The 72,089-nt window shown below is 37.1% G+C and overlaps 2 protein-coding genes across 2 annotated transcripts; both read left to right on the plus strand.

Annotated features, from left to right (window-relative positions):
• Positions 1-13,833: 13,833 nt before the first annotated feature.
• On the plus strand, positions 13,834-53,089 carry LOC134662520 (uncharacterized). Its single transcript, XM_063518778.1, has 7 exons — positions 13,834-13,954; positions 34,535-34,740; positions 35,493-35,646; positions 38,449-38,566; positions 47,983-48,149; positions 52,460-52,519; positions 52,954-53,089. The coding sequence occupies exons 1-7, from the start codon at positions 13,918-13,920 to the stop codon at positions 53,028-53,030; spliced, it is 819 nt and encodes a 272-aa protein (XP_063374848.1). The 5' UTR covers positions 13,834-13,917; the 3' UTR covers positions 53,031-53,089.
• On the plus strand, positions 39,751-44,463 carry LOC134662604 (uncharacterized). Its single transcript, XM_063518877.1, has 3 exons — positions 39,751-43,134; positions 43,495-43,654; positions 44,318-44,463. The coding sequence occupies exons 1-3, from the start codon at positions 39,751-39,753 to the stop codon at positions 44,461-44,463; spliced, it is 3,690 nt and encodes a 1,229-aa protein (XP_063374947.1).
• Positions 53,090-72,089: the final 19,000 nt, after the last annotated feature.

The raw sequence follows: 72,089 nt of genomic DNA on the forward strand, positions 1-72,089 counted from the left end.
ACACAGAATTTATTCGATCTACTTATATAAAATGTACAGTAATGTACACGTTTAGATACCTCTAAATGTTTTTAGTACTTAAAACTAATAGATCTATACAAATATAATGCTAGCCTCTATAGAGCCTAGCATTATATTTGTATAGATCTATTAGTAAGTACCTATGTACTTACATATAAATCTTATCATATTTATTTATTTAAATAAGGGGTAGGTAGTCTTTGTACATTTAAACGAGCAAATCTTGTATATATGTATATTTATTTTTAAATATATTTTTTGGGGCGAAAAATTGATCTATTGGTCTTATCTTTGGAAAAAATGGATCTACTTATTGGTAAAATTGGTCTTATCTCTGGAAAAACGCGCATTTTTGAGTTCTTATACGTTTTCCGAGCAAAGCTCGGTCTCACAGATATTATAACGTGTCTAAGCCTGTAAGAGGGCGAAGCTAATATATGTGTTAATACAATAGTTAATACTTATAAAATTAAATCATGAATTAAAATTACAAATACGTAAGAAAAGTCGCACGATTATTTCCGCACAAACGCCATCAGATCTGATGGAGCAGCAAAGTATATTATAAGTATAATAAAATATCTGAACATAGTAGTTTAAGGTCTTGATAATAAAAGTTTTATTCAGATATTTGTGAACAAATTGACTGCTCTGATATATCTGACGGCGACTGTACATTATCTGGGGGCACGGTAGTGCCCCCGCCAAGACGAGCAAAGCGAAGCGCAAGGGCACTACCTACCGTTTTTTTGAACCCTCTTAACTTGGGTTTGGATTATACCAGATAAACAAAACTCTCGGGATATGATTTCAATAGTGGACTTATTAAGCATAAAAAATTTCAATTGCATAGCTCTTATACTTTGGATTTTATCAATGTCTAAAAAACCCCGATTTCGTCACTGACTCATTCACTCACTGTTGATCATCAAAACCTCTAGGGTATTTCCTGAAGTCCTAGGAAGCTGAAATTTGGTATGTGAGATAGTATTAGTCCACAAACAACAAAACAATTCAAAAACTTGAAATTATTAGCCCCTAAGAGGGTGAAAAGGGGGGTGGAATTTTGTATGGGAAATCGATAACCGCGGAACCGATTTCGTTGAAATTTGGTATGTAGATAGTTATTGTTATGGGGAAGGATATAAAATAGTTTCAGCCCCAAAATCACCACGTAAGGGTGAAAAGGGGTGGAAAAAGGCGTTAGGGAAAAAATGGGGTTGAAGTTTGTATGGGGAATCAGTAAAAAGCAGATTGTATATAAAAGATGCCCTCCAAGTACGTATTTCAGGATTTTTAATAGTAAATCACCCGCAACCCTTTAAATCAGAAGATTGTCATAAGCAACTTACAAAAAGATGTGAAATCCCACCAAAAACATTTTCATGTAAAATGTTGCCAAGACGAAACCATAAGGCTCGCACTGACAAAAAGTTATCAGATATCTTGTAGAGCCAAGCTTCTAACTCTACAGGCCCTACCTTCACAGACTCTACACCTTAGTCAAAATATGTGGCTTGGCCGTTTCATTATTACAAGAACTATTTTATAATAAAAAATAATGAATAGTGAATACATATTTCACCTTACGCCCATGTGACGAAGCGGTCAAGCCACATATTTTGACTAAGGTGTAGAGTCTGTGAAGGTAGGGCCTGTAGAGTTAGAAGCTTGGCTCTACAAGATATCTGATAACTTTTTGTCAGTGCGAGCCTTATGGTTTCGTCTCGGCAACATTTTACATGAAAATGTTTTTGGTGGGATCTACTTTTCACTATCGTACCTACTTAAAATTTCGTTCATCAAGTTTAGTAGCCACTCCACTCGGCCTTTTATGCTAATGCCGGCCTTTACTTCACTAGGTTCTATTTGGGTACCTACAAATGGTTTTTAAATTAGGTACCACCATCTGAAAATTTGAAATGTTGCTAATAGTGAAGGTAACCCGAACTCAGTCTGTGTGAGGTCTAAAACCTATTCCGTTTAAAATATGAGGAACCTGGCCGCGTTGCCAACGTGCCAATCGCTTACGCTCCGTAGCGATCGAAACGCAACTGTCACTGTCGCACTAATATGGAAGTAAGTAATAGAGAGACACAAAGCGATTCGATGGCGAAGCGATAGCGATTGCCACCTTGCCTAGGCGGCCTGAAGCCTATAAAGAGCGGCCAGGCCAATTAATTATCTATGATTGAGAGATTTAACAGTTACATGCCACTCTTTCCCTAAATAAACCTTATCAACGTCGGCGACTGCCTTCCTTAAATTATCCTCGACTAGAGGACCGGCCACTGCCTAATGACTGACCGAGAAGCATTAGCAATTCCGACAACGTGGGCTGCAAATAGACCAGTTTGGTAGCTACTCCAACTAACAGAGACATCGATGCTGGCTAAAATTCACCTAGACCCTCATCTAGGGCTTTTACTTTAGTATTATCAGATGAAGTAATTAAGAAAAATGTAAGAATATAATTATTTTCCATCTGTAAACACTAATGAATCTTAAAAAATGTTTATTATTACCTTTTTTTTTTTTTAATCGACTACCTCGTTAACTGGACTATAAGTACGTCTACGACAAATCTTCGATGCAGTTTGCGGTTCCGAAGTTCCGAACTGTAAATGTAAGCAAGTCAACAGAGCGCGACGGAATATTAAGCAGGCTATGTTATGAGACCTTTTGAATTATTAGTTACTTAGCTATTGAAAATTGAATCTATATGAGACACGTGAAAAGCATTTGGAATCACAGCTAGACAATTTCAAAAGTCGACTTTGCTAAAAAGATTACTAAGACCGGCGGATTATACTATAAAGGGGGGAGCAGTTCTGTATACAGAATTAGTGAATCTGTAAGGACACATCTCGATGTCCCAGAGTGCTATAAGACCTTACAAAAAGAAATTAGAATTCACCAAAAACATTTCATGTAAAACTGACGGCCATGACTCACTAACTTTAACCTGTAAAAGAGTTATCAGATCTGCAAAAGCCAGCCCTAGTAGCACGGTCGCATTTTTATCATTTGTCACCATGCCTGTCACGTTCTAACAAGTATGTAAGTGCAAAAGTGACGGGCATAGTGATAGTCGATAAAAATGGAACCATGCTGAGACCGCAGGTCTCTAAAAAAGTCCTGACTTTACTAACCACTTTGGTTTAAAAACAATGACTTGCTCGTTTCATAAATAGGTATATTGCATGAAAACATTGAAGTCCTATTATGTAATCTTAATTTCCTATCATAAGTAGGTAAGTCCATCGGGTAGTCTGCATATATATAGAAAGCTGCGGCTTGCGGTTTTCACGTGTGCTGCGCCTGCGCTCGTTTTGCGAGCAATGTAAAGGCGTTGAGTTATTGGAACACTTTTCAATTGTGAAAATGAGGCCTTTAAAACGAAAGGCGTTTATTGGTTCTTAGGTTTGAGTATGTCACAGTCATTTTTCTCAGTAACTATAAGACATATTTATAGGTATGTATTTATATATACTTATCAATAAAATTTCAACTTATGTTTTGCGTTTTTATTTAGTTAACTGTTATTGTATGGAAACCAAACATTTATTTATTTATTTATTTTAAACTTTATTGCACATAAAAAAAGATTGCAACAGGCGAACTTGATGCCGCTATAGGCATTCTCTACCAGTTAACCATGGGGCCAAACAGAAAAGCGTCAAGGTGGGTGCTGTGAGAAATAAACCGAAAAAAACCGGCCAAGTGCGAGAAAGAAACTGCAGGTTAACTGCTGGTCAGTTTGGACCACAGACCAACCACGTTTCATCTTTAAAAATAATATTTCCTAAAATAAGTAAGTTACTTTAGTAAGTATAAAATTTCAAGTATCATTTACAAAGGTTGCTAGTCCAGCACTAGCCAACAGAACTGAAGTGTAGTCAATAACATGCACCGAGCGACGTTCATGAAATCGATAGACAAACAAAATTACCCACCAAGGAAAAACTGCTAACTGAAAAATTTAAAAAGCAAACTTGCTTCGGCACCGATAGGGCCCGCATTCGATGCATCGAGTTGGCGAATGTCGTCAATCGAACATTCACCTATCGATTGTTTCTGCTCGCCCTACTGATGCTTTTATTAAAAAGCGGCCAAGTGCGAGTCGGACTCGCCCATGAAGGGTTCCGTATTTAGGGGATTTATGACGTATTAAAAAAAACTACTTACTAGATCTCGTTCAAACCAATTTTCGATGAAAGTTTGCATGATAATGTACATCATATATTTTTTTTAGTTTTATCATTCTCTTATTTTAGAAGTTACAGGGGGGGGGGGGACACATTTTACCACTTTGAAAGTGTCACTCGCGCAAACTATTCAGTTTAGAAAAAAATGATATTAGAAACCTCAATATCATTTTTAAAGACCTATCCATAGATACCCTACACGTATGGGTTTGATGAAAAAAAATTTTTTGAGTTTCAGTTCTAAGTATGGGGAACCCCCAAAATTTATTGTTCTTTTTTTCTATTTTTGTGTGAAAATCTTAATGCGGTTCACAGAATACATCTACTTACCAAGTTTCAACAGTATAGTTCTTATAGTTTCGGAGAAAAGTGGCTGTGACATACGGACGGACGGACGGACGGACGGACGGACGGACGGACGGACGGACGGACGGACGGACGGACGGACAGACAGACAGACAGACAGACAAGACAGACAGACAGACAGATTTATTGAGAGTATTGGTTGACATGCAATGGTATTGAATATAATATAATATTATGTTAATGTTATTACGTTATTATGGGATATGTATAATTGTGAATAATATAATAATAATATATATATATATATGCCCGCAGGGCAGCTTGTGGCGAGCTGTTGGGGAGTAACGACCCCACGGACCCGAGTGCTCCAGAGAGTCGGTCAGGGTCCGTCTCCGGCGTGTCTTCGTCGGTCGGAGTGGACCCCAAGGGGACCCGCAGGACTCTCGGCTCTGGCTTGCCTTCATTGGCCGTCCAGAGAGGAGTCGTTAGAGCCACTGGGTAGAAAGCGGTGTACACCTCTCGACACCCCTGAGCCGCTCACACCGATGTTGCCCCTGGTCATCTTTACGACGACAGTTTCAGGGGCCCATCTAGTCAGCGGCGAGTCACCACCTGCCTCGATAACGTGTGTTAGCATTACACTGATTTAAACTTTCACGATTTTTACACATTATTAAATTATACAACGGGACTTAATCGCGTATCTAAGTTTTAAGATTTACCTCCGACGTTTCGAGGACGGCGTTGTCCCCGTGGTCTCGGAGAAGACTGGCTTAAGTTGACATCAGCATCGTCTAACCGTGCGAGTTTTTCGAACTACCCGCACTTGTTGTGTTGTTTGTTGTGTTGTGTGTTAGCATTGTTATGGCAGGTGTCCGGTTCTTTACAATAGCCCAGTATCATTGTTCATCCAAACTTCAATCCATAGACCGATATACTGTTTACTTTTTCTACAATAGTCCCAATGCCTGCTGCGACCGGTTCATGAGTGTCTATTGTTGCACCTGTGAACGGGTTCCAGCAGGCGTTCTACATGACATCAAAGCTCTCCAAGGGGCCTCTACGTGTTGAATCTATATCCCCACGCAAGCCTATCAAAAGACCGGGATTTATAGCCCCGTGATCCTAAAAAAGGAGATACAAATATATATATTGTAATTGTTATTGTAATTATTTATAATGTTAATGCCAATAGGCGGCGAATTAGGCCAAATTTTTTATTTATAGTTTAGTCTTAGTTTTTAATTTAGGTGGGCGTTTTGTTTTGTTGTCCCCTACACTTTTTTTTCAAATTTGGGATTTTATTATGTTATTTCTACTCAGAATCACGAGCTCTTTCTATCCTACTAGGAGAAAAAAAAGTTATATTCCGATGTATGTACTTCTTTTGTTTTTTTTTATTTATTTGATATTTAGATTTTATTTTAGTCACATTCTAGACTAGTATTTTTTAGTACAATTTTTTTTTCATGTTTGACGATCCTTTTGTGCAATTCTTAATTTTGTGTTAAATTTGATTTGTATAATAATCCAATATTATTATGGAATAATAACATCAATAAATTGCTCTGATAATTAGCTTAAGATAATATATATGTTACGATTCATAAGTGCTTGTTGGTAGGCCTACATGAATGAAGTATATTTTGAACTTTGAACTTTGAACTATAAGCAGAGTCATAATAAACGGATTCCACACATGCGACTTCAAATAAAACATCATCTCGACTGATATTAGAACAGAGGTCAAATCAACATAACTTTCTTTGTTTTTCAGAGTGTTTCTGAATTTGAACGTAATTATAAAATCGATATTGATTATAATAGGTGTAATAATTATGCAATAGATAACATTTCATTTTCAAAATTCAAACGTGTTACAATTATAAGGTGTTATACCATATTAAGGTGTTATTTTAAAGTAAAAGACCATATTAGCTAAGTATTGAGTCCCTACGTAAGCTAAGATCAGGCTGCAGTCGAAAATTTATTAAAGCTAAAGTTATCTTGATAATTTTCCCTTCGTCTCCATCTCCATGATCTGTTTAGTAGTTTATTGTCTGGTCAGCTTCCTGTTAGCTAGCTATAGTTCAAGTTTTTCTTTAGTATTGTGACATCCATTTTACACACCTTCCTATTTAGTATAAAATTAAATAGGTAAGTATCTGGGAGATCGAGCAAAGCTCGGAAAACATAAAAATTCGAAAATGCGCGTTTTCCTAGAGATAAGACCAAGCTAAAACTAACGTAGATAAATTAGAATTGTTACAAATCCGTTTTCTAAAACTACTAGTTAATACAAAGATAAAACACAGTTGCAAAACTGACTACAGACAATTATTTAAATTATGTAAAATTTTACCAGTGGGATTAAAACTTAAATATATGTTAGCTATAAACAGTCATGGCAGCCAAGAACACAGGGATCGAGTCAAACATAGTCATACCACCAGAGCGTTAACGGCGGGCAAATATGAAGTACCTAGGGTATATAATTATTATGGCGATAGGACACTTAAGAAACGGTTACCCTATTTACTGAATACTTTGCCCGCGGACATAGTAAACGAGCCCAAAAAAAGTAGATTAAAAAAGAGTCTTAAAATACTTAAAATGTATCTCTTGAATACACTATAGGGGAACGTGTTGCCCTATAGAGTATTCATGACATTACCTAGTATTAGAACTCCCAATGTAAGCCGATTACTTATAACATAAATTTATTTAAGTATAGAATAGTGCGACTCCACAGTCAAACAAATGTAGTTTGATAATTAAAATAAACTTTATTGTGACATAAAAATACAAACAATGTAGTTTTGTGGAGCTTTGTCCTTAACAAAAAAGGTGTAACTTTTGTGTAATAAATAACTAAAATAAAATATAAATAAATAAATATAGGTAGAAAGAATTGCTCGTTTAAAGTTATAAGATAAGATAAGATAAGTGGGTTAGAACAAAATTTAATTATGTGATAATATATCTGTCTTGCTATGGAGCGATGTCAGAATGACACAAATCTGAAATAGACACAGAGATATCTAAAGGCAGCAAACATCCTTGCTGTGCAAACATCCTTGTAGCGGTAAAACCCTAAACCGTTTAACCGGGTTTGTTCCGCTTTCTTTAATCTGCACACGGCCGTTGCACCGAGATGTTTGTGCACTTGCGGACAGTTTAACTAACTACAGTTGGAAGTTTTGTTGAACGTTTTATAAACACACTGTGTTTATTCTTCTTGTTTTTGGTTGTAGCGAGTTTAAAGTTTATGGGAAGTGCTTTAAATTACTTTGTAACTTACCAAATTTTGTCAAGTAAATAGTCTTACATACATATTTACATAACTCATGTTAAAACGTTAGGTACCTACCTCATAGTAAGATATAGGCAACTGATGATGATGGTGTTATGTTACACTGCTACATCAATAAGTATCTTAAAATATGTTAAATATTATATTTTAAAAGCTAGGAATGTATCTTTGTTTTGTCAAATAAACATGCATTTCTGGCTCTTGAGTCTGTCTATCGACAGACGTAGATATGCAATAATTAATTCTGAAAATGTTCGGCTTTGTACCGGAAAATAAATATTCGGATATTCGAGACTGATAATGTTTGACTTATATTGCCTATAATCGGCCTCAATATTTCTGGTGTATTCTTAAGTTTCGAAAAAATAAAAGACATGAAAACTTTGTTTTACCGTCGCGTTAACGATTAATAAAGCCATAATAATGCATATGACATAAAATTTATGTATTTGTACATTTTTAAATACCTCGAAGTGTACCCCAACCAACATAGATGCTACAAAGAGCAGTGGTTGATGTCAAGTAGCGTGACTTCGACTGTTCCGCCCTGATTCGCCACTTTTGTTGTTCTTGCTACATATGCTACATGTAAGTACGTATTTTCAAACAGAAACAAGAAATCGTTCTAGATTATATATCAAACGTCAGTAATAAAGGTAACATTCTAATTGCGACAGCATTTCAGTGGACTGTGCTGCAATCAATTTCCTCGATAATTGACATTTTCTCCAGCAATGCATTTTCGGCAGCAATCTTGCACTGCAATGTTATAACATGGATTTTTAGTTTAACTTAAACTCTGGTTAAAGTTTTGTCTTTGTAGCAATGCTCCTGCGATCTAAAATATTTTAAAGAAATAGAAGTCTTAAATAATTTAAATAAAATTTAATTAGCCTCCGCCGGGATTTCGTTCACGTAATGTTGAAAGAACTACTATCACATCCTTAGAAATTGAATTCCAACAATATGTGTTTATATAAAAAATACCTACCTTTTAATAAATATAATAACATTCAAGAGGCCTATTTAGATAGTAATTTCTTGTTTCTTATAACGGATATTTGACAGCTGAGAGAACATACGATCTATTATAGGCCTCCGGCTCTACAGTACTTTGAAGAATAAATATAATTATGTTTAAAATTTCAAGAATATCTTAGTAACGAAACTGTTTAAATTATCTACCTAAATATAAATATGACTCATCAATACAAAATATATAAATACCTTTTAAATATTATACTATCTAATTAGCAATACATTTACCTTTTATTTTCGTGTCCTATACCACTACCACCAGTTTGGCTCTGACATAAACATCATCGAGATCATTTACTTTCTGTGCATCTCGCTCGTACTCGCATCGCTCGTGCAAGCGATATGTATATAAAGTAAATTACGTTCTCGATAGCGTTTATGTCAGTTTTGACACTGTCATTGACTCATGGTACAGGCTCTGACTACCTACTCTTTACTCTGCTGTCCACTTACTTAACCCCAGGCTATCCCCGGCTTGCCGTTCTCGAGAACGTTCTCTGTTACAAAACGGAAAACGGCGCAACTACTTATACTCCCGCACTGCCTCGTTGCGAAAAGTTCAAATTGCCCAACCAAAATCAAGGAGATGTCAGTGTTATAGCCCGACTCAACGCTGTAGCAGTAACGCTATAACAGCGACATTGCTGCAGTTGCCATCCGAAATATCCGAATGTAACCTTTAATTTTGAAAACTGTGGAATAACATTTCTTGTGTTTAAACAAAAGCCCTTTCTATGAACTTTCTATTCTTAACCTATAACAATATACTTGCTTTTGTTGTCATGCGTTTCATTATTTAAAGTTATGGCAATAAAGGGCGCCTGTTACGATTTCTCACATATCATTATAAGTTTATCGGTCGATTGTGCCCCTAAAAAGCACAAAAGCTAAAGAGCCGTGTACACTATCGGAATGCGTTTAATACGTGGTGTTCCGGCGGCGGACGTCCGGTTTCCGGGTGTCGCGGGACACCCCTACGCACTGGTCTGGAACGTGACGGTAGAGTTTTTGAATGGCCAGTGTTCACGAGGATTTATTCAAGACTATCGATATTCAAACAAATATCGAACACAATAAAGAATTGTTTTTTTTTATTACACTACCACTATTATTGCTAACGGCCAATACAGACGGACTGCAACCCGACTGCAATTTGTGTGGGAACTGCACTGGCATTAAGGTATTAGTATGCCGATGGCAAAAATACGCATTATAGGTTATTAATTTTGTGATAGAAAATAAATTAAACGTTTAGCTAAGGAAGATGACAGTAAAGTTTTCATTAGGTACATTTTTTTTACCTTTATAAGTGTTTGGTTCCCGGAATCTCGGAGCTTTTGTACAAATTATTATTTGATAAAGCCGATAATAACAATGGACCATCCAGTAAGTACCTGGACTTGACTCGCAAGATAACCGCCATGAGGAATGTTGATTAGACGATTGTTGTCCCGATATTCTTTACAGCGAACAAAAGGCGAAGAGTCTCGCTCGACCAACACAGAGAGATTTTCGCTAGGTGGCTCGATCAAGGGTCAGATGACATGGCGTGGATAGTCCGGCGGCGTGCGGCCCTAACCACCTTGCCCCGCCTTGGTTTTTTATAATAACGTTTATAAGTCTTTTTTATTATTTTTTTATGTGCCCGTTTGTGTTTTATTTCACATGTAGTTATGTTGTAAAAATAACCTTACATAGAAGAAAAATAAATAGAGGAAATAACAGCTTTTTATAGGTTTTACTATTTGTTAGTTGCGATAGTGTAAGGCCTGAGTGGACGCTCGAGTTGGGCGTGCAGCGGGGCGGGGCGTGCGGCGTGTATGTTAAACAAATGCAAGCGTATAGGAGCGGCCTTAGTGCACGCTGCTCAAATCACTTGTGAGCCTGACGCCACGCTGCACGCCCCGCCGAACGCTCCACTTCGAGCGTTCACTAAGTGTAAGGCCTGAGTGGACGCTCGGAGCGGAGCGTTCGGCGGGGCGTGCAGCGTGGCGTCGGGCTCACAAGTAATTTGAGCAGCGTGCACTAAGGCCGCTCCTATACGTTTGCATTTGTTTGACATGCACACCGCACGCCCCGCCCCGCTGCACGCCCAACATGAGCGTCCACTCAGGCCTTACACTTAGGCCTTACACATAGGCATTCGTTTTTTTGCCTGTGGTATTTATTCATTTTTAAAACTCGCTAGCAAATACTTCCACTATCTGGAACACTAATATTGTCTACTATGAATCTTAGTAGCACAAAGTGGATATATTATCTACCCGTATGTTGTTTATTTAATAAAGGAATCAGTGCCGGACGCCGCAGCCATAAATATTAATTAAATGGAGAGCTACAGCGGTATTCGGAAAACAAAATCCGTTCTAGAGAAGAGAACGATACGATATGTACTAGATAATTTCGATTTCAACTAGATATCTTTCGCAGGTCAATTCGGGCGACCAGTGTCACATTTACATTAAATTATCGTTTTAAGATCGTTTCGAAATCGTTTTGAGATGTAAAAATACGTAACGAGACGTTTTAGACATTATGAAAATCGTTCAAGAGTATCTGCAGAATCGCGGAAATGTCAAATTTGACAGGCTAGATCTTAAAAATATCGTTGTCGTATCTTGGTGATGTCTAATAGATATCTAGTTCAAAATCCGAATCGGGCCCCTGTTCTTGCTCGCACGCGCCTATTCACTCTAGAGTTCCACATAAAGGCGCATGTCACAGGCAGCGTTTTTACATTCTTTAAGCAATATGACCATCGATTAATACAGAAATGTATCAATTTATAAAGCTATATTTTATACATGTGCTTTGATAATCAATAAAACGCTAAAAAAATAAAAATAAATAAGTTTAAGGCATATAGGGATTAGATTTTATTTTAAATAATATTGTTTGTTCAGTAGGGCTAAGATGGCCGGCTCTTTATCATTTGTCACCATGGCTGTCACGTTCTAACAAATATGTAAGTGCGAAAGTGTCGTATAGCATGACAAGTGATAAAAATGCGGCCATGATACGCTGCCTGGTCTGTTTTTTTTTTAAATTAAACCAAATTTTTAATCTCAGTGTGAAAATAAAAATACCTAATAGAAAGCAAAATACTCTATATCGCCGTTTTGCTCCCCCGGTAAGGCGGGTTATCTTTATGTATAAACAAGATGAGGACTCTTGACTTTATTCACAATGTGCATAAGTTAAGGTTGTCACATGCGCATTCTGATAATTTAAGTCACGTGTGGCACTGTACGTGTTGATAAATAAGTGAAATATATGTAGGTAAGGAAATAATTGAGAACCTTCTCTTTTTTTGAAGTCGGTTAAAAGGGGCATATTATTAATACTTCTAAAGCTTTGCTGTATATAACGTGTTGTACTACTTTATTAATGTCCTTAGTCTAATGTACAACATATTTAGTCATTTACAAGAAAAGAATCGTAGTGTATCGCAATCTCAAGATAACAGTAAAACAACATATATAAATTACTTTTTATCCCTTTGTTTGTGTATCCATACGGCTTCCCCCGTCCCCACAACTCACAGTATATGCAAATTTGCGATGCGGCTCGCATACGGTATCGCGAATTATCCAGATACCTATTCCCGCTGCTTATTCTGCCAAGCTCGCATACTACTAAATACACATTTTCAAAATAAACCTTAGTGTCAATTAAATAAAGTTCATAATTAAATTATATCGAATATTACGATACGAGGAAGGAAAGTGATGAGCTAATTTGACAAAACACCGGATGGCGATACGAATTCCGGTATCGACCGAGTAATAGATATTGTAATACTGCCAGAATTTTGCTTTTAGACTATTGTGGCGTGAATTTCAATTGATTTGATAAAGCTTTTGAGTGATTGAACATTGTTAGCTAACTTACAAGGTATATCTAAAATGTTAACACTGTTAATTGTGTAATGTTTAATATTACCACAAGCTATAACTAATTGATATTAATAAATAAAAAACGTCTGTAATATTTATAAATAAAACAAGCAACAACGGTTGCACCCCGGGAGTGCCGATAGAAGTGAAAACTCACCTCATTATGTTACCGACGCCCGATAACACGATACATACGTTTAGCGGAGGTATTCTATTTATTTATTATATATTATTATCATTCTCAAATAAGATTACACTTTTTCATTGACATGTTTATTTACATACTGCCATGACGTCAAATTATTTGAACATAGGTAAAGAGTCTTGAAAAGGAGCCCGCAACATAAACGTCAAATAACATTGAGTTTTTCTTTATTGATTTAAATGCCATTTAAATTATGAGTATGGCCACCTTACGGAGCTTACGGTCACGTGATCGCCTTACGCCCCTTACGGTCATGATCGCCTTACGCTGCTCGAGTTTATCATTTTTTCCCCACCTCAAAAATTGCCCAGCGCCGTCAAAGAAGTTTTCACTTCAAAAACAGCTATATAACAACGAAAATGTACTTAGAACTGTTCTGAAGATGGTGCCTAAAATTGAGCTGTGTTCTAAGAATAGTAAAACAGTACCTGTACAAACAAGTACCCACAGTCAGCAAAAAATACTTATCTCAACCACCAAAAATCTTTTTATTTTAAGTTACATTATCGTCGGATTACTCAAACTATTGGAATACATTAACCAATAAGTACACTATGCGGCGAGTTGCTTCCGATATGGTTGGCTTGCTACCGGACTCCGGACGCCAGTTGCTTGGCGGTTAGTCCCTGGCCCCGGTTCGACCCCCACACACGTCCAACTAACTTAAAACTTGAATTCAACGTGCATGTAAACGTTCGGAAATTTATAAACGTTCGCGTAACCCGTTTTGGATTATTTGATAATACATTTTCAGTGTTATTTCGAAATTTGAATTTAACGGTCGAGTTCAAAGTTTAATAATAAACAGTTAAGTTAACAATATAATAAAAATTTAAATAAAACTTATTTCTATGTCTTAAGTGTAATTGTCATATAATTATAGTGGACTGTAATAACGTTTGGATCGCAGTTTGGACTTGATTTTCAAGGATGTGGTGGTTGCTGAAGTTAACAGTCGTTATGCAATGTGAGTAAAAATTTCTTGTGCTGATTTAGGGTGTGTTTATTTGACTTTAAGGTCGATTCAGTCTTTATAAATCTCATCTTATTGGTAAATCGATATCTGCGCATATCGCCAGCGCTGATGTTTTGGCGCGAGCGAGACTCGCATCTATCAATAATATGCCTATCAATACCTAATAAAATAAGTTGATGATAATGCCATCATCATCTCCGTTGAATCAATTGTCCTTATCATAATTCATACAAGACAAACAGATAACCAGAACGGAACAAAATCACCAGATTATGTATGCGCATGCGCTTTGGTCTTGATAAAGCTTAATAAAAAATATCAGGTGATTTTCCACTGCTTTCCTAATACGTAGATGTTTATTATAACACCGAATTAATATATGTATGTAGTATTAAAAAATATTTATAAAGAAGATGTATTCATTTACTAGTCTTTCATTGTTTTTTTTAAGGGCTTAGCGAGAAAGCGAGTAACTCAAATATTTTGTTGAAACTATCTTACGTTACGTACCTATTCTGAGAAGAATTATTTCTAAACAAACTTGGATATTTTTGTGTACCACTAGGGAATCCTTGTAAGGACGAAAGGTATAATTAAATGAAACTTGTGTGAACTTACAGTTGTTGGCTACAAATGAAAAGTTATTGGAATAGTTTTATTTCAACGGCTATTCCTATGGGAATACAGCGAATCGTTTACCAACTTAAATTTGCAGTTAAGTTTGGCATGACTGGGTAAAAATCTTACGAAGCTAGTATGTTGGTTTAATCGTCGCGCTATTTTATCACAAGTAAAATATAAATTTGTAGTTTTGTATGTACATAATGAACATTTGTATTACCTATGTGCTCGCAATGAAGTAAAGTTTCTAACTATATATTATAAACCCCAAGGGTGGTAATATAAAACCGTTACCTATAGAAAAGATGAAAGAACATTATGCGAGTTCATTGTGATGTTATCCAAAAAAACTAATTACGGTGTCTATCTTAGGCTAGGTAAAAGTCATTCCACTTACGATTGTCCATTAGTGATGTTTTAATTGACTTAACAAGGTTATAAATAGAGATGCCCCGAATAGTGGTTTTGGCCGAATACCGAATATTCGGCCCCTCTCTCGGCCGAATACCGAATATCCGGCATGACAAGCGAACATTTTGAGTTACAATTATTATGAAAACTGATCGACAACAAAGCTCAACGTTAGATGACGTTAGCTAAGATAATTATATTTTTGTTGAACATACTTAATTAATGAATAGAGTCAAACAAATCAGACTCATGATAAAAATAAAATGTTTTTTAACCAACAAATGCTCAAATAATGGTCTTCGTATTTAACAACTTTCCAAGGACACATTCTAAATAGGTATACCTACATAGTTTTTGGTTATTTTTATTGTGCAATTTTTCTTTTTAAGTAGGTGCAACAGATATTCGGTATTCGGCCGAATAGTAGGCAACATTCGGTCGCTGGCTAATAGGCCGAATACCGAATAGTTGCCGAATATTCGTGGCATCTCTAGTTATAAATACGTATTAACCCGGGGGCATATTATGAAGTACCTATAAAATATCAATCCCAGTGCATATGCTATCGAGCTTTGATAGTATACTATGATATGAGTGATATGTCTTTGAGTCGAGTTGTTCGAGGTTTCTAAATTTCGAATAAGCCTCCCACACATTTTAAAACATGTACCTAATATCATAAACTAAAGTAAAATTTGTAAAAGTGCAAATTGTCAAACCTATTTGTAAAACCATACAAAACCAAGACCTCAAAAAATAAGATTTTGTTCTCAATTCCTTTAAAAAAAATATTGATTGAAAATAATGCAAGTAGGTCCTGTACTTACATACAAAAATCAGCGGGAAATAAAATTCATACAAACATTAGTATCCAGAAATTGTACTAAGTACATAAATGTAATGTACTTATTTATAAAAGTGGCCTAAATAATTTTGCCTAATAAATGTTGAAACCATTTTTAGGGTTCCGTAGCCAAATGGCAAAAAACGGAACCCTTATGGATTCGTCATGTCTGTCTGTCTGTCTGTCCGTCTGTCCGTCTGTCTGTCCGTCCGTATGTCACAGCCACTTTATTCCGAAACTATAAGAACTATACTGTTGAAACTTGGTAGGTAGATGTATTCTGTGAACCGCATTAAGATTTGTATACAAAAATAGAAAAAAAAAACAATAAATTTTTGGGGTTCCCCATACTTAGAACTAAAACTCAAAAACATTTTTTTCAATAAACCCATACGTGTGGGGTATCTATGGATAGGTCTTCAAAAATGATACTGAGGTTTCTAATATCATTTTTTTCTAAACTGAATAGTTTGCGCGAGAGACACTTCCAAAGTGGTAAAATGTGTGTCTTCCCCCCTGTAACTTCTAAAATAAGAGAATGATAAAACTAAAAAAAATATATGATGTACATTACCATGCAAACTTCCACCGAAAATTGGTTTGAACGAGATCTAGTAAGTAGTTTTTTTTAATACGTCATAAATCCCCTAAATACGGAACCCTTCATGGGCGAGTCCGACTCGCACTTGGCCGCTTTTTTTAATCATATCTCATATCAATATCACAATTGAAAACAGGACGATTGTGGCATATTCTAAGTGTTTTGAACTGAATGACGCTTTTTATGCAATAAAGATAGTTCTCAAAGTACTTACAACGTAATGAAATACATACAAAGCGATAGAACTTTTCATTTTAATTCTCAGAGGCCACAAGTTAAATTGGTTCCCGCGGCCTTCCCCATGTTGCGGGACATGCTTTTTGATATAAACTTTATTTTTACGTGTACTCGTGAATCCAGTTGTTAGTTTATTTTTTGAAGTGAAAACTTCTTTAGCGGCGCTGTGCACTTTTTGTGATGGGGAAAAAATGTTAAACTCGCGACAGGTCACGTGACCGTAAGATTCGTAAGACGTAAGACGGACACGTGACCTGATCGAAAAACTGTTACAATGTCATTGAGTTTTCACTTCTGCCGGCACTCCCGGAGTGCAACCCGTTGTTTTTTAAATAAGACTTCGTTGCAGTGTTTTCTGTTTGGGTGGAAAGTCCGATTTTGGGTACCTAACAACATAATTACTTAAAACGCTTGACAAATTAGCTACCTACTATTCCTATTCAGAATAACAGTAAATTTACTTTTGGTTTTGGCTAACTAATTAAGGGTGATTGAGTAGCAAACTAAGAGTCTGTCATTTACTCAATGACCGTCAATGGTAATGATTAAGGTAGGATTCAATTATCTCAATAAATATATTACCTAAGCTATATAAATTATATAAATAGTTGTGTTCAATAAACAAATGTACAGAATTGAAATATACGAAAGATTTGACTTAATCAAATAGGTAATTCACATTTAACACATGCAACAACGATACAACTTTGTAAAACTAAAGGTAAATTTGTCTAAGATGTAAGCAGGTACATGAAACAATTCAAAAGTTGATTTTGAAACCGATTACGTAATCATGTTCTGACTTCATACATATAATTTGTCCTTTTAGAGTAATTATACATTGCACCAGATCTGTACTTTACAATAGAAATTTGATTAGAACAATGGAAAAGATAGAGTAATTACTTCAACGTATAGGTACACGGTTTTTAGTAAGTGATTAGATTGAAAACTAGTGATCAGGTATTACCAAGGTATTTTTTTCTAATTTAATCTTATATCTTATCTATCTTATCTAATATCTAATACCTTTAAACAATTCAGAGCAAGAGCAATTCTTGTTTATTTATTTATTTATATATAGGTATATTTTGGGGATCTTGGAAACGGCTCTAATGATTTCGATGAAATTTGCTATATGGGGGTTATCGGGGGCGAAAAATCGACTAGCTAGGCCTTATCTCTGGGAAATCGCGAATTTTTGAGTTTTTATATGTTTTCCGAGCAAAGCTCGGTCTCCTAGATATTTATATTTAATATAAGTACTTGTAAAAACATGGACTGTAAAAACACCCCACTGTATAAATAAAACACGTCTATATTATGTAGTTGCTGGAAATAAAATAACTTTGTCTTCCATATTCTGAAACAGTTTCAACAACTTTGAATAAAAATGTGAAATATTTTAAAGCACCCAACCCGCTTTTACTCTTCAAAGCTACATTTTAGTACAAGTGTATAACAAAGTATGTACAGTCGACGTCAAATATATGTTTACATGTATCGCCTTATAACAATGGAGTAAGGTGCAAAACTGTAAACATATCTTTGACGTCGACTGTACAAGCTTTTACAATTTTGTTTCAAAGAATGCGAGTTGTATGTTTATTGTTATTTCATCTGTTTAGTTTATAATTAATTATTTGTAATTGTATGGCTTTCCTTTACATGAAACCATGGTGTCCTGGACATTTACGATGCATGAGTGAGGCCAAAGCCAACACGCAGGAGTCCTTTCGGCAATTTCATTTTTGGGATTAGGTATAGTGTATAGTGTATAAATGTAGTAGATATTACTGATAAATTTTCTATGTGCATCTATTAAATGATCAAGTATATTATTATTATCATTTTTTAAATGAGAGGAGCAGCCACGCTACCGAGTCTATTGTTCGCACCAACCAATCTTTTGCAAACCATACCTCTATGTAAATGAGAATACAAACGACAAAACAAAACCATCTAAGCATATAAATCAATAAAGCAACATTAATGCAGCCGAACATTAATACCAATGTCTCCCGCAGAACGCGCCACAAGTCGCGCCAGATGCCTAGATTTGCCGTTGCACGCCAAAACAGTTAATCCACTAGCTCAACAAACGCTCAAACTCTGCACGCTCCGCCGAACGCTCCGCTTCGAGCGTTCACTCAGGCCTTACACTTAAGTGTCAACATGGTACGATAATAAAACATTTTCCCAAATAACTTATCACCACATGCACGTGGTACTCGGCGTTAAGCTCCAATATATCTACTACTATAATTACTAGCAGGCAACAACCGCCGGAATGCATTGGGATTATATCAACCGATTATTTAAGGGTTTTTACTAATATTGAAGATAATCAGTTCTACTGTACATACTACTGGTGTCCGTTTTCAGAGCGCCGAAAAACCCCGAAGATTCATTTACAATTTTAGCTGAAGTACGTCTACTAATTGGTAGGTATTTGAACTATTTGACTAATTGCCTGCCATTTGTTGCCTGCTTTTGCTTTATAAAAGCGTTCTTACGAGTATTGTCTTTTAGAAACACTTTAAGAGCGTTAAAAAAACTCACAAAACGCACTGTTTCGTACGATATGGAGTCAGTTAGCACAGTCGAATGAGCAGTGAACGCATTTTGTGCTTCACTGGCTGACGCTGGAGGGAAACTCGCATGATCTATTGTAAACGGATCTTTGTCTCGCAAATAAATCTGCTCAATATAATTACACCAATAAAATGAATTCTAGAAATATCATGAACTACTTAGCTCAAGTTCTAAGTCGAGTAGGTACAAATATTTGGCCGTTTCTTGAAATAACTGTGATAGTCACGAAGTAAATACATGTTATTTTCAAACATCAAACATCAACATTTATTCAGCAAATACGCCACAAGGTCACTTGTACGCGTCAATAAGCTATCTAACATTTATAAATTAACATTAGCTCTTAAATAATAGATATAGGTAATAATACTATACTAGAGAATCGGTCAGGGTCTCCGTCTCCGGCGTGTCTTCGTCGGTCAAAGTGGACCCCAAGGGGACCCGCAGGACTCTCAGCTCTGGCTTGCCTTCATTGGCCGTCCAGAGAGGAGTCGTTAGAGCTATATGCTCCAGGGGTGGAAGTGAAAGATGCATAAGACGCGAGTTGGCACAATGGCTGTTAACAGCCATTGGGTAGAAAGCGGCGCAAACCTCTGACACCCCTGAGCCGCTCACACCGATGTTGCTCCTGGTCGTCTTCGCGACGGCAGTTTCAGGGGCCCATCTAGTCAGCGACAAGTCACCACCTGCCTTGATAACGTGTGTTAGCATTGTTATGGCAGGTGTCCGGACTACTTTACAATAGCTCATGCAGTATCATGTCCACCCAAACTTCAATCCATAGTCCGGTATACTGTTCTCTTTTTCTACAATAGTCCCAATGCCTGCTGAGACTGGTTCATGGGTGTCTATTGTTGCACCTGTGAACGGGTTCCAGCAGGCGTTCTACATGACATAAAAGCTCTCCAAGGGGCCTCTACGTGTTGGATCTGTGTCCCCACGCAAGCCTATCACTAAAACCGGGATTATAGGCCCGTGATATCCAAGGAGATACAAATACTAATAATACTAATATACTTTTATACTCATAATGTAAAATCCTAACCTAAGACCCAAATGAAATAAAGAAACTAATAATATAAACATATTTACATACATAAATTAATATATTTAGAACAATTCACTGACACTGAAACAAAGATCTCATCGCGTGACGCGGGATCCTTGTGCTGTTTACGCACGAACAAATTTAATATCCCGAATGCATATATGCAACGTTATTTTGATACAACGGTATTTCTTGGATCGACTTAAGGTGACGGTAGAGGTGGGTAAATTTTCAGATTCTGTCAATTTACCCCATTTCACACACAAGCGCACTTCACGCACACTACCTCACTTTACTGGGACAGGTCATTGACCCATCAAGTTTTTTTAAGATTGCGTTTTGAGTTTAGTGTTAACCACTGACCTCTTTTGAGGAACAGAAACTGTAAAAACGTTCCATTGAAAGAAGAAAGAGAAACAATACATTAAATCTTGCTCTCCTTGTCTGTTCATGTCACACGTGACGTATTTAAATTCTAATTTAATTCATTTGATTGTTAACTATTTTCTGCATATTATGGCTTTGTCGAGATACGCGTTTTGTAAAGTTAAACCGAATAAACCCAGATGTCATTAAGTCAGATGTAAAATGTTATTTACTACTCTATACGGTTATTCATAAGCAGAGATGTACAAAATGGTTTTAAAAAAGCATTTAAATACAAAATGCAAAATACTTTTCAGATTTACTATTTCAAATGCAAAATACCAAATAGTTTTGCGTTTTGTATTTCAAATGCTAAATGCAAAATAGGTATTTTCAAAATACTTTTTCAAAATAAAATACCTTTTGAGCAAATCTCAGATATTTTTATTTATTTTAGGTATTTATCATGAGAAATAGAGACCCTGCGCTAAGCGGACCCTGGCGCTAGGCCGGGAAAACGCTAGGTTGAAGAAGAAGATCATGAGAAATAGAGACACAATGCCGAGCCGAACAAAAACGTCTAATATCATGGCATGGCACCTTATGCATGACATTTTGGTCATATTTATCAGTACGCGTATCAATAAATTCTGTTATGGTATTAATAATAGTCCGTCGGTTCCTGTCTCTGCGGCCCTGACCACCGGCAGCTTGGGCCCTGCCCCGTTGCTGGCGGCACCCTAGGTTAGGTTTTTTATAATGTGTTTATAATATTTTTTTATATTATTTTTGTAAGTGTTTTTATATTTTAATTTTATATACATATTGTAAAAAACCAACCTAAGAAGATAAATAAATAAAGGAAATAATACTCACTTAAAATAATGTAAAAAACTAGACTAACGAAAAGAGAGCCATGGCTCCATTTTGTGACTTGTGTGGCCATTTATTTCGGTTGATTGTGCATCTAGTTCTTATTTTATTATTATTACACTTTTCTTTTATTAATAACAACTGGACTGGTATTGTTAAAAAGTGAAAAAAACATCAGTTTTTATTTATTACGCTTTTTAACAATACCAGGGGGCCGATTTTTGAATTTCGAACGCTCGATTTCGTCACTCGAAAATCGGTGGAAAACGGCGAGATGCTGATTTTTGAAATACGAGCGATATAAATTGTGAATTTAGTGGTATTGACCACTAGTTTTTGATTCTATTAGTAGAATTTACATGCCTAGTAGTGGAGATATTACTGAACGAAATACACGAAATCGAGCGGTCGAATTTCAAAAATCGGCCTGCTGGCGCCAGGCGCTAGCAGGCGCCTCTATCGGTCAAATTCGGCAATACAAGCGTCATTCGTTCATTTCATTTTGTTTGACTGGTAATGTTGGCTAAACTTAATCACAAAGTATTTTGCATTTAGAAATGAATATTAAAAATGCAAAATACGTCTCGAAAAGTATTTCAAATAAAATACAAAATGGTTTTTACTAAAAGGCATTTAAATGCAAAATACAAAATAGGTATTTTGCATTTTGTATTTGCATTTTAAATAGAAGTATTTCAAATAAATCGCATCTCTGTTCATAAGGCGAAAAATCAATTCAATTAAAAATTTAAATAAATAAAGTTTCGGCAGGGTGGAAATTTAATTAAGGCCGACAAAATAAAATTTAATAATATATGTCGGCTGATGTACCCCTAAGATCTTTACAGATTTACTTGTACGAGTATCCTATATTCGCTATTTATTTTGCTATTAAATTTATAAAATTAAAATAAATAATTAAATATTATACTGGCATTCCACCGCTATTATTTCAGTGCTGAACTGATTATCTTCGATCGTAGCCTTGATGATGTAGTTGTACTTACACTTACGGCGGTAGGAGCGGCAATGAACCCCGCGCAGCGTAGAACGAGAGGTGCGTTGGGATAAGTGCATATACATATAATTCTTCGTGCGTCTGTCTGTCTGTCCGTCCGTCTGTCACAGTCTATTTTCTCCGAAACTACTGGACCAATTCAGTTGAAATTTGGCACACATATGTAAATTTGGCACACAAATGTAAATTTGTGACCCAAAGATGGACGTGTAACGTAAATAAAATGTATTTTAGAGAATTTGAAATACGGTAGCCATTTTTGGGGGGGGGTAAATGAAAAAATTAAAAAATATGTTTTTTAAACTATATAGTGTTACATATCAAATAAAAGAGCTCATTGTAAGAATCTCAAACATAACTTTTTTTATAATTTTAGGATTAATAGTTCAGCAGTTATTCATGAAAATAGGCAAAAAATGATCATTCTCCGCCCACTTTCTCCGAAACAACTGGATCTAAAATTTTGAAAAAAATACACAAAGTAGTTCTTTACCTATATATGTCAGGAAAATCTATAAGAAATGTGCAGTCAAGCGTGAGACGGACTTAATATACGGAACCCTTAGAATGCGAGTCCGACTCGCACTTGTTTTTGTTTAGCTCTTATTAGGTTTAAGGAGTTTTATGAGTGAAAAAAGAAGTTTTTTGTTTTATGTGCCCGCGTTATTGCCGATCGATTGTGTTTTAAACGATAATTAGACAAAAAAACTTGTTTTTCACCCAACGAATATAGATCCCCATGACACATCTTCCAAGTCGCCTTTGGATAGGCTTAATTTTAAAAATAATTGAAATAATGTTCTATATCATTCATACTTGCAAAAAAAGACTAAAAATAATTTACGTGACCAATGCTTATTATTAGTAAATATCTTACAATTTAATATCTGATATATCACACGATACAAAAAAATGGCCGCAAAGTTAAAAGTTTATTTATTTACGTTACTAGTCCATCTTTGGATCACCGACTCTTTGTCATATGTGAAAAATGTGTACCAAATTTCAATTGAATTAGTCTATTAAGGGCAGACACACGAGTGATCTTAAAAGGGATTTTTTTCTTGAATGATTTGTATGTACTTACCCCAACGCACCTCACGTCCCACGCGGCGCAGCGTAATCAGTAAGTACCTAATAATTAGTGTCCGACCGAAACACAAATTTCTGTATATATAAATATTGTTGTCCTACTTGCTCGCCAACTTTTGGTCTTTGTCACATAGTTTAGTTTCATAATACGAAGTACTATTTCGTATGTTTCGGCCAGGCCGAAAGATTCGGCCGTTTTTTGGCCGAAACCGAAACTACGGCCGAAACATGATTTTATGGCCGAAACCGAAACCGAAACCGAATCTTCGGTCGGACACTACGAATAATCACAATGGTCTTAAGTACCACAGACCCTACTGTCGCTTAAGTCCTTTATGCCAATCTCTGCCTATTAGAACTTATAAAAAAAAAAGAAACCGAGTAATTATATCCAACTACCGAACCTGCTTTCAAATTTTCTCGAGATATTTGAGAAATGTGATATGCAAAGGAGAACATTCGAACAAACGAAAGTATTTTTGCCCAAGCTGAAACGGAGACCTTCGCCTACGCTCGGTCAGTGATGGTTTAGGTACAGTCAGCTGCAGGTCACCCCTGCATAGAAGATTGTATGCAGGGGTGGTACCTTTTCTCTGCAGCTGACTGTACACCTATAAAAAATTGTTGTACCTGCTGCAATTTTATACCGGTACCGTACTTTATATTTCAACAGGTATAGTACCTTCAAAACGAAGCGGTATTGATAAATAATAACGGTACCGTACCGCCTATAAATAATAATAATAATTCAGCCTATATACAGGGTGGTCCAAACCTTGACGTCCAAAAATTTTTTTTTAGATTCCTCACGTCGTGGGCTATCAGAATATACCCCATGTATGTTAGCCGATTTTTCGTAGTTATCGAGTTATGATTTTTTTTTACTTTTAACTTTTCATATGAAATTCCGGGGTTCCCATACAGAGTGGCTAAAAAATAACTGCATTTCCGTTGCCAGGGAGGTTTTGGGATTATACTGAGCAACTTTTACAATGGGGCCAACCCCGAAACCGCGAAAAAAAATTACCCTTCCATAGAAAATGGACTAGCCAAAATGTATAAAAAGCCAATTTTTTTTTCGCGATTTCGGGGTTGGTCCCATAATAAAAGTTGCTCAGTATAATCCCAACACCTCCCTGGCAACGGAATGCAGTTATTTTTCAGCCACTCTGTATGGGAACCCCGGAATTTCATAGGAATAAGAATAAGAATAGAATAAGAATAAGAATTGTTTATTGCCACATACATGAACATAAAATAGAGTTAGAATTACTTACATAATAAAATAAAACAGTTGTTATCATATACAAAACAAAAGTGAGAAGATCTTTGTATTAGGCACAGGGTTCCAGTCTCAGCGTGTGCCGGGCCTAGGTGCCCGGCGCTGGTTTTTAGACCGGTCCCAGACTAAGGACGGTCGGAGAATATTACCTACATAGGAAAAGTTAAAAGCTTAAAAAATCATAACTTGAAAACTACGAAAAATCGGCTAACATACATATGGGGTACATTATGATAGCCCACGATTTTTGGACGTCACGGTTTGGACCACCCTGTATAGACAATAATCTCAACGCTAGCCCAATGCGGATTGGGGACTTCACACACAGCTTTGAATTTCTTCGCAAATGTATGCACTACGAGTATGCAGGTTTCCTCACGATGTTTCCTCCTTCACCGAAAAGCTAGTGGTAAATATCAAATGATATTTCGTACATAAGTTCCGAAAAACTCATTGGTACGAGCCAGGATACCAATGAGTTTTTCCTTACCGCTTATACCGTAAAGAAATAATGCAGTCTCTGCTTTGCACGATTATTGTGTGGACATAATTCTTATAATCACCGAAACATACATACCTCTACGCACAGAATGTCATTGAAATAAAACATTGTTTTTTATAGTAAATTAATATAACATTCGATTTATACACATAACAATAAGCAGGCCAGGCCGCAGAGATATTGGCCTGTAAGCTTCATCTCGGTCTCCAAATCCGCAAAACTCGCTGGTACTAAATGCTGGTCTTGCCGTTATTAATTATCTTGATTCTTGAAGATTATCAGAACAGCACGTTACGTAATCGCATACATAGACGGAACGAACGTCAACAAAGTAGGTGTAGACACTGCAAGTCTTTAGGTATTAAACGAATTACGCTTCGTATTAATAGATGAGTAATATTTAAATGAACATATAATATTCTCTAACATAAATACAAGATTACAATTAATTGACATCAAAAGTCATTGACGTACAGAAGTCATATACATTTTTATAATGACTCAAAATTGATACCAGCATAATAAAAATCAATCCCAATCAGTAAAACGAGTCTTTAAACTTTTTTCATTTTAAGCGGGTTTTGAAGGAACAAGTTACTTAAATTCGATTGTAATCGTATTGTTTTAGGATAATTTACTGCTGTTTTCGACCGTTACGACCCGTAAATAACAACAACTCACATTTAAAATTTGACTGGAGCTCGACGTGATTATATTTATTTACCCTATTTTATGAAATACAATTTATCTACTGGTATACATTTTCGTATGCGTATATGATGAAATGTCTTTATTAATGTCAAAAACGAGCTATGACGATGTACACGTCTGCTTCGATGCAAGGCCAACGGCCATCTGACTCGAAGAAGAGTTTTGAGTGATGTCGTCAATGTATGGAAATTATACGAAAGTTTACATTTGGGATTGAATTTCTGTGTTGTATTTGTGAGTAAAAATATAAGTAGATAATAATCTGGTAGTTTAGTTATCTAGCCTTCAAAATCCCACAACAACTCAATTACTGTCAAAGACAAAACTGTAATGCGTCTTGCTCAAACGGAACTCCATATTTTGATTTTTGGACACTTTTAGTGTCGATTTGTAGAGAATTACAGGAAATAAAAAAAAATATGGCGTGAAGAGCCGGTACACGGCTTCTTCGTGAACAGATTTGCGTATAATTTAATGCAGTTATTAATCATTCATTGAACAAATTGATTGCACAAAGTGAGGTCTAAATCGAAAACGTCATATACCGTCCCCTTAAACAATAGGGTAGGTATTCATGAAGTTGAAGTATGTGTAGGTAGTAAATTTGCTGCTGCTGCTAAAATGCTGTTCAGTATTTATATAAACTTACAAATTTGTCGAATAGTTTTAGTAGATCAATGAGTATCGTTAACTGTATCATATATATTTTTTGCAACTGATAATATTATTATCGGTTAATATTGTTGTGTAATGTCTTACATTTATATATTTATAAGTACAGATTAAAAAGAATCGATGTGTAATATGAATCAATTTCATTAAGCCCACCGTCGTCATTTGACATTTTATTGCCTGGTTATACATATTGTCACTCCTCTTATCGGAAATTCATTCGTTCCACAGTTTTATCTTCTGAAAAGTGACAGGATTCATGACTTCCTATTATACATAAGATGTGAAAGTTGTGAAAAATTCCGCGAGGAAATCGCCAGGTGATATGTTAATGTAAAGATAAGTTTTGTGAACTCAGCCCCTAATGCATAATGATCGGAAACCTTGTGTCGTACGATTTTTACTAACACAATAACGTGGATAACAAACTAGGAGGTCAGGCATAAAACTCTATTTCGATATAACTAGGAACTTTTGCATGTAAAAAAAATCGGTCTAAAAGTACCAACCAACGCAGACCAAGGTGAAAAGTGTTTTAAATAAAATATATAGGCATGTAGGTATCTCTATTTTTTTAACTGTACGTAAATAACCTCTCAAAATCAGATAAATAAGCCAATAAATGATTAAGGAATATTCTTGGCTTTATCTGACATTTAGGTACATCGCAAATCTCGCTTCCTTTTGTTTTTTTTTGTATGGCAGTAGACAAAACGTAATGTATTACGTTTTGTCTACTGCCATACAAAAAAAAAAACAAAAGGAAGCGAGATTTGCGATTTAATCATATTTTTTTGTATTTAATTACCTATTTTAACCTATCAATCCTAACCTATAAAATAAACTGTTTCGTTAGATACATCAAAATACCAAAACATTAACAAGAAGCATGCATGGTAAGTGTTTAAAACAAAGGTTTTATACTGATATAATTTAAAACAACAACAAAGCAAACAAAGACTAAAAAAGTACGCGTTCTTAAACTTCAAGAAGTTCGGGGTAACCCTAATGTAGAAAACTTTTAACTTACTTTAACACTCGCCTTAAAAATTCAGAAGCAAAAGTGACATGCGCCTGAACTGAACTTACTTATTAACATCCGTCGAGTCACTTTCGAGATCGCTCCCAACTTTGAATTATTCTTTGCAAGTTTGACATCGGAGATTCCTTTTAGGTATTCATTAGGAAGGAAAGAGTTATGCGCCTATAGGAGAGTTTGAAATATTTTGAGAAATGACTAGGTACTTCCAGGTGTTTGCGAAATGAATGTTTTAGAATGAATGACGTTTTCATGGTTTACGCAAGTTTACGTCTTTTTATATAACGTCAATGCCTCCGTTATGAATGAAATTAAATTTTCACATGAAAAGTTAGTAAAGACATATTGTGCGTAAACTTATCTGAGGCAGCCACCATGACGTGGCATTAGATAGCTTGTTTCTAACTAGTTGGTAGTTAGTATTCCCACGAGACAGTTCTGTAGGTAATTCAAAAGACTATTATTATAACTCTCTTTGGAAGTGTATTGAAGTTTGAACAGAGTAATACTAATCTAAGCAACTTTTACACTTATGAAGGAGAATTAACAAGTTTTATAAAGATATCAATCGTTGCTAGACCTAAAGCTACTAAGTTTAGGTACTTATTTTCTGGCAGATACACGGTGACCATAAATAAAATAAATCAAGTGCGTGTCGGACCACGCATTACTGAGGGTTCCGTACTTTCAAATAATAGAAAAAGCCATACAAGTAAAATGGCATATCTTCGCGGCACTTACGTCATTTTAATAAGATAAGTTTTTGAAGAAAAAAAAAAGCTCACTAAGGGTTTTTATTATTCAGTTGTACCTACTTATATTTTTTTTGTACGCTCGATTCAAAAGAGGTAGAGGCACATTATCTTGGACTTTTTAACAGTGATTATACCCGACGTGATAATGTGATAATTGGAATGCAATTAAAATTAAGACATGCAGAATGCAGTTAAACCATCCACGTTGCCTTCGCGAGAATTTCAAATAAATAAAACGGCGAAGGAATGTAATAGTATGACCGTACACAAAAAATGGCGTTACAGAAGGCCTACCGCGAACCACGTTAGACGTGTTGCCTCTCCGTCGCACTTGTAAATTCGTACGTAAGTGTGACAGGGAGGTAACACGTCGAACGTGGTTCGCGGTAGGCCCTCTGGCAATAGTGCGCACCTGCGCTTGAACGGCAACAGCAGGGGCGGTTCACGCTTCGGTGCGCAGCGCAGGAGTCGCTCGGTGCGCTATCGCTACTGCAGGGGAAGGGATATAATCGCGTTGTGGAGTTGTGATATGATAACACTGTACTTTGACGTAGGCAAAAGTATGATAATATACAAAGTCTAGCCATCATTTCTCTATTATGTAGATCACGTATTTTGACGGGCTATTAAGGAACTTCATCATGGCCGGACTTGCTTGTAGTGGTTTTTGTTTAAGTAATACAATTTTACTTGTAAATAGGGGACAAAAACAAAGTAGCTTATACATAGTATACTGCATTTCAATCATCTAATACCAATCTATTCTAGCAAAACATTCTGCCCTCAGGCAGTCGTGACCCTACATATCTACTAAAACATAGAAGTGGTTCCACGTACACAATGGGCAACCATTTAGCCTTCCTTATTATGAGAGTAACTTGCATTTACAAAGTTTACTCGTTAGTAAACTGTTTTAACTAGCCGGATAACATGAACGAAGCTTCACGATCATTACTAACTTAATATTCATATTACGCAAGGCTAAAGAAAAACAAAATATGACTAATAATGGAAGACTTCAAACCCAACCTTATGAAAAAGAGTTGTGTACATTTTTGTCAGGAATATAGACAGGCAAATGGAAGGCAATCTACCGGCCGTATTAGGTGCCCTCTCACCCGGAAATATCATATTATCGTCGTAGGAATTCCTTGGAACATTGTTTCGTGGTTTCCTATCAATTCTGTGTATTTCTTTTTCACATTAAATATATTATTATTATCGGTATTTGATGAAGTTGACTTTCGGTGAGCATGGCAGGAAAGTCAATATGCTTTGAAATTACACATTAAATTGTGGTTTGGATGAAGAATTATTGTAATTAGATGTAAGCACGATTCGTGAATAAACGTTAATTTTGTTTTTTATTTGTAGATTTGTGAATAAAAAGACTAGTCACAAGTTTTTGAAGTTTTAAAGTCGTTATTCAGATTTGGGCTAATGAAATCAGACACTAGAAAATGGCAGCAAATTTTAAAAGAACCGCGTCTTTCTTTTATGTTTGTGACAATAGTATGCGAACCGGCTGGGGATCCGGACGTTTTACAATAACCTTATGCTTTAGGGAAAGTCATATCAGCGAAACTATTAATATACCACCGCCACGGCCCATGGTCATGAGACATGTGGACGTGGGTATGAGAGCGCAATTCCTGCCTGTTATACTCGTAAAAAACACCAATGTATCTACGTCTTGGGCGCACTAGGGCGTAAAGCTAACCAGTTTATATTTGATATGTGCAAACGATTATAAACATTATGTCAATGTGATAAAAAAGTTTGAGAAGGTGTTGATAAGTTTGTACAATTGTACGTTTAGTCGCGTGCTTGATATGTAACTGGTTTGAAAGACGGGTAGAAAAGTATACTCATACCTAAGGTTAATTACCCCGAAGTTATTGTTAATGACATAATGACACGTGCCAACCTCGATATGCTTTTTTTAATACGAGTACTTATATATTATTTACTCGACTGACCAAGATGATTATGTTTTCCATTGTTTCCCTGTTGGTTTTATGCCGTAAAAATTACTGTCACCTTGCTTCGTTTGACAAATGTTAAGCAAGGTGGCTCTAACTTCTAATCTTCTCTAACCATATTATGAAACCTTAACGTTGCTCAAAAAACCTACATGTTTTACTTTGCCTAACTAATTGGACTTAACAGCAATTTTTTTTTTTAATAACTGTATGATTATTATATTTTTGTTAATGAAATCTAAATCTAATTTTAGATATACCTACGAGCATATTGTGAATGTACTATATTGTATTAAAATTCAAGTAATTTTAGTTCACCCCAAGACGCTTTGTTGAGCGCCATACTATCGCACCACTTTATCGTAGGTGCAGTCTGCAGAACGTGGACGGTGCGCACGCGTCGTTCCGCTACAACGCTCCGATACACATGCTAATTGTTTAGGTTTGGAGGGGTTCCGTCTAAATAATAATATAAATTTAACCTCCAATTACAATTTATATCTTTATTTTGCTTAAAAATATGGTAGGTACAAACGATGTTATAAAAGTATTGAGTACTTATTAGGTTCGAGTTTTCTTTTAGTTACCTTAGTAAATTAAATAGGTACCTACTTAGGTTAGTAATTAGTGTCCAGATTTAAATATTGACTTTAACGGTCGAGTTTACAAAAAAGTAAATATATAGTTGATTCGTGTAAATAATTAAGTTTAAAAGCAGTGTTTCAGCTTATCACGTTCTCAGATTAAAACAGTATAGGTAATGATGGCGTCATGCGCACATTTTGCACAAAATGTACAACACAACAACGCTGTTGGCCTTTCATCAGATTTCGACATTTCCAACCCGCCATCACAGAATAAATAATAGTACTAGGTACAGAAAGTTCACTCTCTAACAAAAGGCGTCTATTACGACAGATAAGACCGCAAGGTGGCGCAAGAGTGAGCAGGCGTCCGTTCCGGTCGCGGTGCGTGGCAACTACTACTGCTAGACACCAAAACTGGTGTGGGCCGCATGTACTTGTAGCGACGCGACGAAATCGTGAAGTGAGCCACGCCTCCATCATACCGATGAAATATTATGGAATGTGTTGTTCCTCTGACAGCTCTGGAACAAATTTCAGATTAGTTGGAAACAAATTTCAACGTTCTCTTAACAACATTGCAACTGCATCGCAAACATTGATCACACGAAAGTCAATTGTAGGTACCGAAATCATAGAATACATTGATTTTAAACTTTGACGGGTAGGTACTGCAAACAAGTATGAAAAGATGTTATTTAATATGCTACAATAAGTAATTACATATTACTTAGTTACCTACTTACAAGTAAGGGTTAGTTCACAATCTTTTATGGATTCCCTATTTTATATTAATGATATAAAATAATATACAATTACTTTAAATTCATTTAATAATGGTATTATCATTATTGCAAGAAGATGCTCAGGTGGGCGGGAGGTGTAACCCGGCTAGACAAAATCCGTAATGGTAAATCGGTAGCTTCAAGGTTGCACCAATCGCAGACAAACTTACTGAAAACCGCCTTCGTTGGTATGGCCACGTTAAACGACGGGAAAACGATCACGTAGTACAAGTAGCCCTCAATCTACCAGAGGCCGCAAGAGGCAGCGGCCGACCGTCATATTCCTGGTGGACTAATATAGAAAGAGACCTCAAGAAAGCCCAGGTGACCCAACAGACAACCCAAGATCGTAGGACTTGGCGCAGGTCAGTGAGGAGACCCGACCCCAAATAATGGGACCAGGAGAGGAAGAAGAAGAAGAAGAAGATTATCATTATTGCAATTTAGTTACGTTTTGTCAATAAATTATGTACCTACACACGGAACCCCAAAAACTCGTTTCTTCCTTTAACATGAATAATTCACAACTTAAACAGCTGTCTGTCTCACTTTACTCTATCAGAGGTGTTTAAAAATTTACGCCACATGCCAGGAAGTGTGTCGAGCCTAAATTATCGTGCCTTTGGATATAATTGATAAATGGTACGATGATTATTTTATAATGCCCGCGTAAGTAGTTACTTTCGGTTTAAAGGGGTAACTACTAATAATACGTCTTGCATTTTATTCGGCTATGAAACAAGTTGAAACCTAAAATAAAATAAAAGTTTTACGTTTTACGTTATGGCCAACGTATTTATTACAGCTAGTGGTTTTAATACCCGTTTTGAAAAACCTTGGAATGAATTTCCCGCAGCCACAGAGTTCATAACAATAACGAATAACAAAAAATAAATCCACCCTAATATTACAACGTCATCTAGACGAACCGAACCCTTCCAACGTAAACTCATTAAGCTTACAACAAAATGTCAGCATCCGAAACGAAAAAAGATTGAATATCAATATTTTCAATGTCTTGCAGACACGACACGGCGGCTCTGTGAAATACCTAACTATGAGGGTTCCGGGAAAATTTTCTTTTGATGTATACTAAGTATTTATTTTAACTTAGGTTCTTTCTAAAAATAAATAAGCGAAGTTCTAATACTATTGAAGTTTAAAAACTATCAATACACATTTAATTATGATCAAATGTAAATAATTGTCGTAATAAATGACACTGCAGGTAAAAAATAAACAAACCTACTAGGTAGTTTAGGGACATACGCTACATTGGTATCTAAATAATTAGGTATACAATATATGTTTTTGGCAAAACAATAATTTCTGCTGTCAAGCTGGTGTATGAAGTGAACACTCTCAAGCTTAGGTACTTATTTCTCTATTTTGTACAAATTCGATGTTGATTCCCGGATTTATGGTATTAAATTTGCGGCAACAAAGCAGTCGGTAGCAATGTCGCGCCGCACTAATGCAGCAGTAATGCTGGTGAACCAAGTCTGAATCCGAACGGTACCTTTAAGGAGCCTATCGACTATGGTTTTAATTAGTATCATTTTAATTGTGACAGTCTTATTTATGAAATACTGGCGACCCGCTTCGCTTCGCACGGGTTAACAAATTATACATAATAAACCTTCCTCTTGAATTACTCTATCTATTTAAAAAAACCGCATCAAAATCCGTTGCGTAGTTTAAAAGATCTAAGCATATAGGGACAGACAAACAGCGGGAAGCGACTTTTTAACAAGCTTTTATTAGGTCGACCTGTATGTAACTATGTAATGGAACCTAAGGTAACTAATTTAACCATCGTCCAAGGATCGTAGCGTCATGAAAATTGGCAGCTGTATGTAGTTCTGATGACAATACAATAATATGGTACTGTCGAACTGATCTGATGATGGAGACAGGAGGTGGCCATAGGAACTCTGTGATGAAACAACGTAACCTAATTGTGTTAGGGGGTTTTTAGAATTGTCTCAATGAGTATTAGTTGTGTCATAAGAAAAGTACAGTCAGCGATAAAAGCTTGTACCAAAAATTAAATTTTTGCCAAAAACTTATTTATACTATGTATCAGGGATGTTGCGGATGCCGATTTTTTGACATCCGCGGATGCGGATGCGGATGCGGATTTTTAAAGGCTCACATCCGCGGATGCGGATGCGGATGTCAAGATAGTACCATAAAAAACGTCAAATATTACATTTTAGTAATTTTTATTTCAGATAACCGGTCAAGTGCGAGTCGGACTCGCGTTCCAAGGGCTCCGTACATTAAGTCCCACTCACGCTTGACTGCTCATTTCTAATAGGTTTTTTGGTTAATGACTAAATTACCTAGCAGTCTAGCACTTACGCCGATGCTAAGACGTTCCTGTACCGACCTGTTCCACATCCGCATCCGCATTAAATCCGCATCGATTTTATGCGGCTGCGGATGTTGAAAATAATGCGGAAGTTCCGCGGTTGCGGATGCGGATGCGGATATTCGCAACATCCCTGCTATGTATGTAGTGATAAACTGAAATAAATATTTCTTTCCCAGGTGTCAACTCCGTACGGATAACGCACATGCGTGTACCAGAGGTGATTCAGTACGGCACCAAGGACTCCATCACGCTGGACTGCGACTTCGTGACCACAAACGTGACGGGACTGGTAGTGAAGTGGTTCTTCAATCACCGGGAGCAGCCGGTCTACCAATGGATACCGCCGCAGAAGCCGCAAGCATTGGGGATATTAAAAGATAAAGTAAGGTTTTGATAATATTTATGGGTGATGACCGGCAACCCTGACAATGTATTTCTTATTAGAATGACAAAATTAAATTGCCTTTGTTGCTGCAATGCAGCTTGCAGCATTGCTATCAATTGCAAAACAGAGCACTCGTAGGTGAAAATGATCATCTCTACCTGGTTTAGCGTTTTGTTGAATAGTATAATAAATTCATATACCTATTCAAGTTAGTATACAATTTTAATTCTTAACTCTAATGTTAGTTCCTATATCATCAATTACACATAATATGGGCTGCAATAAATATGCATCTCACAGCAGTGCCTCAAGTACGGACAGTCAAACCTGTCCGCAATCAGGCGTGTCTCACTCCGCGATTTCGTCGCTTTGCTACAGGTAGCTAAAAGTACATTCCGTTCGGCCCCAATTTTGGGGAAAGCCATAAGCCGCGCGTGGCGCTGTCGCCACCTAGCGGCCATATCTGTGCTGATCGTAACAGACGCGTTTTGTTAGAGAGTGAGTCTTCTGTACTTAGTACTATTATTTATTCTGTGCCGCACCAGGGATGAGCATCGCTTGCGTATGGTCGCGTAAAAGCAATCTATACGCGCCTCCGCAAACATCCCAGATGCGCTACAGAAGCGGGGCAGCCCCATCAGCACCCGGAACGCGTTGTTATATGCTCTCTGCGTATAACACCTCCATAAGCTGCATGTCTTAAATTAAATCTGACCTATTAAACTAACCACAACTGTATTGTGTTTCAGCTCGACCTCAACTACAGGGTATCCCATAATGCGTACACGCAGCACCGAGCGCTGCGAATCCTGTCTCCTAGCACAGATCTCACGGGGAACTACACATGTGTCGTCTCCACATTTTTGGCTGAAGACGAGAGGACCAGACCAATGACCATATTTGGTATGGATTCCAATGTAATCAATTACTAATCATAGATTTACTTTAAATCATGGAGCAAGTATGACTCGATTCGAGTAGTAATGAATTAATGAATGAAATTAATTTGTTACAAAAAATATTTCCATATGGGACTAGAGCTAATTACATAATAAAATACGATTAAATTAAATTAAATTAAGACATATACAAACACAATAAAATAAGGACCTGCGTCTCGGTTGGTTGTAATGCCTGTTACATATATGCAAAAAGGTATGTAACAGGCAATACTTTGGCAGGCCAGCTTTGTCTCCAGGGAAATGAAAAGGTAATATCGATCATAAAGAGCTTGCTAGTATTCGATCATATTAATTACTATGGAAATATACCGATACCGGTATTATACCGGTATATTTCTCTATTTTTGCACCATTTTTGAGAAAGCACTCACGCATATTGTGTACGAGTTTCCTGTCATCACTACAACAGTACATCTATCTGAACGTCTGTCAAATTTAACCAATTATGAGTTTAAATACGTATCTCTGGTTTCGTTCATTTTTTAGTAAAGTTTATCAGGCGTGTTAAACTCAACTCAATAATAAGTCAAGAATTAGATCTCGATTAGATAGGGATCTTATTATGTCAGTGTCAAAAGTGACATTTCTACAACCAAAAACGTCACTTTTGACACTGACAGATCAGATCAATATATCTAGTTCAAATTTAATTCTTAACTTATTATTAAAATCAGGAAACGCCTGTATAACCTTATCCTTCTTCATAATTATGCGTGATTATGCTTGATCTCCTAGTTGTTATGAATTTCAAAATCAACAAGGCGAGGGTACTACTTAAAGTCAACATCCTGTTTGAAACAAAATGTCTAAATTCACGTCAATCACTAAGTAATCTACTGAAGCTCTTAGTTCATTACTAATAAGGGTTATGTTCGTGTGCAGCTGTTATAGCTCAAACCATATCGTTGCAGCTTTGTGAGCTGAGACGGTCCGGAAATTACGCCGGGTAACTTTATCCATTTATGCGAGTGCACTATTCTGTGTTACGTTTACCACATAAGCACCTGCTTGCAGAGAGATGTGGTCCTGCTCTCCTATTCTACATTATTATTGTATTGCTTTTCAGCAGCAAAATTAAGTCATATGTGTCTGTCTGGGAATATGTGTCTGTCAATAAGGATATTCGCGATTCCTACTTTCAGTCGCCTATAATTCCTATAAGTACTTAATGCCTCCATAGTATTCAGATTACATTCGAATTGTGACTGCTGCCCGGCTAACTTGATTACTTAGTGACATTTCAGAAATGATAACAGCGATATTAAAATGTACCTGCCCGGCCTGATACCTAATCTTATTATTCAACTTAAAAGTGTGAAATTTATTCACAAGCCTGGGCATCGCCGCATCGCCCTAATAATATACCAAACCGCTATTCAGGCGACAAACTAAACCAATTTTGGCTTTAATGCTCCACTATTGCCCCATTAATAGAAAATGGAACAAACATCAAACAAAATATCAAGTAACCTTTTTGGAACGCTAAGTAAACAAGTCCAAATTAATCTAGCCTGTGATCATAAAACGGCGAAGTAAAACTAAAGCAGCGGGTTAAACTAATGGAATACAAATTGCCATCTTGCATACGATAAAATCCATCAATATTTAAAGCCATCGACAATGAGGTAAAGCGAATGGAAACTCCCATATGTGCATCATACAAACCACTACTTTTGTTAAAGTATAGGTGAAAAACTTGTTACTTGGTAGCAGATAGTTGAAAACTCAGAAAAAGGGTATGGTACAGTTAGGTTAGGGTCCAGAAAATCCGTAAAATAGTATTTTATACAATCGTGATATAATGGAGAGCTTTCAATCGAGTATCGTGTTAAGGTCACGAAGCTTGCTGAGTGGCCTTATTGGGTACGAGATTGAAAAGCTTGATTATATGTATCACTATTGTATACAATACTTTTTCTACGAGTCAACAAAAATAATACTTTATACTATAGTAGAATCATATAGGTAAACTAATCCTAAAGTATACAGCTAAGATACGAAAGCTGCCGCGATACCTTCATACTCGTACGCGCCCCGGCGCGGCGTCGCGACGCCAATGACATCTTCTCGTAACAAACAAAATGCTTTTTTACTCAGAGATATTATTATTAGGCACCTACGCAATAATAACATTTTCATAAATAAGAAATTTGCTGTAACAAAACAGTTTATCTTAATGCTGGCCATTATTTGTGGTTTTTGAATGCATCACAGAGGTTTTATGATAACTAAATATGTGTGTAGATAAAGTAACATAATACTTATGATATACATAGGTAGGTATCATACACGGATTCGTCTGCATCAGAAATGCGATAAAATATTACGCTCTTCTAGATATTTAATTCTTTATACATCCATCATTTGTTATCCAATACAGTTTGCGTGATCATAGACCGTTGGGTGTAGGTACCTAAAGCATGCCTCGGTCGCAATACTGCATGTTAATGACATCCATATCAAAGGGCATGCAATTTAAATTCAAATCAAAAATAAACTAATAATGTTGGTATTAATATGTTAATTTTATGCGTGCGAGTTTAGTCTGTCCATTTTATGATAGTTATGTAGAGAAAGCCCTTTATCTACATACTTACTAATTTTAACTGTGGTAAACGCGAGCTAGTCTTAATAAGTAGGTACATAAACATAAATATGAAATCTAAAAAGAACACAATACACTCACAATACATTTCTTTACTTTTATTTATAAAATACTGATATTACTACCATTTTGTTTTAGTGCCAGAAACACGCTTCGACATGATACAAGACAGGCTGGACGACGGCTACCTCAACATAATTTGTTCAGCTGAAGGAGTGTTTCCAAAGCCGGAGCTCATTATCTTAGCAGGAAATAGGTAAGTAGCCACGACCAAATTCATAACCAGTTACTGCAATAACCCTCCAGTTGTATTACTAACCAATACCTTTGGGCAAAAATGCACTGCAGGGTAATACAACTCGAAGGCTGGTTCTAAATTGAAATGTCGAAGTTTTATTCTTGTTATGATACAATATTTACCATCGCTCACGCTGATTCGCGGGCAAAATTAACGATAACGCGGTCGAGTCGTCTCTTTATGTGTAAGGCCGGAGTAGACGCTCGATTTGGGCGTGCAACGGGGCGGGGCGTGCGGCGTGCATGTTAAACAAATGCAAGCGTATAAAAGTGGCCTTAGTGCACGCTGCTCAAATTACTTGTGAGCCCGACGCCACGCTGCACGCCCCGCCGAACGCTCCGCTTCGAGCGTCCACTCAGACCTTACACTATGATGCACTTGAGATGCGCTGTGATTCTTGTTAGCGGCTTACACTGATTGGTTCTTACGAAATGCAATCAGGATTCAGGAGTTAGGTCATCAGGTATTTCGTTTGCATTTATTGGTGTGCGAAAGATCAAAGGTCTTATAAAAATGAGATTAAAACCATATCAAATTGTTGAAACATAATCAGACTCCTGGTTATGAATTATCTGATTATCAAAACACACATTGTAGCAAGATAGAATAACATTAGTACTCTCGAGGCGCGCGGATCCGAATACTTTCTCGCTCGCACACTACTACTTGTTGCGCTCAGCGGACCGGCCGAGCCGAGCGCGCGCGAAGATCTCCGAGCGGCACGCGGCACTGTATAAAAAGCGCGGCGCGGCCGCCGATATTCATTCGTTAGCTAGCGGTCTAGCTTGGGAGACGGCCTCTGCTATCCTCAAGGTGAACCAATAAATGAGCACGGGTTGTGAACGTCGCTACGTACCGCCCTAAGCTTCATCCTCGGTTGACCTTTAGTCTATGCAGTGGACATCCCCTGAGGGATCGAGCAAGGAGTGAGAACGCCACAGCGTACCACTTTCCGCTCATACGTCATATGTTTTGTAGCTAGGTACTTCACTTGTATAACTTGATATTGTTCTATTATAAGTTACAACCAATAAATCACTAGTTCCCAATCGGCGTCTCATTCCATTCCTACATTCTGGCGCCCAACTTAAATGACAGGTGGGAAAACGGAAGGAAGTCAAAAGGGATCAAAGTCACTAAAAATGGCGGTGACATTAACTACGGAACAATTTCAAGAATTATTGAGTCGAATACCAGCGCAATCAAAGTTAAATAAAAATTTCACTCGCTGCAACTTAATCTATGGTGGTGAACGCGACTATAACAAAGTGGATGCATTTGTTACGGGTGTCACAATATATAAGCAAATTGAGGGTATATCAGACGAAGATGCTTTAGCCGGCCTACCGCTATTATTAAAAGATAACGCAAGTACGTGGTGGACTGGTATAAATTCCGAAATTAAAACCTGGTCTGCTGCACTAAATGCCATTCGCTCTGCATTTGCTCCAAAGTTACAAGCATACGAAGTATACATACAGTTGTTTAGTGATAACCAGGGTGAAAGTGAGCCGATTGACACGTTCCTCTGCAGAAAACGAGCACTACTAGGAATGTTGCCTGCAAAACGCCATAAGGAGGAGGAGCAGGTAGACTTTGTATATGGGCTATTAAAAATGGAATTTAAACGAAAGGTTGCCCGAACCGAAATTAAATCTTTTTCGGATCTAATTGAAAAAGCGCGTCACCTCGAAGCACTCGAAAGGGCGGAGAAGCAACCAACGAAAGCCGACACAACCGAAGTTCCTAAAAAGAATATTGAGAGGTGCCTGTATTGTCGTCGCAAGGGGCATACTATTGAAGTTTGTAGACTCCGGTTGCGCCAAGAGCAACCAAAGGCCGACCAAACGCCACCAGCGTCAGCAAGCGGCGTCATCACCAAGAGCCCAATTAAATGTTACGGATGTGGGGCACCCGGCGTGATCCGAAGCAACTGCGAGGTATGCAAGGCGAAGGAAAGCCCGTCTAAACCAGTTAAGTTTTACCTGTTCGGTCCCACACTGCAAAGCATAGCAAAGGTGCCTACGATCGAGATAATATTCAACAAGCAACTAGGTCACGCTTACATTGATACAGGGGCACTATCGAGTGTGGCAGGGAAAAAGCTTCATCATCTTATGATCAACGCTGGGATAAAAGGGACGCCATTTAAATCCCTTATAACCCTGGCTGATGGGTCAAAGAAATCGACGGAACTACTGACGGTCGCAGTTAACATTAAAATGGGGCATAAGACACTGCCAATACAATTTACTGTGTTCCCGGATGCCGACACACGCACACTCCTGGGAATTGATTTCCTAGAAACCAACGGCGTTGTCCTTGATCTGGGTCAACGGGTGTGGTATTACTATGATGAGCCAGAGAAAAAATATGACTTTCTCCGTGTGCAAAACGAAGACTTGTTGTCAGCAAGGCGGATTGACTTCGAGGAATCAGAAGAACCGCTTTCCGATTTTATGGCCTGGGCAACTAATCTAAAGATGTTGTCCCCAATACCAAATACACCAGATCCAAGCCCGAAGCAAGACATCGAAGCTCAGGAATCGAGTCCGGAGAAAGAAATAGCCCAAGAATCAACCCCGGGTCAGCAAACCAAGCCTCCTGAGTTGTCAACATGGAAATTAATCAAGATGGATTCCCCGCCGCCGCCTGTTCGCCCACGCGAGCCACGGGGGATTGAAGACAACCTTCCGGAAGATCCGCGTATCACTTATTTACCAATAAATCCTATAAAATTGTACTCTCTTGATATTTCTTTAGAACCTCACGAAGCTACTTACCTAACTAACTCTGAAAAGGAGCAGGTTAATAATTTGTTAAATGAATTTCAAGATATATTTAATACTCAAGGAGACCCTACGCCATTTGCCGAGCATAAAATAGAGACAGGTAATCATAAACCAATAGCTCTAAAACCCTATAGGCTGTCGCCTATCAGACAAAAACAATTAAAAGATAAGTTAGATGAAATGCTGAAAAACAACATTATAAAAGAATGCGAAAGCCCCTGGGCAGCCCCAGTAGTATTGGTACCTAAAGGTGACACAGATATCAGAGTATGCATAGACTACAGGAAATTAAATGCTATTACGACACCTGATCGATACCCCCTGCCTCGTATGGATGATTTACTTCAGCAAGCTAAGGCAATGCCTTATATGACGACAATTGATTTACAATCTGGGTATTGGCAGATTAAGATTGATGAAAATGACCAGAACAAAAGTTGCTTCGTAACAGTCTTCGGAACCTTTATGTTTTTACGCATGCCTTTCGGGCTACGCAATGCGCCTAGCACATTCCAGAGGCTAATGGATAAGTTTTGTCGAGAACTTAAAGCAGAATCAGTATTCGCGTACCTGGATGACTTGATTTGTCGATCCCCAAACTTTAAGCAACATCTCGACGATCTAAGAGAAATATTTACAAGGTTAAGATATTATAAGCTTAGAGCTAATAGAAACAAATGCAACCTTGCCTGTGCAACTATAAAATATTTAGGTCACTTAATCACGCCTGAAGGCATAAAGACCGACCCTGATAAAACAAAAGCAATCAGTGAATTACCAGAACCGAAAAATCTAAAGCAATTGATTTCGTTTCTGCAGACAGCATCGTGGTATCGCCGGTTCATTCGGAATTTTGCAGAAGTGGCTAGACCCCTTACAAATCTGACTAGGAAAAACATAGCATGGAAATGGGAAGAACCACAGCAAACTGCATTCAATATGCTAAAGGAAGCATTAACCACGACACCGGTACTGAAACAACTCGACAGCGACGCACCTTATATTATAAAAACTGACGCCAGTAACTACGCAATTGGTGCAGCTCTGGTGCAGGGGGAGGGTGAGAAAGAACACCCTATTGAATATGCTAGTAGGCTGCTTACATCGGCTGAACGCAATTACACGGTCACAGAGAAGGAAGCCCTTGCAATTGTGTGGGCAGTGACCAAATTTAGAGGCTACATAGAAGGCACCAAGTTCCTGACTATCACAGATCATCAACCGTTAAAGTGGCTAATGAATCTAAAGTCACCCACAGGTCGTCTGGCACGATGGGCCCTACAACTACAGCCCTACGATTTTGAAACCAAATATACCCCAGGAAGGACGAATGTTGTGGCCGACAGCCTTTCAAGACCGCCTTGTGAAGAACACATCGATCCATGTGAAATTTGTCGTGTCGAATTTGACTTGCCAAAAAGGGAGGAACATAACATCCGAGACGAACAAATGAAGGACGAAAATCTGCGCTCCGTTATTAAAACCCTTGAAGAAAATGAAGGTTCAGAAAACAACATTCAGTCATTAAAGAGAGGATACCTCATGCATAATGGAGTACTTTATCGTTTCACTCCAGATCAAGAAGATGACAATGCCAAATTGGTCATACCACATCATGAAGTACCCAATGTTCTCAAACAATTCCATGACTCACAAACAAGTGGTCACTACGGAGCAGAAAGGACCACTAAACGAATAGAGAAGAATTTCTTTTGGAAAGGACTAAGGAAGGACGTAATAAAATACGTAAAAAGTTGTTTAGAATGCCAAAGATATAAACCTACTAACCAAAAACCAGCTGGATTATTTCAATCAACAGCAAATAATCAGCGGTTCGAGGTATTGTCTATCGATTTATTTGGGCCCTTACCAAAAGGCCCAAAGAACGAAAAATGGATATTTATTGTAGAAGATACGGCATCTAGATGGGTTGAATTATTTGCTCTAAATGAGGCAACAGCACAACAATGTGCAATGACGCTATTGAATGAAGTATTTCTACGTTATGGCTTGCCACGTAAAATAACAAGTGATAATGGGACACAGTTCATATCAGCAATTATGCAACAATTGACATTTTGCTTGGATATACAGCAGATATTAAGCCCAGTGTATCACCCGGAGCCTAATATAGTGGAAAGGAAAAACAGGGACTTAAAAACACAAATTGGCATCATGGTTAAAGATAAGCACTATAGATGGCCAGAAACATTACCCACAATTCGATTTGCCATGAACTCAGCATATAACCAAAGTACGGGATTTACAGCAGCTTACCTTACATATGGAAGAGAAATGAGAACTCCGTTTGAAATAACGCATAATTTTAATGAAGTTATGGAATCAGAAAATTTTATAACAGACATCACACCACATTTAAAAAATTTAGCACGAGACCTAACCATAGCAAAAGAAAACATTGAGATAATGCAAGATAACAACAGAGAAATATCAAACCAGAAACGACGTCCTGATCCTGGTTATCTCGCAGGAGATTTAGTTTTGGTGGAAACACATCCATTAAGTCGCCAAGAAAGTGGATTCTCAGCTAAACTTGCACCTCGCAGAGATGGCCCATATTTAATAAAAAGGAAAATCGGAAGTTCCATCTATGAAATTGCCAATTTGAATGAGCCTGAGAAATCTATTGGTAGATACCACACGTCAGCCATCACCCGCTTTGAGAGACAAGATGAACTGAACCCAGAACCAGTTCTACCAATTAGAAGAAGAGGACGCCCAAGGAAACAATAAAAACGTTACTACTCCAGTTCCAGTTTCTGTTCCTGGTACTCTTACGTGGACGCCAAAGAGTACCAGAGGGGGAGAATGTAGCAAGATAGAATAACATTAGTACTCTCGAGGCGCGCGGATCCGAATACTTTCTCGCTCGCACACTACTACTTGTTGCGCTCAGCGGACCGGCCGAGCCGAGCGCGCGCGAAGATCTCCGAGCGGCACGCGGCACTGTATAAAAAGCGCGGCGCGGCCGCCGATATTCATTCGTTAGCTAGCGGTCTAGCTTGGGAGACGGCCTCTGCTATCCTCAAGGTGAACCAATAAATGAGCACGGGTTGTGAACGTCGCTACGTACCGCCCTAAGCTTCATCCTCGGTTGACCTTTAGTCTATGCAGTGGACATCCCCTGAGGGATCGAGCAAGGAGTGAGAACGCCACAGCGTACCACTTTCCGCTCATACGTCATATGTTTTGTAGCTAGGTACTTCACTTGTATAACTTGATATTGTTCTATTATAAGTTACAACCAATAAATCACTAGTTCCCAATCGGCGTCTCATTCCATTCCTACAACATTAAAAAAAAAAACAATAAAATACAATATTATTTATTTGTACAACTAACATAGCTTATAGGGTGTTACAGTTCAGTCAGTTTCGTTATGTGGCGCCTTACGAAATAGATTAAATTTTGAGAGCATTCATGTCAAAATATTATAGGTATTTACGTAAATTTTAAACCAATGTTCAATATTGTAACAAATATATTATCATGTATATGTATGTAGTTAGATATCACGATACATTTACTGCTAGATGGATTGCAATGTTAATTTTGAGGAATTTATGATAGCACACGTGAGTCGTGCAAGACTCGTGTTACGTTGTTGTAGCTTTACCCACCAGTCCCGTCAGAAGTAAGGCTGTGGTTATTTGGTGTGCGAGTCATGCACAGTTGAGACAGTAGTGAAGTATTGATTTTAGAGGGTTAGAGCCATGCGAGCGATTATAAAAAAAACCGGCCAAGTGCGAGTCGGACTCGCGCACGGAGGGTTCCGCACAATCAACAAAAAATAGAGCAAAACAAGCAAAAAAAAAACAAACAAAAGAACGGTCACCCACCGGGGTTAAGTACTGACCCCGCCCGACGTTGCTTAACTTCGGTCAAAAATCACGTTTGTTGTATTGGAGCCCCACATTAATCTTTATTTTATTCCGTTTTTAGTATTTGTTGTTATAGCGGCAACAGAAATACTCCTTCTATCACACATGTACCTAATGAATATTCCTTAATATCTAGTTAATGTTAGATCCGACGATTAATGCTATTATATGGCACTTGTTTTCCGATTCAATAAAATAAAATAATCAATACTAAGGTAAATGAAAAATAAATACATATAAATTAGGGGTTCAAGGGCGTATCTTAGCGACACTTATGTCCTTATAATTCTTATTACGATGTGCCACTTCAAAAATAAAATCGTCTAAGGACGAATTGTTAAAATAATTTTCTTTGAATTATTTTTATATTGTTTATACGTACGGTACAAGAGTTAGAGGAGAGGACCTTGTTTTGAATTTTCAAAGCAATATTTATATAACTCGCTGCATGTTTAACAGTGCCTCGGTAACCTCAACATGCATTGCCTTGCAATGTGAACACCGAATGTCACAGATCTCAATTTCATTATGCGAGCACCGAGATTTCCATCTGTACTATATTAATTCAAATAGTTCGTAGAAGTTAGAATTTTACTTCTTCCGTGCTCCATTTTTAAAAAGGTTACTTATTACGTAACATTTAGAGGTTAATTTATAAATGGATATTGAGAAGATGAGTATAAGTGGATGGCGACTTAATAAAAAGACAAATAAAAAAAATACAAAACCTACTTAGTCCTCGAAAATGAAAAAGGACGTAGTTTCAATTTTAATATTTATATCTATGTCCATTTATTTAAGTTGTAACGCGTTAAAACGATGATGGCTTTTATTCACCTAAACATTTCTTACCGACTTCCGTCGTTGTAGTCCACCTACTCGACCTAAAAAATGTAAGAAAGGATCAACGTGATTTGCTAGAACGGTTGACTCTCCATGTGTAATATTGTCTATATCCCTGTGTCGCATCCCATTGTCGCATTTGTCTTTATGGTTAGGATATGGGCATTGGTACTATTAAATTTAGGTACTGTAATTCAATAGTTTCCATACAGATGGAACTTTCCAATGCAGTACAATGGGAATCCGATTCACATAATCGATTCAAACAGTACGGGAGGGCAACAAACTTCCAAATCGCTGTCGAATAACGTAGAACACTCACTTGGACGTTCCCTATAGTGGAAACATAAGGGAAGGGATTCGAGCCGTTTATAGCAATGACAAAAAGCGAATACAGAATCTGAATACATATATGATTTCTAGCTAAGATGAAAACATACTTAAAAGAATAAAGTAAACTTGTGATACGACTCACTGACCAGAGTCTACTAAGACTACAACAACATACTAATGTTACAAACCTAATTCTAACGATTGATTTATTCAAACACACCAGTTTTTTAAAGAATCAATGTCGGCAATGTGAATGTCAGGTTTGTAACAATGTAATAAAATTTTATATATAAGTAATAAATTGTAATAAAGTCGATTATACACTTTGCAAGTATGTACTTAATACAGATGACTAATACAATAAACCGGTACCAAGTACAGTCAGCAACCATTAAATGTCTTTTTAAGAATGACTTTTTTGGCAGAAACTTATTTGTGCCTCGACTCGCCCACGAGAATCTTTTATTTCCTAAAAAATATTTTTGCCAGTTTATAAAAGTTTCCAATAGCGATTTTACCCTAAATTCATTCTCGTGACTCGATAGCCTCGTAAGTCGTAAGTGATTCATGGAAATCGATGAAGTACTGCTATGACGTCGTCAGCTGTATGATTTTATCACTTTAGACAACACAATCTCACGAAAAATAACACACTCTACTTTTTACGGTATAGCGGTTTCTGTCGAACTAAGTGTCCATAAATTCCAAACTCAGTTTAGGCTAAATAATTCGGATTCCCAACGAAAGTTAGTCGAACCTACGTACTCGTACCGCGAATGCCGGGCGCGCCAGATTTCCTACCATTGGCATTTTCCCGAACCCGGCCAAAGGGACCAAAAGGGATACAAATTAATATCTTTGGGCTATCATAATATAAGGGGATTAAATTTTCTTGCTAGTGGCCATCTTACGCAGTGGGGTATTTAGGTATTGGCATTTTACAAAGGCAGCGACGGTCTATTGATCTGGAATAACATTCAGGAGACATTCGTATGTGACTGTCAGCCTCTAACAGTGTTCTTATATAATATATATCATTCATTCATTGCTTCCTACAAAATACCATTCTACTATTTGTAAAGGTACGGAATAAGTAGAACATTATGACTAGTTTCATGCTTTTAGTTTACTTATGTATTTTCAACACAATCATAAGTATGAGACATAATTCACATGATGTAATATAAAAAATCTACGTGGACTTTACAATTATTTAAACCAATTATCAATTATCTCTTAATTTGTAATTTCGGGATAATTAACTATTAAAACGCAGGAACTTAAGAAAAAATATAAACTTCGACAATCATATCGCATCATAATATCAGTCATCCGGGGCCCATTTCTCGAACGGTATTAGACTAATATTATTAGTCCGCGAACTGTCAAATCGTATGGGTTACCACGGAAACATACTAATAATATTAGACTAATACCGTTCGAGAAATGGGCCCCTGTATTAGTTGATATTGAACAGTTATTTACTGGACATGTAACTTCGCAGGCCTTTGAACGCAAAGACCACCATCAAGCTGCTGGAAGGCCGGTATACCGCGCTCACCAGCGCCGTGGTGAGGGTCGACGCTTTGCCTCCGACTGTGGAGATCCTCTGCGACATGCAAGTGCCGCTGGCCAACTACTTCAGCAGGAAAAGGGATATATTTTATAGAGGTGACATACATTTTCAAACTCCGCGAATACGAATCTAAAAAACATAGTTAAAACATTTTATTTCTATGTTGAATATACACATATACCGTATTTTAATTCAAGGGTGCATTTCCTCAAAGACACCGGTATTATAATTAACTCCATTTTGAAGATATTCATTAATTTATTTTTATCTGATAAGCCCTTATGAGTTACGAACGTGTACTTACACTTGGCTTAGGGCTAGGCTGAAGGCATGCCATTTATTTTTACACGACTGCCCAAACAAAAAGAGTGTATTGTTTTCAGCGTTCATGTTTGTATGTATATATTTAAGTATTTATGTGAGTTTCTTTATTCCACGATAACTTCAGAATGCCTTAACCGATTTAGATGTATGATATATCATTAGAATCCTTACGTCATCCCGGGTGACATAGGCTATGTGACGTCATTACAAAATCAATATGGCGGACTTAATACGTCATATTACGCAACCTTAAGAAAAAAACATCTTGCAAACCTATCGAGTAGGGTATCAAAATGTAGAGCTTTGAAAGACGAGTAATAATATATATGCAACATGTTGGTTTAAGTCTAATTTTGAGAAAGTAAGAACTTTCAAAATATGTTAAGAAAAGCAAATCCCATTAAACCATTTATTATTATTGAATCGGATAATAAAAGGAAGGTTTTCACCGCCGATCATAAACAAAAACATAATATAGTACATATTACATTATACTACTTAAAGTTTTTAACACATGTTTTAAAAGCAGCCAAATACCTATGTTCCAAATTGCGCTAATGGAATCGAAATGTGTACATATAACTTATATTTATTAATCGATACGATTGTAAAAAAAGTCCGTCTAAGCTAACTCTGCACCGACTTTGACAGAAAAGAGTGTGAAAGTTAGTTAATAACCTATTTTTTTTTGTAAAAATCTACATTTCTTCAAAGGCCAAAGGCCGAGCTGCATACCCTACACGAAGGCCCGGGGCGTAAGACAGACCCGGTGCGCGCTTTATACAACATCCCCAAGTATTCTAATTGCAAAGGCCGAAAGTCGAGCTCCTCGCAGGGCCGAAGGACTGGAGCGTAAGGCAGGTGCGTGCTTTTTGTATCTTCCCCAAGTTTCTTAATTGCGAAGGCCGAAGGCCGAGCTCCGCGTAGGGCCGAAGGCCCTTAGCCAGGCTCAGTGCGCACTTCCAACTTCCCCAAGCATCTGAATTCCGAAGGCCGAGCTCCGCGTAGGGCCGTAAGGCCCGGAGCGTAAGCCAGGTGCGTGCTTTTTGTAAGTTCCCCAAGTTTCTTAATTGCGAAGGCCGAAGGCCGGGCTCCGCGTAGGGCCGTAAGGCCCAGAACGTAAGCCAGGTGCGTGCTTTTTGTATCTTCCCCAAGTTTCTTAAGTGCGAAGGCCGAAGGCCGAGCTCCGAGTAGGGCCGAAGGCCCGGAGCCAGGCTCGGTGCGCGCTTATAACTTCCCCAAGCATCTTAATTCCGAAGGTCGAGCTCCGCGTAGGGCCGTAAGGCCCGGAGCGCAAGTCAGGTGCGAGCTTTTTGTACCTTCCCCAAGTTTCTTAATTGCGAAGGCCGAAGGCCGAGCTCCGCGTAGGGCCGAAGGCCCTTAGCCAGGCTCGGTGCGCGCTTCCAACTTCCCCAAGCATCTTAATTTCGAAGGACGAGCTCCGCGTAATGGGGCCGTAAGGCCCGGAGCTTGAGCCAGGTACGTGCTCTTTGGAACTACCCCAAGTTTCTTAATTGCAAAGGCCGAAGGCCGAGCTCCGAGTCGGGCTGAAGGCCAGAGCGGCTGAGCCGGGCTGAGCCAGCATTGGTGCGTGCTTCCAACTTTCCCAAGCATCTTAATTACGAAGGCCGAGTTCCGCGTAGAGCCGAAGACCCGGAGCGTAAAGCAGGTGCGTGCTTTTTGGAACTTCCCCAAGTTTCTGAATAGCGAAGGCGAAGGCCAAAGCTCCAATTAGGAGCCGACGGCTCGAAGCGACCGAGAGAGGATCGTTTCCACGCAAGCTCGCGTCCATGCTTACTAAGTTACTAGTTCTTCAAACGCAAAAATATATTACAAGTATCTAAATGATAAAGGCCGAAGACGGAGCTCCACAAAGGGTCGAAGGAACTTTTACAGCTCGCTATAAGCCCAGATATTTTATGCTGGTACTATTAACCTAAATCGCAGTAATATCTATCAGATGCCACATTTTTCGCTCAAATCCGTTGATTAACTGATGAGGAGGTAATCACGTAAACTCCACGAGTGTTACTTTAGATCCGAATAAATCAGCGTCATCTGTAGCAGCATTAGGTAAATGCAATTCTGAGTAATGGCTACCATGTACATATGTCGCAGGCGGATCGTATAATCCGCCGTATTACATTACGGCTAGCCGTTTTACAAAACAGGGGCGTTTTGAAATTCGGCGGTTCGACGATTAGCCGGATTGAATGCCGCTGAATGAAAATCCGCCGGAATGTATTCGGCGCCATACGTTCTTCAACACGGCTAGCCGTAATGTAATACAGCGAGTCATTAGCCGCCGCTTTGACAGTTTTTAGTTCCTATTTTTAACACTCGTGGCGCTGCCTGACATAACAACAACAAACTATGAAAAACGCTGGGGTGTCCATCAAATCTGGAGTTCGTCGGACTGTTTCTTTTCAAAAAACATTTCCTTCGCAACTTAACTAGACCGGTTTGCCCTTCGGGCATCTGAAGCTACCTAACGAACCTAACCTACCTACCTATTGATTTAGTGAGACGTCCGTGAAAACATTACACTTTGGGGAAAAAAGCGTAGGTAGGTAAGTAGGTTAGGTTCGTTAGGTAGCTTCAGATGCCCGAAGGGCAAACCGCCCAGATATAGGAGCCCCGCTTGCGGGGCTCCATCTATTTAAGTTGTGAAGGAAATGTTTTGGAAAAGAAACACATGTAATGCGGTGGGACCATGGTAAAAATAAATTAAATTTCAAACATTGTCAAACTCCGGTTACGTAGGCGACCGAAAGAACTGGTCACTCTACAATCTAAATAGTACATACGATGCGGCTAAACGTAGGCCGCCATATTGAAGAACGTATCGCAATGACAATCCGGCTAATCGTCGAACCGCCGCATTTCAAAACGCCCCTGTTTTGTAAAACGGCTAGCCGTAATGTAATACGGCGGATTATACGATCTGACTACGACACATATATTATTATCTAAATATCGGTATTATAATTATGCGGTATTAAAGATATTATAGGAAATATGTAGTTGCAGAGATAGAGCTCTAGCACTTTTCAATACGTCTGGTTTTTGGGTCCGACCTATTTAGGTTTTCAAGCACGTTTCATAGTAACATATCAAAAATCAGCATGATGAAATCTCCTTGAAGGAATTACATTGCCTTAAATTAAATCATAAAAATATAGTTAGTTTGTATGATCACTAAAATGTATAAAATAAAAATAATTAATTAAAAATTAGAAAATACGACTGCAGTTTAAAAGCGAACTGAAAAGCTAAAAATAATTTTAGGTATGTTAGTTACTCAACTTAATGAATGTACATTAGAATATAAGTGTTCAGTCAGGCTCATAAACAGCAAATGCAAAAGTTTAGGCTCATTTAGGATCGTCACTGTACCTGTATATATTATTTTGATTGCAGTCGGGGACCTTTTAAATGGGAAAATTTTAATACATCAAGGTCCCCGACTGCAATTGAAATAAAATGTACAGGTACAGTGACGATCCTAAATGAGCCTAAACTTTTGCATTTGCTGTTTATGAGCCTGACTGAACACTTATATTCTAATGTACATTCATTAAGTTGAGTAACTAACATAACTAAAATTATTTTTAGCTTTTCAGTTCGCTTTTAAACTGCAGTCGTATTTTTTAATTTTTAATTAATTATTTTTATGCTTAAATGCATTTAGCCGATGTTAACCGAATTCGATTATTGTCGTCATTGATTCAATAATAAAATTCAAATTTCGAACATCTCTCTGTTAAACAAAGGAATTTGATTTGACGTCATTTCCAGTACAACATAGTCGAGATGACGTTTTATTCGAAAGTAAATGTCAGTTGCAAACAGTGTGATCAAATGCCGGCGGCGGTCGTAACATGCGGTTTCTGGACACAACACAGATAGCTTATAATAATGTGTGTAGATAAGGCAGTGTATGCAACTGTACATAATAAGTCATTAAATCACTCGTGTGCTGTTTTTAACCCACACTCGTATTTTAACGCCTTTCATTATGTAGCAGTCACATTAATACCTATTATAAAGTCTATAAATATGCGTTCTATTGTTTTTATAGATCCACCTGTTACGCCTCCTGGATCACCAAATTCAATGCACACTTCTACACCAGATAGTGGTAAGTTTAGTATTTTAGATAAATTGTTACTATAAAACATATTCAACATCAATATCTAAACAGTTATTGTAGCATTTATAAGTGGATATTGTATAAATTCCTTACACAAACTACTAAGGATGACAAACTATTTGAATACCGAAGAGTCGGTAACACGTGGAGAAGACAAAAGGTCCTAGACTCGTAAAAGTAGTGGACTATGTTTGTGACAATGCTACTATTGGCATATGAATTTAGCGTGGTGATATAGAGATAGAGAATGAAATAGTGAGTGTGAAATGGTGAGAGCCATCAGGGAGCAGAAGAGTCTTCGAGTCTAGATGAAAAAGCGAGACCAGCAATTGCTTTTCTGTAACTACAACATTACTACCTTCAGTTAAAAAATACTACAGTTTTCTTGATTACTACTAAAACTTTATCTTTTATTGTTTCAGGCATTAATGTTGCTCCACGATGGATTGTCATGGTCTCACTAATATCTGTGCATTTTATAACAATACCAAATTCATGATGTATTTGTTACCAATAATAAAGCCTAGCCTAGTAAATAAGTCTGTAACATACTAGTTGTAGATAGATAAGAAGCAAGGTGTAAGATAATGACGATATTTTAAATTCTTATAAAGAATGTATATATTTGTAGTTAAATATATTTACTCAAGATAATTTCATGAGAATATTTTGCACATATGCCAAAGATTCTTGTTTGATAGAAGGCAAAAGAGAAATAATTTATCCAAAGAAATCAGAGTCACTTTGACACACTTTTAAACCTAATTCTACTCATACTGTAAAACAGTTCTCAAATATTTTCAATCACAGATAGTAATGAGTTTCATATCATTGACATTTTTGCCTAATAAAGCAACAATCGAAGAAAATGAGGAGTTTTTGTAGGAACAGTTATAAATTTAGAAAATAAAAGTTTCATTCTAATTATTATTTTTACCGTGGACTGGTAATACTGATACGTTGTGATTCGAACCGTCGATAATAATATTAAAGTCATAAACTATTACTTAAAACATTTTGAATTTGCAATAGATATACATACTTAAATAGTAGGTAGCGTATGAGATTACCCCACTTTAAAAGCTTTCTAAAATTAGATCTGTCCCTGCATACATTAAGGGGAAAGGTGGCATGAAGGAGCCAGGTTTTGAAAGAGACAGTAGGGTATTACTTCGGTAGTTCCGGAGCGTATTTATATCAGTCAAATTTTGTGGGAGACGGGAAATTAGTGTAGTCCGAACACAAAAAATAACAGTTCGTACAAAGTTCAATCGCAAACTACAAAAATTATGAAATTGGCTCATTTAAAACCTGACTCTTTCATGACACTTATTTTGGTTTGAGAAGTCATTCTTTCCGAATGAATCAAGTTACTTAATGATATTATATCAAGACCGGATTAAGTGGCGTACCTACTCGAAGAGAGGCCTATGCTCAGCAGTGGGCGATAAAAGGCTGATTATGATGATGTGATGATGACTATATCAAGAATGAATTCACGCATTCATTCCTAATGTTTTCGTAGCGCTACGCTCGTAGCTGTTTTTCTGCTTTGTAAAGGAAAGCGACTACGAACTACTAAACTACTAAAGATCCTTTATCATTTCGAACCTGTCAAGCTGGCTTCTTTATTTTTTGTCGTCCAATTGTACGGTATGAAAGCATTAAAGTAAGCTACTTATTAAAAAGAGTGTAACTTCAGTATTACGAACTATTTGTGAACATTCCGAATGAAATTTAATTACTTCGCTCTAGTCGGAATCGAGAATAAAACTATTTCTTTAAGAATTCGTTTCATTTCGCATCCATTCCTTTAAAAGCAGTAAATTAAGCCAAGATTCGCAATAAATTAACAAAACGGAATGTATTCAAGTAAGCAGTTGGTGGATTTTTCTTATTTGATTAAATACTATTGTAATAGGTACAGGTAATATGTTTTTTTCCTTTTTTCAATTCAAACTAAATCACAGCTTTCAAATTTAATTATCTTACCCTCCAATATGGTCTAAAAAGTAATGAAATGGAAATAGGTATATGTTAGAATTTCAGTTCCCATACCATACTGCACATCTAACCTACCTCCATACCATACCAAGCCACTCTTAACTTGTTAAAAAATGTAGCAAAACGCAACAAAACTCATCCAGGTACACCGACCAATCCACCGTGGCCGCTCAAAAAGATTGGATAGAACACAGGAGGTTAGTTTAAAAAATGACCGTCATCGGCGTCGTGGACAAAAGCTTTCATGCGGGCCTGCGTTCAGATCGGAGCTTTTTATTTGAGGGTATTTTTTAATTTGTCTATATGGTAAAACGTTACCAATAAACACATAAAGTTTCTGAATTGTGTATAAATAAATAAATATTAATGGACATTTTTTTTACACAAATTGACTAAGCCCCACGGTACAAGCTCAAGAAGGCTTGTGTTGTGGGTACTCAGACAACGATAGATATAATATACAAATACTCAAATACATAGAAAACAACCATGACTCAGGAACAAATATCTGTGCTCTTCACACAAATAAATGCCCTTACTGGGATTCGAACCCAGGACCGCGGCTTCACAGGCAGGGTCACTACCCACTAGGCCAGACCGGTCGTCAATAATAATAAATAAATAATCGCGGTTCAAACTTCGTATTATAGTTAGGTATAGGAACTAATAAATAGTTTTCGTTCACATTCAGCCAACGATGCTAACAGCAGATTTTTTTTAAATTATAGTAATTGTTTTTTTTTTTACTTAGTTTTATTAAAAAATGTTGTTTAGTATTACAATAAAAAACCGGCCAAGTGCGAGTCGGACTCGCGCACGGAGGGTTCCGCACCATCAACAAAAAGTAGAGCAAAACAAGCAAAAAACGGTCACCCATCCAAGTACTGACCCCGCCCGACGTTGCTTAACTTCGGTCAAAAATCACGTTTGTTGTATGGGAGCCCCACTTAAATCTTTATTTTATTCTGTTTTTAGTATTTGTTGTTATAGCGGCAACAGAAATACATCATCTGTGAAAATTTCAACTGTCTAGCTATCACGGTTCGTGAGATACAGCCTGGTGACAGACGGACGGACGGACGGACGGACGGACAGCGGAGTCTTAGTAATAGGGTCCCGTTTTTACCCTTTGGGTACGGAACCCTAAAAACGATCAGGAGCGAGTTCATTTAACTCGCACCGATGTTTCCGTACTAACAATGGCGTTCATTCAACATTTACATTTTTCTGAAATAATTTATTTTTACAAAAAAAAGGATCAAAGCGTGCTAGTAAAACCAGCGTCTTTCTGTGGCCATTAAAAGTTAATGATTTGGATATTATAACTTTTTAAAAGTAGAAGATTTACACATGCCTATAAGGATCAAAGAAGAAAAGATCTAGGCTTCAAGGTCAGTTTATTTTGTGATGTCCACAGAAAAACGGACAACCTTAACTCATACTTTATAAGTTTTTAATCCAAAAGTACCTAGCTCTGCTTATTAAGCTCACCAGATCTCAAGCTTAAACTCTGTCAAAACAAAAATAGAAATTAGAAAATAAGTTAAACCAGGGACTGGAAGTGCATTTCCTGCAGGAAATAACTCGGTGTTTCTTCTTATACATTCATTTAAAACAAATGAATGCGTCCGACATAGCAGAAATTTCCGACTCCAATGAGGAAACGTTCTAGATTTAAATTTTTATAATAGGAAGAAGCCCTCTGGCGGTTGGAAATGAGCTGTTTATAAAAATGCATCTTACCGCAGCTCGGTATAAAACTATTCGTAACATGGCGATTTTAATTTTTAAACCGCCGTTCATTATAATTCACTTTCATTAACTATATGGAACTTGATATCGACTTTGTAAATATTATTTAAACCACTTTTATCAAGTTTTTACTTTATTAAAACTTACGTACCTGATCATCTTATCTATCTAATCTATCTAATACCTTTAAACGAGCAATTCTTGTATATTTATTTATTTATATATATTGAGGATCTCGGAAACGGCTCTAACGATATCTATGAAATTTGCTATATGGGGGTTTTCGGGGGTGAAAAATCGATCTAGCTAGGTCTTATCTAGAGATAAGACCTAGCTAGATCCTAGAGGAAAACGCGCAATTTTGAGTTTTTATATGTTTTCTGAGCAAAGTTCGGTCTCCCAGACCTTTTTATTTATTTAAGTCAGATCAAAGAAAAACATTTCAATAAGTATTTCCAAAAAAACAGAAAACAGACAAGGCTCTAAAAACGGATAGCGGTAGCAGACCGTAACATTCGAATTTAACTACCTATTCGAAATATTACCGACCTGCGCGAGATTATTAACCATAGGTACCGTTTACCATTGGGAAATATAGGCACGGCCACATGAAACTGAAAAGAGCGTCTTTTTAAAATAATTCGGATCATCTAGCGTCCCGGTTGTCCCGCCGAAGTAAAATACGCGTCTCGTGGGAAATTTATCTGTGGCCGTCGTCCTAAGCTGTTATAATGTGCCTTCGATGTCCCAGACTTAGTTATTGGGAAACGGCATATCTTTTCCAACTACCCTCGGGGTTTTGGAGCAAATCAAGACAAGTTACGCAAAAATGGAAAAATAAACGTGTTCTTATAAATATAATATTTTCTTCGCGATTTAGTATATTTTTGTGCTTCCAACTTCGATTGTTTTAGACTCACATAATAAATTCAAAAGTATTCTACAACTAACACGTAGGGGAAGTCCGGGTAAAGCGAACACCCCAGGCATAGCAAATTCGGGCTCCCAATCCTAAACTATTCGACTTTGTCGCATCACGCGCCTATATGATGTTCAGGATCATTCGCTCTATGAGCGGCAAGCGTCACAGGGAGCGGTCGCTGTGAGCGTCGTCGGTGACGAGTCAAAATGTGTTTTTAGTGCAAAATATTCGATTTTGAAAGGTAAGTACATTGTATGTTATTTTGTCACAGTAATTATCTCGAATTTTAATTCAAGATGCTTCTATTGCTTATTAAAGTATCTTCCTTTTACAAGGCATTTCTTTTAAAACAATCCAACGGTTATTTTTTTAAATTCTTAATTTCTTTAACTGACTGAATGAGCAAAGTGGATCGGGCAAAGCGGATAGCGTGTTCACTTTGAATTTATTAGGTAATTTTTTTATGATAATATTTTGGTATATAAATATCAAAAAAAGATCGATAATGGCTCCTGGCTAACAAACGTCATGGAAATGGCTATCAGAACGTGGATTCGCTGTGTTAAAATGTCTTCAGAAATAAGACTGAAATAAGAGTGAAGACTTATGCTTATGAAATCAGTGAAAATATATCAAAAGTTACTTGTGACAGATTTTTCTAATTAATATTATTGAAATTATCTTATGTTGATTAATTTTCACTTATTAAGTTCACTAAGATTTTATGAGTAATATTTGCTTTGTCCGGGGGCCTGTTTCACTTTGCCTGGCACCCTGGGCAAAGCGAATAAAATATCTTTTTTTACGTATTGTTCAAAATTGCAGCAACTATTAAACATTGGAGGCTGGTGTTGTTATAAATTAAAAGATTATTAAATAAAGACTTATTATTGATACTTTTACCTACCTAAAAATTAGGTAGGTACCTATCTATCTCAGGAAAACAAAGTATTTCTCTAATCGAAATACTATTAATTAATTTAACCCTTCGCTAGCAGCTGGCGCCCGGAATGCGTTATTTCCACAAGTTTCTTTCCAAGTTACAAAACAACCCTTATTGACTAGGGGAAATTAAAGGGGAAAATTAATGACCAGTCTGTTAACAGCCTTGTATTTTAATACTAAATTGGTTTTCTTAATTTATGTAGGTGTAGGCTACACAACGTGTGAAAATCCAAGACAAATAGAATAACGCTCACGCTATTTATCACCGAATGTCGTGGTCGTTACGCTAGCTATCTTTTGAAAAAATAATCACAGATATCAAATTGATATTTTAGTAAGAATGTTTAATTTGCCTAAAATTGTACAGAGCCGAAGGTACGATATGAGTAGTTAATCTGGACCGAAACACACGTATGATTCACAGCGTGCATTTCAGTGTTCTGCCGTCCTCTAAATCAGAACAAATTGAGATATACGGCTCTGTCACTGGAAACTAACTGCCTAACTTAAAAGGACACGGATGATAACTCGCGCTTATGATAGAATTTAATTAAATGCAACAAAGTTGTTTGCTATCTAGTGGTTGGCAAAAGTTAGGTACTTGAAAAGGAGTTGGTAGAAAGTCTCGGAAAGAATAATTAAGCAAGTTAATAATAAAGTTTTTTTTTTAAATATCGAACAAAGCTTTCAGTATTCTTGCTAAGTGAAAATGTACAATGACGTCATTAACAAAATATTGAAATCGTGGGAGAAGTGTTTGTAGAGTGAATACGAAATGAAGATAGTGTTGTGTTACAATACAACACGTACAACAATATGTACTGGTCATCAAATTTGGTCATCTATTTTAGTGAAGGCGATAACTTTGTTCATATAATGGTAACTAATATCTGACTAACTAAAACTAGTTTTGCAGTACAGCATTACTGCCGAACATGTTATCAAAAATCTAATAGGCAATAACATTGATTCTGCACCGCAATGCTGCAACAGTAATGCTGCAGACTGCATTTCTGCTGGATAAGTCTTTAATGTCCTGTTGAAATGATATTTTTGACGTTGCAGCTACTGTGAAAGTTACGTTGGGTAACTCAATATATATTTCAGAGAAATTTAATGGATCATAGCGAGGGTGAACCACTAATGGCTCAACTGAATTGTTGATAATTGATACGCATTAATCGGCCCGTTTCGTACACTTTTAATGTGTTTCGTGTGTTCAGATCAAAAAGCTTTCGCTCTTTCTCTTTACATTGTTTATTAGATTGAATTATTTTTAGTGGATTGTTTTGTTCAATGTTTGTGCCTTGATTATTATTATTATTATTACTACCTTTGTTAGATAGTAATAATTATTGTGGTAATAATTAAGAAATTTAGGAAATTACCTTTAAAAAAATATTAAAATTTCATCATGTATGATAATGACTTAAATGAGTTATTCGAGAACAAGATTTGCGGGCCTTGATATTGTTAAATAATAAAACTACATATTTAACGCATTTACGTAGAAGACGCCAACTTGCCACGAGGCATTTGTATCGAACATACTTAAGTTTCAAAATAATTATACTCATGGACAATTTTAGAGGAACGCAAAAAAAAGGTTTAATAGAGCACTTAAAGTAATTTTAAAATTAGCCATTAAACTATTCCAAAATTATTCAAATATCGGTTTGATGTCAGGTGCAAGTTCGAATAGGCCTGACAGCCAGTGTAAAAAATATATATTTATATTTGTAATACTACATATTTGTTAAGCATTCATGAGTTTCGGAATAATTGTCCCTCGGGGCTATTTATTTAAATCATGACATTTGTCAAAATTTATAGCCTGATGTTGAAAATGATTTTAAAGATAATTTTTGTAAAGTGTATTGTGGTTTCACCAGCTATTTATAGGTGATATTAAAAATTGTTTTATCTACATACGCATATATTATTGAGTACTATTTACTATAACTATAATATAGATAAGACATAAATAAATATATTTAATCTGGTTTTATAAATGCGAAAGTAATTCCGTCTGTATTGTCTATCACGCTTAACGCTTAAATGGCTGAACCAATTAAGTTGATATTTGGTATCGAGATAGTTTAATTCCCGGGGGTTTTAGTAATTATAGGTACGTTTATATATGTAGGTACATATCTGTTTAAATATTGTATTTATTTTATATTTTTGCATACGTAATATTATTTTTATACGTAATTTTATTTTGACGACTGGTCTGGCCTAGTGGGTAGTGACCCTGCCTGTGAAGCCGCGGTCCTGGGTTCGAATCCCAGTAAGGGCATTTATTTGTGTGATGAGCACAGATATTTGTTCCTGAGTCTTGGTTGTTTTCTATGTATTTGTATATTATATATATCGTTATCTGAGTACCCACAACACAAGCCTTCTTGAGCCTACTGTGGGACTAAATCAATCTGTGTAAGAATGTCCTATAATATTTATTTATTTATTATGTAATTTTTAAAATTTTAACAATTTTGTTGTTCCATCCGCTACTAATTGATGCTGACTGTTCCTGTACCTAGCTGTCTGTAGGTACCGTTTTGTACAGTTAGCTTAGAATCTAGAATCTAAGCATTAGAAGGTCTATTGTTAGTACAAAGTACTAGTTATCCATAACATTATATTTTATATATGTGAATAACGTTGGGCAAACAAAATCAACATCACGGACAGTGACTAAAACGCAACGACAAATATGAAACATGTTTGCGATCAGCGTATCTACACAATAAAGATAATAAAATACCTCAATCAATAAACATGAATGTGCTTTTTGGAAACTTTTCGACACATCCCTGCAAAAATACGGGCATAAAATATTTCTGTACGGTCAGCAGCGCTGTCACCTGTGTAAGGTTATTAGTTACTAGTTATTTATGTGTTTGTCTTTCCACACTTTGCCAACAACCATAACTTTTGGCAAAGTTATATCTACATGTATTTGTACAATTATAGTGATAAAGAAGCATACTGCTACTTGAAGGGAATGCTGTTATAGTGTGTGGACAATAGCGACTATAATTTTAATACTTGAGGTAAAATTAATTTTTATAACCCTGTAAAAAAAAAGATATAGTAGTTTGAGTATTTGTATTCTAATTTTTTTTTATTTATATCAAATTTGAGTTAAATGATAGGATTTCTGAGAATTTGAGGGATCTTATCATACCCAGCACGGCTCGGTATCGGCTCGGTCGGACGCTATCGGTTAAACAGTGAAAAGTAAGTAGAAGCGAAATGAAAAGAAAACATACTCACCTAAATGGTGTGTGTACCGCAAAAAGCTGAGAGTAGGCGTGAAAAAATATGTACTAATATGCTGATCGTTACTAATTCTTGTATGGTCACTAAGCATGCCATTACAATATACTTACAATTCAAAAACGATAAAAGAACAGATTCTCCTTTTTTCTACAACATGAAAAATTATCTTCAAAGTGAAATAATCCTTGATAGTTAGTATGCATGTCGGATTTCTTGTACCTACTAAGTAACTAAATTTTTATTTTACCGTTCTGTCGCCATGCATGATTTATGTATCCATGCCAAACTGCAGCTTTCTAGTACTAATATGTTTACGGAGCAAAGCAGCGGACGGACAGACAGACGGACATGGCGAAACTATAAGGGTTCCTAGTGGACTACGGAACCCTAAAAAAGCCATCTTAACTCAACATTTCCTTTTATTACAGGGATAAAATAGAGAAATATTTATTTGCTGAAGCCTCGTATTATTATCAGCTATTTATGTACCATACAACCAACTAACAGAACTCTCCTTTCATAATATCTTTGCAAACAAAGGCCAAAGCAGATAAATATAAAGTCTGGCATTATGTGCCTCAAGCACATTATATTCTAAGAAAACACAAAGAGCCGTACATTTCTCCGTCAAAAACTCTTATAATAGAATTGTGTTCTATTTTGCGGGCTCCTCTAATGCATCGTCCGAATAAAGCTAATGCATTCTTTTGGACCCGTCTGCGTTTTGCCAAATTTTGCGGGCAGAAATATTTTAGGTATCCATTATATTCTATGTGTTTGTTTTGTTATCTGATTCTTTATTTTGTTTTACTGTTTGGGTTTTATGTAGCGTATTTCGTTAAAATAAATAGTTATAAGTTGTAACGGTTCAAAATACTGTGGTAATTTTGAGCTCGTTATGATACTCCTATCGACATCTAGTGGCGGAATAGCTGTCGTCACGGATTAATTTTAGCACCATCTGTTGGCATCCAGAGATACTCGATCAAGTGAAAGTCAACTATATTTCTATATTGTTTATGGTTATTTTTTTTAACTTTAAATATCTTCTTTAGTGGTTTAAATATTTAGGTTTAATTGTTCGAAAATAATAACACACAGTATAATTAGTCTTTTAATTTGTTGTTTTCTAATATTGTTTGGGACATCGTTTGCTACATGGCAAAATTTCTCGACTCCGCGTCATAGACGCAAGCTTTAAAAAATAATGAAAGGAAATGGATTGTCGAACGCGATCGGGAGATCACTTGAGATCCGGCGGCATGTGAGCGAACAGCGTCGTGGTCTTTGAGTCAATTCGTCCTGGGAGGCATCCCTTAAAACATGCACCCACACTTCTTGTAGCAAGCACACGCAAATAATGGCGTCGTGTACCGTGGTTCCTTGAAGGGCCAAATTAAAAGTTATTCTTATACATGTCGGGATTTTAGTATCGACAGTTTCAATGAAAATCCGGCCTTGATGCCGGTCCATCCATCCATCCACCCATCCGTCCATCCATCCGTTCATCCACTACTTGGGCACGCTTACTCTTTCTCCGGGCACGTGTCAATGCTGGATGCCGCTGTAGCCTTGGGCTCGTGGTCCATGCTGCTCACCGCGACCTTGGCGTGACTGGGGGAGTCAGCCAACTGGACGCGCGCCGACGGTTTCGACGCGTGTCACCGCGACTTTTGGCTGCATCCTCGGCACGCCACTGGAACAGCGTGGCCACGGCTCCACTGCCTTCTGCTACAGACACGTGACTCAGGTGTGGTCCAATCTAATCTCTCAGTTAATTTTAGAAACTTTTGCAAACACAACAGTGGCCTCTCTATAGACTTTGAATGCTCGGTGCATATTTTAGTGACTAGAACTTGATAAACTTTAATTTAGACTGCGTGACCAGTCCACTGTATTAGTATTAAGCTTAGATACATAAATGATAGTGTAAGGTTACCCGTTGTATTACCTGATAGTTCTTTTATTTTCCAATATACAACTATCTCAAGCTCAAAGAAATAGTTTACTTTGTCTCATTCTAGCTTACCTTCTTTTGTACGCTGTACAGCGTGTTGGCGCCCAATACCTAGTTATAAATACGTTTAGTAAGTATATTTCTTAAGGAATTTCACAGACGGGTTGTGTGACAGCATAGCGTCGAACCTACGAACCCTGAGAAACACCACCGATAGTCTGCAGCTCAACAAAAGTGACAAAACCTGTTACAAAGTGAATAGATAATATGTGATAGGTACCTAGTTCATGTCTAAAGAGTCCTTATGTATATGAAGCACAAGAACCCTTTAATAGATATGGAATGCCATATATAAGATGTTATAAAATAATTTAAACGTTTCTCAAATCTAACAAACCGTTCATAATGATTGTTTTTAAAACAATAGATTGCGTTTATATTAATGGTTTACCATGACTATAAACTAAAATGTTATGGATAAATTTATACAATAAATACGTAGCACTCACATGGTAGGCAGCTTGTAGCGCGACTCCCTTTACATTTTACATGTTCTACGCCCCTGAAATAAAAGCGGCGCGGAAACCCATGACTGAACTAAGGTTCGTTACCTACAGTTTGCTACTACGTCACTACACTGACGTCAGAATGATATATAAACGATGGCATTTGGTTATCGTGCGTCTCGCTTGCGCCAATAGGTAAGGACAAGTGCGAGCGAAATAGACGATAACTAAATGACACTATTTAGATATCATTATGATGTCAGTGGACGTTCGAATTGGCCTGCGCTACTAATTATTGCTGGGTAATACGAAACCGGTTTCATGCGGCAGGTAGGTACTTTCTCCTTTAATAATCTTATATTTTATTATTGCATCTAAAATTCCTGAAATATTCTTCAAAATCCTAAATATCATTTTAATCATATCAGAAGATTAAAATCTGACCGTTGACTGCAATGACAAAGACTCAAAGGGCAAATGCACGGGCAACTGCACGCGATGGGATATTGGAATAAAGCAAATAAAGTCAAAGCCGGCTCTATATGCATGTAAATCTGCCCCGGGGCTCGATACCGAATACAGATTGAAACGAACGGGGCTTAACATTTTTATTACACACTAAGCTGTACCCGTGGCTCTGCGCGAAGTTGCAACAAGGGCCATCACAAAACATTTTCAAGACGTAAATATTGATTTAAACCGTATTTCTTCATTCAAACATGAGTCCAGAGTTAGTGTAAGGCCTGAGTGGACGCTCGAAGCGGAGCGTCCGGCGGGGCGTGCAGCGTGGCGTCGGGGTCACAAGTGATTTGAGCAGCGTGCACTAAGGCCGCTCCTATACGCTTGCATTTGTTTAAGGGTAACATTCCATTTCTGACAGCAGCTGCACTACTGGTACTGAACGCGTCGCTGTTACTGTCAATTTCCATAATAAAATGAACAGTAGTGCAGCTGCGGTTGGAAATGGACTGTCACCTTAACATGCACGCCGCACGCCCCGCCCCGCTGCACGCCCAACTTGAGCGTCCACTCAGGCCTTACACTTATATGCACACATGTCCCAACCAACGTTATTTTTTAAGATTAATGGAAAATACACACAGTCACAGCCAGCTGAAGAAAATATCCGTACGTTTCCGTGAAAATACAAAGGAAAATAATTATGCACTACATCTGTAACAATATGCATTTTTATTTATTGAAGATCATTATCATATTCTTATTATGTCTGATTTCCATGAGATATTTTGATTGTCATGCACGCCTTATGAGTTCTTATTGATGGATTTATTATTCACCGCGATTCTAGGTGATCAAAATATAAGGCTCACTTACGTATACTGAAAATGCGAATAAATAATAGATATTTTGACACAATATATCGACCCATATTGTCACTGCAGACAATATCTAATAGTACATTCGTGAAACATACCGCTCGATTCCAATTTAAACATAATATAGGTAAATCATACTTGTAGAAACAGGTGTGAAACTGAAGAGGTCCCATCTCTGTGTGTTAGAAGCGATGAAACATAATTGCATTAAATGACCGACAATAGAGAATTTCTTTAATAAATATCACTTAGCTTTCCGTGTAGGTGGGTAAATCTGGTAAGCAATCTTCAGCAAACTCGTCAAGTATAAGAAAACTAAGATTTACAACAGTAAGCTGTTTCTGAACCGATAAAAAGGAAGGAAACGTGTCGAATGGAGAACAAGCTTTTAAAGCGGGTGAAGTGATGCCTCGGGCAGTCCAGGAAATACGGGTTTTCTGCCACTAAATCTGGAGCGGGATAAAAGAAAAGAAATAAGCGTGACATTTATTGCTAAGAAGACTGAGATATTATACTCGTAGTAAGAACTACTTATTGTTAAAAAATACATTCCCTCAAAAAACAAGTCAAAGTAAAAGACGAACGAATAGGAGGGTAAAAATAAATAAACTATAAATATATAACCTTCATTACTGGCCAAAAACTTCATATAATATATACATATACGATTACACACATAATGTGATGATATAAATTTAGACAACTGTCTATTATTTATATTTTTAGTTAATTTTTTTCAATTAGAAATGGGCTTACTCATGGCCACAGACTAGCCGAGGCGAAGACGTGGCGTACGATTGAGCGAGCCTGCCCAGAACGCCTGTTGTTAAACGTTCGTCTACTTTGACCTAATAAAATTCATTATTTACATTCCATAAAAGTTGACACTACTTTAATAAGAAGTGTTTGTTTTAGAGAAATCAATCATTTCATCGTTATTTACTCAATCATAATTTATAAACCCGGGCGATTTCATTGTCCTCTCTATCCATAATGCCACCACCTGTACGTACGCTACTTATTATGAACTAGCTGTGCCCGCGGCTCCGCCCGCGTGGAATTCGGTCTGTGTCAGTAAGCTAATTCATCCCTAATTTCTCTTTCTCTCCCCTGGAGGCGGAACTTGATGTAAAGTTGACAGATGGATACGATTAGCGGACTGAAGTCCAGATAAAATATTTTACAATTAGGTAGGTACTTACCACTAAACAAAACTACACTCCAAAACCAATAGTTTTTTTCGCCCTTATTCCAATATTAGACGTGATTTAAACGACACAGAAATATAGTAGGTGTATAACGGACAATACAGTACTACTTTTGTATTTTTACGTTCTTGACTGTACCTATCCAAATCATGTCCATGGCAAATATCATCCAATTCTGTCCTGCCGAGTATTTAGACTTTATTTACAGTTATGTTTATGTATGCACAACTAAATATCTACATATATGTATGTACCGGGAATTACTTTTAACAGTGTAAAAAAATGCTCGCTACGCTCGCGTGAATTTTTTTGATAGAAAAAATTGAGAGAGGCTATGTCAGGGACACCGCCGCAATGGTTGAATTTTGGTGTGGATATCTAATGCGAAAGCCGAAGGCCGAGCTCCGCGTAGGGCCGAAGGCCCGAAGCGTCCTGGATGTCAGTGCTTAATCACAGAACAATAGTACGTATAACTGTCTAAGTGCGAAGGCCGAAGGCCGAGCTCCGCGTAGGGCGGAAGGCCCGAAGCGTCCAGGCTGTTAGTGCTTAAACACAGAACAATAGTATTAATGTAGGTTAATGTATGTGCTGGGCTCTCCAGTACCCGCTGATGCACCACAGTACTTACCGTCGAGCGCGTCTGTCGTGCGAATCCGCTGAGCGGTCAGGTCAACCGTTCTTCGCACTGCGTGAACGTCTCCGATTCTTCCTCAGATGCCTGAGACCGTGCTACCTTGAAACCTCAATATGTTGCGAAAATTTCGCGAAAAATTCGTTTTTTTCGGAAAGGTATGGTAACGCGTTTAAAATGCAAGTCCCAAATGGTTTGACATTTACAAAGACTTAATACCTATTTAAAATTTAAAAACATTCGCGTTTCGAACACATATTAACTCACATTTATAGACGGGCCTATCTCGAAATTTATTTTATTACCTTTATTTACCGACGTTTCGACACAGGTTTCACTGGTCATGGTCGCGGCTAACTGATGTCCCAACAAAATGTCAAAACAGAGATTTGTGCAACTACCCGACGAAAAGTGTATGAAAAAGTTTGGGGTAGACATCATATTTTCAAACCACCCACTTCACATAATGTTAATTATTGTCAATAAACCCGCGATAGACCCGTCTATAAATGTGATTTAATATGTATTTGCAAAGACGTTTGACATTGACTAAGAAAAATGTTGTTTTTTTTACAAAGTACATACACAAAAAAAAAGTTTGCACCACTTTCTTAAGTTCGCGCCATAAGATTCAGGTGCAAACATAACTTAATTGAGTGTAGTGGCCACCCCCCCTTTTAGGGGTTGAATTTTTATAGCCTAAAATAGGGCCAGGGAGGTTCTTGACAGATTAGTAAAGTTTGCATCAAAATCCGTTCAGCCGTTTTCACGTGATGCGCGGTCAAATAAACAGATAAACAGACAAACAGACAAAAATTCTAAAAACTGTTGGAACGTGTTCTGTTATCGATTCTAAGTATCCCCAACCAACTTTTTTTCGAATATCTTCCATGTACAGACTTTCGACTCTCTTCAGCTTTATTATATGTATAGAAGATATGTTGTTACGTGTATGTGTATGGCCAATAATTTATGATTATATTATAAATAAACAAAGCGTCGTACTTGGGCTAAGCTAGAGCAATAACGGAGTCTCAATTTATAATATTTCTCAGTAGATGACACAAACAAAACTTCTGCTTTTGCCGGCTGGCGCTGACAACACACGAAATTGTATCCTACTCCTCATTTAACCGCTTTCCAATTGCATGCTCCAGGGTCACGGGTTCGGCCTGGTTTCTATGCCAATAATTTGTCGTAATAACTATCAGTTTTAGTGATAGTTATTACGAAATAATAAAACTGACAGGCTTTTTAAAAAAAACTTTTAAGTCAAATCTTCAAAACCAATAGAAAAAAAGAGCAATTAATTTCCGAGTCTGGATTTTTTTTTACTTATTTTAGAAACAGCGTTTGAGCGGTACAGTTGGCAATAGAAAATCGAGTGTTTCTGCAGCAAAACCTGCAACTCGCGACTGAAGTCTATATCGCCGCAAACAAATGCAAGTTTAATGCCTGCCACCTCACAATTGCGTTTCTTGGCAACGTATACGATATTGCATCTATTTTAATATAAAGTTTCTTAATATACTAAACATTAAGTTATTCACATATTTACCTACAGATACGTATAAGTATATCATTAGTGAGAAATTGCACGTAGGGGAGCGGGGGGCTTGTTGTAACAATTTTAGGAAAAGGCCTGTATTGTCTAAAATATGTATAATTTTATGATTCTGAGTATGAGGGTTTATAATCTAAGCACTAATTCCGATTACAAAATAATTTTAAATGTTTACGCATCTTTTACACCAGACACTTTTTGAAAAACTGGGAGTTGTTATAACTTACCCCGTATTTTTTTTTCAATACCTGGTCGAAACAGAGCTCGTATGCACATCCACTCGTTTCGATGTCTGGCGGGGCAATGGCGGTGTTTACGTTATTCCTCGAGTTATAAGAAAACCATTCAGCGTAAAAAAAAATGTTTTTAATTCCCCGTCAAAATTGTGCGTTACTATTTACCCCTGTTACATTTTATATTAAGTACCTAAGTATTTTATACACGTACAGTCATAGTCGCACATTTTAAGTAAAATTTAAAACACACGTTTGCAACAAATGCTATAACTTTTATTGTAATTAACAAAAATTAAATATTCTTTTTGATACAGTTTCTTTTTTTAATGGAGTAACAATATGAATCACAGACGAAATTAAAATAACAAAATTTATATGTATAAATTTGAACATTCAGAAGCCGTAAATTCCATCATAACGGGTGCTTGACCATGTCACAAAGAATTACGGTATCACGAGATATCTTAAATCATTGCCTATCTTTATTAGCATGATTAAGTTCAAAATGCTCTTAAATATATAGAAACCGCCTAAGGGTAACATTCCATTTCTGACCGCAGCTGCACTACTAGTACTGAACGCGAACGCGAACAGTAGTGCAGCTGCGGTTGGAAATGGACTGTCACCTTAACTCTCTTCATTACGGGTGTCAGACAGTACACTTAATTCATGAAAAATCTGTTCCACACAAAAAGGTGAAAGGGCAGAAATATAGGGAAATTCGTATTTCGCCCCCTAAATCATGGTAGGACAAGGTTAATGGGTTCGAAACCCGCGACCTCGGGGCGGTCACGTAGCTTGGATTACCTACTGGTAAAGTAAGGCACAGAAGGCGACTCTGGGAGGGCAATGCTCATTGCATATCAACTCATCACCACCGACTCAACGACGTGTGTCTATTGACTTTCACACAATTTTGTCCATACCTTCCGTAGTGTATAAGGTAGGTACTATAAATAAATCATAGGTATACACCTAAAAAGTGTTAGAGGTATCTGAAGCTTTGTTTAAAAAGAAACGCTTTTAGGTTGGTACTGAGGTTTGAAATTTAACAAAAGAGTCCTTCGGCGACCTACTGTTGAGTTATGTGTAGTGTGAAGAAAATAAATTTAATAAAATCCAAGTTACATTTCTTTTCCAGAAGGTGCAGTTGTTATGAAAGTGTATTGTTTACTTTTAATATTCAGTGACTGATAGTTTAAAAAGTATTCATATTTAGAGGAAAATTACTTTTTATCACGATTTCAGTTTTGTCGCATTTATTGAAAAGAAATGAAGGTTATAACTCGTACCTATCTTTACATTTAATTAGGCACTGATAACTAATGCAACCTTGGTACTAGTATTATGCCATTATAAAAATTGGATGTAAAATCATGTTACAAGGTTATTATTATGCGTACGGGAGCAGTATTTGCTCCCAAAGGCACAGCAGTCAGCATCAAATAGATACGATATATTTTGACACTATAAGATGTAAGATTGTTCTTTTCCTTGTAGACTCTTTCAGGATACAAGATACCAACAAGGGCACAATCGTCGTGTCACATCACCAATCTATCGATACTTGTTAAAAGCTACCTAAATGTTTAGAAATACAACATGCTTGACGCGAAGATTTGTTACGTAAATCATCCAAAACAAACAATAAACAAACAGAAACATTGAGACGAATATTCAGTAACATTAAACCAGGCTGGCAACATAAATCCTTTTAACACACAATGGAAGTTTAAAAGGATAATAAGTGCGACCTAGATTCAAACCGCACACAATGTACCAACGGCACTATAACACCTTGTCTAAATAACCATCGTATGCCGCTACTCCCGGTACTCTTTCGTCATTAACCACAGTAATCGGCTCTTTATTTCTACAGAATGTAAGTCAATCTACAAGTAACATAGGTAACTTCGTTCGATTGTTCACCTTATTATACAACAATAAGGTATACAGTTGAATGGTTTATCAAATGTAGTTACTACAGATATGCTTAGCACGATTGAATGGAAGTCCGTCGACGTAGAAAAATGGCAGCCCTTAAGTTGAATGCTCTGCGTCGTTGTTAAAATGTTCGCTGAATTGTAATTTAATGATAGGCTTTTGGAACTAATTATCGGCTGGTTGATGTCTGACTTTTCAGAATGATTTGAATTATGATTCTAAATATTTACATTTACAAGGCCTTAGTTTCAAAATTTATAATGTCGAATTTGATTCTATTTTTATCGTAAATACACGTGTACAGAGGACCCTTTCGCTTTTTTAGGGTTCCGTACCTAAAGTAAAAATGGAACCTTTATAGGATCACTCGTGCGTCTGTCTGTCTGTCTGACCATCCCCCCGTCCCCTTTGTCACCGAAACTACTGGGTCTAAAATTTTGAAAAATATACACAAAATAATTATTTTTAATACCTATAGATGACAGGAAACCTTATTAGAAATGTGCAGTCAAGCGTGAGTCGGACTTAATGTACGGAACCCTTGGAACGCGAGTCCGACTCGCACTTAGTCGGTTTTTTAATTTCATAGTTTGCAATTTATAAATATAGGTAAATTGGTTTTTACCTATATGTACATACCATATTTTAAGTTTTAACTTTTAGCAGACCATTTATAATTACGCTTTGATATACAACAAACTTATGTATGTATGTATAAAATCAAGTATATTCAGAAAACAATCAAATGGCACTCTTACACTTGATCTTTTTGTAATTGATGAAACGTAGGTACAGTCGACCACAAATCAGGCGGGTTTAATAAATGATACACTCGGCCCGTTCATCCATCTAGCGTTAATTACGATTGCCTTAACGTGAAACTTAACGCTTGGTTAGATGTGTGAGTAGGGTGAAATTAATGTGGGACGAAATTGAAACTTTTTTTTTATTGCGGTAGCGTTTTTTTTACTTATTGCGGATGTAGCTTTTATGGTGTTCAAAAATTAAATAATAAAATTAAAATATTTTAATTTGTGTTAATTTCGAGTACACTTGTATATGAAAATACAAACTGAAATAAATTTCATACACCTACGAAGAAAACGGGACTAAGCCCTCCAGTGCCCAGGGCTGGAATCGAACTAGTGTCCTTAACTACCAAGAGACCAAGGGACCTACTTATGGGACAAATAGATTACAAGTCTGTCTCGGTATTATAACTTATAGCAAAATTATAGCTTACATATTTTTTTGGTATAACATCAAT

The sequence above is a fragment of the Cydia amplana genome, chromosome 3, assembly GCF_948474715.1.
Source record: "Cydia amplana chromosome 3, ilCydAmpl1.1, whole genome shotgun sequence".
Taxonomy (NCBI): domain Eukaryota; kingdom Metazoa; phylum Arthropoda; class Insecta; order Lepidoptera; family Tortricidae; genus Cydia; species Cydia amplana.

Bases quoted from the DNA above. Each gene is read 5' to 3' on its own strand.
- LOC134662604 (XM_063518877.1), top strand. From the start codon at position 39,751: ATGGCGGTGACATTAACTACGGAACAATTTCAAGAATTATTGAGTCGA. The intron at 43,135-43,494 runs GTAATAAAATAC...TTGGATATACAG, and splicing joins GGAAAGGACTAAGGAAGGAC to CAGATATTAAGCCCAGTGTA. The intron at 43,655-44,317 runs GTACGGGATTTA...TGTTGCGCTCAG, and splicing joins GAACTCAGCATATAACCAAA to CGGACCGGCCGAGCCGAGCG.
- LOC134662520 (XM_063518778.1), top strand. From the start codon at position 13,918: ATGTGGTGGTTGCTGAAGTTAACAGTCGTTATGCAAT. The intron at 34,741-35,492 runs GTAAGGTTTTGA...ATTGTGTTTCAG, and splicing joins TGGGGATATTAAAAGATAAA to CTCGACCTCAACTACAGGGT. The intron at 48,150-52,459 runs GTGACATACATT...TTGTTTTTATAG, and splicing joins AAGGGATATATTTTATAGAG to ATCCACCTGTTACGCCTCCT.